Source organism: Petromyzon marinus, chromosome 83 (assembly GCF_048934315.1).
Source record: "Petromyzon marinus isolate PM22_M1 ecotype Great Lakes invasive population chromosome 83, UKy_Petmar_22M1.pri1.0, whole genome shotgun sequence".
NCBI classification, from domain to species: Eukaryota; Metazoa; Chordata; class Hyperoartia; order Petromyzontiformes; family Petromyzontidae; genus Petromyzon; species Petromyzon marinus.
In genome coordinates, this window is record NC_133748.1 from 5,007,740 (window position 1) to 5,077,152 (window position 69,413).

At 45.9% G+C, this 69,413-nt stretch overlaps 1 protein-coding gene and 1 long non-coding RNA gene across 2 annotated transcripts in view; one reads left to right on the forward strand and one right to left on the reverse strand.

Annotated features, from left to right (window-relative positions):
* Positions 1-5,482: 5,482 nt before the first annotated feature.
* On the forward strand, positions 5,483-36,543 carry LOC116958806 (uncharacterized). Its single transcript, XR_012931265.1, has 2 exons — positions 5,483-5,817; positions 33,773-36,543. It is a non-coding gene; the product is annotated as an uncharacterized LOC116958806 (long non-coding RNA).
* A 24,833-nt stretch (positions 36,544-61,376) lies between these two features.
* LOC142907825 (uncharacterized) overlaps positions 61,377-69,413 on the reverse strand; it is a 42,835-nt gene continuing 34,798 nt past the window's right edge. Inside the window, exons 5-6 of the mRNA XM_076057642.1 lie at positions 61,777-61,864; positions 61,377-61,439 (exon numbers count right to left, since the gene is read on the reverse strand). Coding sequence (XP_075913757.1) covers positions 61,377-61,439; positions 61,777-61,864 — 151 coding nt within the window. The remainder of the gene's footprint in view (positions 61,440-61,776; positions 61,865-69,413) is intronic.

The following is a 69,413-nucleotide window of genomic DNA, read 5'->3' on the forward strand; positions in this document are numbered from 1 at the left end:
TGGGTGATTATGGGTATTGGTAAAAATGGGTAGTGATGATGATGGGTCGAAGTGATTATGGGTGTTAGTGATGATGGGTAGTGATGATGATGATGATGTATGATTGCAATGTTGCGTGGTTTTGTAGCGATGATGATGGTTCCTGATCATGGGTGGTGGTGGTGGTGGTGATGATGGGTGCTGGTGATGATGGGTGGTAATGATAATGGATGGTGATCATGATTGGTGATGATTTTGATGGGTGGGTGTTGTTGGTGGTGGTGGTAATGGTGGGTGGTGGTGATGTTGAGTGGTGGTGGTGCTGATGATGAGTTTTGGCGGCGGCGGCAGCTTGTAGTGAATTCTTACGTGAAACGTAACTCTTAAGAGAGATTAAATCCCTCTTCTTAGCCTTATTATAAACATTATCCATAGCCTTGACACTCGATCCCATTATGGCATTTTGGTAAAAGTGATAATAATACAGATTGTAACCATTTTATAATAATTTATTATAATATCAGTAGTATGTACTGTACCTCATTTTAAGGCTGAGTCTACCTCGTGAAGGCCCAAGACCCGTTCAGCGTGCAACCCCGGGCCGACCTGGTCTGTTATTGGTTGTAATATGCACCACTGTTATTGGTTGTAATATGCACCACTGTTATTGGTTGTAATATGCACCACTGTTATTGGTTGTAATATGCACCACTGTTATTGGTTGTAATATGCACCACTGTTATTGGTTGCAAGTGGGCATTGAACTCCGTTTGTCAGGTTCACGGGACAGTGCGCTCACTACTGTGCCATCGGTCCCCGTAAGGTAATTCCCCAACAACAACAGCCACTGCTTACGACTAAGTGGTGATGATGTCACCACGGTGCCTGCACCATGAAAGGCATACTTTGAGGCCCTGTATAGTGTTGAAGGCTCACTGGCAGGTCACGGAACAGATCCAGTTGCCATGAGTTGACTGAGATGACTGACAAATGCACTACCTGTGCCCCTTACTGCCCCAACTTGCTGCACTGTGCACGCGGTTGTAAGCATCGCTCCTCTGCCCTCCGTTGTTGGTGGAGGCTGACTGCCTCCAACTCCCCAGCAGCATCCTTTACGAATCTCGTCCACAGAGGCCGATCTTGACACCGTGTGGTTCCACCGCAGCAGAGCAGCTCGGCCAGCTCTACCCTCTTCTTGCACCCCCTGCCCCCCCCCCCCCCATGAATGCACGCCCCACTAAACACTCACATGCACCCCCGTAGGGTCTCGAGGAGGGGTCACCTGGTACGATGGGTTTTCATCCGAGGACCCCATTAACAGAGACGTCCACGGTTTCCCTGGACCAGGAAATTGGCTGAGCCCCCCAGACCGGATTACATGGTGCCCCCCCAAAAAAGGGGGGCATAGAGCTTTACAGGCCGGCCGCGATGAAGCATACACAACACGGGGGGATGGGACCTCAAGGCCAGCACCCAGCGGCAGTGTGAACAGTGGGGTGGGAGGGAAAAGCCCCTAGGCATATAAGAGTTAATTTAAGTTGGAGGAAGCGAGGGGATTATCGGTGAGTCAACGGCGAGGAACGCAGGTACAGAGACAATGGGAAGGGGGGGGGGGATGACGCGACCCCCCCCCCCCCCCCAACGGCCAGAGTGCTCAAAACGGCCGAAAAGAGGATTCGATTGGATGCGCAGAATGACGTCACATGACCCGGGGGTTAACAGGCTTTGGGAACATAAGGGGGGAAGGAGGGCAAATTGGATCAGAGTTCTTCTGGAGTGGCGGAGAATACCAGCCGCCCTCAGCATCCGTGGGACGCCTGCAGGGTGCAGCTGAAAACGATTGCCCAGGCAAAGTCTCCGAGGCGGGCATCTTCCCCAACCTCCATCATGCAGCTGGAAAGGTGAGTCAGTACGGGGGGGGGGGGGGGGGCAATTCAGCCCAGCTCGCAGTCAGCTCGAGCGTGAAGGATAGACGCTCTTTGCGATGGCTAGGTGATAGGAGGTTAGGCGCTGTCCGAAGGGTGCTGGCTGAAGGGGGCCATAAACCGAGGTTCCCTATTCGCTCCGGGAAATAAATCTTAGCACAGACTGACGTTTGACGCGTGGTGAATGCGTGCGTATGAAGAGCGGTGGGACAGCGATCGGCGTACGACAGTGTGTGGGTGACTATAAATCAGTGTGGGTGTGACACGCGCGCATATTAAAATATCAACGGTTGCCCGCGCCAGCGCGTGTATATGCGCGCACCGCAATATTAACGGTGAGACACGCGCGAGTGTTGCGCGGAGAAAGTGCCTGGGTGGGGGGGCCGCGCGAGCGCCGATTAATTTATTAATATTCGGACCGCGCGGGAGCGTTCGCCTTGTTGACACAACGGCTTAGTGGAAATTATTAATTAAGCCCCACACAGCGGCGAGTCAAACAATTACATAATCCACGCGGTTAGGACGCATCAGTGGGGGGAAGGGCACGCGCGCAATCAACCCCTAGTCGGTGTCGGCCAGCTGATAGCTATGTCGGTCAGAGAGGACGTTGGTGAGGGGGGGGGGCGGTCACCCGATCGATGGGGCAGGGGGCACGAGCGACACAAACGCGGAGGGGACGGGGGGGGGCAAACGCCACACCCCCCCCCCCCACGCGAGGAGGGGGGGGGGGCGTTTGGTAGCATTAGCCCCCACAACCGCTGATACCAGTCATCAGCAAGTCCAATCTACTCCACATCCTTCTGTACCACATCAGTCCATCTCTTATCTGGCCTGTGCCATGCCCGTATGGCCACCCCCTCTATCTGACTAACAAGAAACTGCTTGGGAATGCGGTGGTTGGGCATGCAGGCTACATGACCCCACTCAAGTCATCCCCTACTCACACACATTCACAAAGACAAAGATCCAGTGTAGAAATTGGCTCAGTGCTGGCTGGCCATGTTTACAAATGACGAAAGTGTCATCCACACATCTCTTCCGAAGGGAAGGACGTAGGGTGGAGTCTGGATGGCATCTGTTTCAAATTTCTCCATGAAAACATTCGCTATCACTAGTGATAAGAGGGAACCCATAAGGGTACCTTCATTTTTTTTGTATAAAGTACCATTCCAGATTAAGTAAGTGTTGGTAAGGCAGTGCCTAACCAGGGTATGAACATCAGGGTTCAGTACATTTTGGACTAAATCTTCAATTATTGCTAAGGTGTCAGGCACAGGTACCTTGGTGAACAAAGAAACAACATCAGAGCTGACGAGAAAATTATCTGGGGACAGTGAAATGCCCTTGATTAGAGAGACCAAGTTCATAGTTTCATTTATTTGGTATAGCCCTGTGAGCCATACGGCTCTTGAATCGGGTGCAACCGCAACAAACAAAAAAACAAAAACATGAACAAGAAAACATCTTACAGTGACTTTGTGCATGTGCAAACAGAAAATCCAGGAAAAAAACATCAAAATATTCCTGAAATAGCACCGTACACCAACGCTGTGTGCAAAAATCCCAGTGGGATGCAAGTCAAACAACAACAACAAGAAAACTAAGATTAAGGCCATCAGTCTAACTCCATACTACAATAAACAAAAACACGGCCAAACCAAAAAACTTTTAGAAATCACCAAAATAAAGCCATAAATCCAATGTAACAGTGATCATAGGAACTGTGACCGAATTTTTAACAATAAACTACATAAATAACATGTAACACCAAACCCTAGAGCCACAGCTGGCTGCATGAGTCACTCCACAAACAACAGGAGCATCAGTCGGAGTACCACATTTTTCAATGCACCTTTAAGATCAGCACACTAAATCAAAATACAGATAATACTTTACAGCGGTCATCCGGAGCGAAACATTTTATTTTATTTTAGGCCATTGAATACCAGTGGCAGCAAGGGGTGTACAACTCCTCTAGAGCAGTTTTGAGTGAAGATCTCATAGGTAGTGATTCAAGTTGCAGTTTATTGGCAATAGCATTCCAGACCCTGGGGGCATCAATAGCAAAGGCCCTTCCTCCGGTTTTTGTACGGCAATAGGGAATGTGAAGCTGGTAGATGAGCGAAGACGTTAGGTCAAATTTTTTATTTGAAACAGAGAGGAGATCCAGCAGGTAGTCTGCAGATTTTTTTGTAAGTACATCGTGAATAAATAAGATCTGGTGTACAAGCCGTCGAACATTAAGAGATGTTAAGTTTGACCCAATGTAGAGATCACAGTGGTGAGTGCTATATGGGCAGTTCAATGCAAATCTAAAGGCCGAGTGATAGATAGAATCAAGCTTCTTCAGTACAGTACTTGGGGCTGATTTATACACGATATCACAGTAATCAAGTAGAGGCAGTATGGTAGCTTTTATAAATTCCAAACGGAACATAGGGGGGAAGCAGTGCTTGTGTCGATACAATTTTTTTTTGTCTTTTTACCAATATAATCAATGTGATCTTCAAAATTCAGTTTTGAATCCAGGATGACCCCAAGATACTTATAGAACTTGACTTGCTCTATTTGATCATTATTTAAGGAATGTAATTTGGGAAAAATAACTTCCTGCTTTAGTCCCGGTGAGAAGCATAGCGCCTTGGTTTTGGAGGTATTCAAGACTAGTTTAAGAGCAACTAGCTGATGTTGTAGTTTGTTGAAATCACCCTGGAGCTTAGCAATCACGTCATCCGGAGAGCGGCCAGCAGTAATCAGTATAGTGTCATCTGCAAAAAGATTTACCCTGGAATGATCCAGGTCAGTGCCCAAGTCATTGACATAAAGAGAGAACAAGAGGGGGCCGAGGATGGAACCCTGTGGAACCCCTTTTGTTATCTTAACACTGTTTGACCTCCAACCATCTGTGAATACAGTTTGGGTGCGAGAAAAGAGGTAATTTTTTAACCATTTTACTGTGTTTTTGGAAAAAGCGAGGCAACTTAGTTTACCAAGCAGGGTGTTGTGGTCTACTGTATCAAAAGTGAGCTGAGTTATGTACTGCTGAGGTATACACAAACACCCTTTAACAAGAACGACCGCCATTCGCCACTAAGTGGTGCAGACGTCACCACGGCGCTGCCAGGCTACATGCACGTTAAGGCCACGTGAAATGTAGGCAGGTCACGGGGCAGACTCAGATGACATGGGTCGACTGAGATGACTGGCCGATGCACCACCTGTGCCACCTACTGTGCCAACAGTGTACACACACAGAGTGTACACACACACAATAATGTTCATGTTTAATAATAGGGGTTTTCCCTTTTTTTCTGGCAACAAAACTGAAACCTTTTTACAATGAATCATGTGTGCATTAACCACAATACTTGTGGTCAAAATGCAAACAAAAAAACATACTCTGATAATATATGCATTGTCCTTGAAACTGATTGGTCCACACCAGAGACATCTTTCTTTTGAGCATCGTCTCTGGTGTGGACTAATCCGTTTCAAGGACAATGCATATATTATCAGTGTGTTTTTTGTCTGCATTTTGACTACAAGTATTGTGGTTAATGCACACATGATTCCTTGTAAAAAAGTTTCAGTTTTGTTGACAGAAAAAAGGAGAAAACCCCTATTGTTATGCTTTGGTACTGGCAAAGGAGGTCTAATGTTGTTAATGTTCACGTTGTTGTCGTTGAGCTAACGCACCCAAGGGGTCAATGTTCAACAGAGGGAGCAATGGAATAGGAATCTTAATAAACATAAACTCGAACCTCGTTCGATGACGTCACCACTTCATTACCTCATCAGAGAGACGCGAGGGGGAGGTGTACCCCGCTAGTGGCGTCATGTCACCTCGTGCTGCCGCGTGACGTCACGAAATACCAGGAAGCCGCAGATCCGCGCGCGCTCACTGAGATCCGAGGTGAGAAGTTCACATCGTGGTGGTTATTGTTGTTGTTTACCCAGGTCGAGCCTCGCTCCTCTCTCTATCTTGTAGGGATATCAATTGAGTAGCAGCGAGTATGGAATCAATGTCCAGGTTGGAACATTAAAACGCCATGCGGGGCCTTGCCTCCTGCCCTCGCCTGATTGCATTTGCTTTAATTCTCTGCTTTAATTGAATGTCTTCACCTAGCTCACTACTTTTAAACTTTTTCTTTTAAATATTTCTACAGTTTTTTTTATTTTACCAGGCGAAGCCCACTTGAGCTATACCGCTCTTTTTCAGACGCGACCTGCTCACAACAAAGTGGCTTATCAACGTGTGGAAATGTATATCGGTCAAATACTCTAAACGCGTGGTGATGTTGACTCTAAATGTGGAGGGAAAAACCGGAGGATCCGGTAGTAATTCCACGCGACCACGGGCAGAGAGACGCGCAAACTCCAAATATACATCCGTAATACAGGTTTGTTTGGGTTAGATCGCGTCAATATATAAAGGTGTCATTAAAACCCGCCACCACCCGCCAGCCAACTAGTAAGGGTTGTCACTTAAACAGAACGTGGTCAATTCGTCACTAGTACAGCACACCGGTTGTGTGTTGGCGGGGTAATAAATTGTAGCCATAATCACCGTGCCAGAAAATCAGTAGATATTGAAGAGCATCATAGGATCGGTGTGTTTCATTTCTGTGTAGGGTATTGGTCCTCAGTTGCAAGGCGATGCCTTGAGTGACATGTTGTTCAGTAAAGGTTGAACACGAAATTTAACACTCTTCTGAAATTCGTGGTCCGCCAGGAAGTGTCTAACTGTGTTGTTGGCCTGACTGGATGTGCTTCACATAATGTTTTTTCAGGTTTGTTGAATTCTCGTCTATCATCTTTTTGTTGTATTTACCTCCGTGATTTGTTCTTGACACCTGATGAAGATCGCTTGCGTTGTGATCGAAACGTCGTGGTTGTTTTTTGTTTTAATATAATTTTATTGTATTTCTACATACGTGACTTTACCGAAAAAAACAATGAGTAATTTAATGCAGTCACGAAAGCTTTAATACTTTATTATGTTGTTCAGTAGTCAGAAAGACAGCAACTTAAGATGTGAATGCATTTAAGCGGTACTCATGTTGACAATGTAAAGTTTACTCGGCATGAATGACAACATTGTATTCTGAAGTCATCTTCTCCATGGCACACTTGAAACTGTGAATATAAGAGTTAAATTTAGATTTAAAGCTTTCGTGACTGCAGTAATTCATATTCTTAGCTCTTTCGGTAAAGTCACGTTGAAGGGAAACAAAAAAATAATAATATATATAAAAAACAATAAAAATTCTCACGACGTTTCGACCATAACGCAGACGGTCATCATCAGGTGTGAAAAACCAACGGCACCTGATGATGACCGTTTGCATTATGGTCGAAACGTCGTGAGAATTTTTATTGTTTTATATATATATTTTATTATTTTATTGTTTCCCTTCAACGTGACTTTACCGAAAGAGCTAAAAATATAAATATAAGAGTTGTCCTTATGGACCATGTCTTGCCACAGCAATAGGACTTGCATCTTGGTGTTGATGACATTTTTGCGGTGCTGGTGAGCCTGTCTAGTATTGTCAGACATGCAAGTAGATCTGTGGTAATGTGGGTAGGTCATTAGCTAGTGGCAGCAGACTGCCAATGCGATTATGTACCTGGCCCTGCACTTTAAATGTGGGCATGTAGCCAGATGTCGTGATGAGTTAGTTGGTGCCAAAACATAACTTATGCTTCGGAATTGGCTTGCATAGGTAGTGTTGGCAGGTATCAATTCATGAATAGGCTCGGGATGGTCATGAATTGTACGCAGTTGAACCATGGTACAGTTGCAGCATAGCCCTGGAGGGTCTCTTTTCCATGTCATTGCATGGCAGTAGCTGCAAGAAGTAGACATGGAACCAATGGCATGAAATTATTTAGCTGTAGGTGCAGCCATCGCAGTACTGGCAGCATGCTGTCTTGCTTCTTGGTGTTAAGGAGTGTCATCAATAGGGGCAGCCATCGCAGCCCTGGCAACATGCCCTTCTTAGTGTTCAGGAGATTCATTAGCTGTAGGTGCAGCACAGGCAGCATGCTGTCTAACTTTGTGTTAAGGAGTTGCATTAGCTCTAGGTGCAGCCATTGCAGAACTTGTACGAATGGCATCAATTATTGTAATCGGCTTTGAAGAGAAACGCATGTTTTCCGCGAGGAACATTATAGGTGGAGGTTAAAGTTATTAAGCATGAAGAGTAAATAGTAAGTGTGTGAGTGAATGCTAGAGAGTGTTAAGGAAATTATAGTTGAATATGTAATCGTTGTAGGAATGTGAAGACATAGCCGCAAATGAACGAAGTGATTGTTAATAGTACTTGTTATGGTTATTAATAGTGTGTGTGTACATCTTATATATAAAATTCTCCGCGCGTTCGCGCTTGCGGGGGATTTGGCTCTTGGACGGTGGCGTTTACGACCAAAATTTTTTGCCAGGCAGCACGCCCTAAGCAACGCGGTGGGAATAGGCTATTCCGTTTTCTCATTCGTAAACTTTAAAGTGGTTTAATTAACACATTTGTGGCATTCTTTTTTTCATTATTTACTTATTGCACAACATCGACCGTACCAACTGATGACAATTGCCTTGGGGGGGCGGACCCTGCCAAGTGATGCGCCTTCGATCCAGCTCACGGGGGACATTTCATTTTACGCGTTTAACATGCAATAAATATACACTTCACGCTGCGGAGTTTTCACCACAGTCTGATGTCCTCTTCGCCCCCCCCAACACGATGTGTCCAAATTTCGATTTAAATCTTTCGTGACTGCAAGGATTCATCTTCTTTGGTTCTTTCGGTAAAGTCACGTAGAATGAGAATAAAATAATAAAATAACACAATAAAATTCTCACGACGTTTCGGCCACAACGCAAGCGGCCGTCTTCAGGTGAAAGGTACAGACCTGTCGTCCCGACAGGTCTGTACCTTTATTATTTTATTCTCATTCTATGTGACTTTACCGAAAGAACCAAAGAAGACGATGTGTCTAGTTTCTACTACAGAGTCAGTAGATAATAATATTATAGTGCTTAAATATCATTATTCTTGCACGGGTGGGGGGATGGGTGTGGGGGTAGTGGCCCAGCCCCCAGCCTGCCAACGTGCCACCTCCACTGCCTCGGCAATGTAGGCCAGGACGGGGGCGCCGCACGGGCCTAGGCCTGACCAAGCCTATGGCAAGTACAAATTTCCTTGCTTCTTACGCTAAGAACTCAGGTTCATTGTTTACTATTATTAAACAAAAAGTTGGCAAATATTACTGTCATAATGTGTGTGTGCAGAAAAGAACTAATGTTAATCATTTACTATTATGAAACTAATAAGTTGGCAGAAATTACAATAATTGTGTGCAAATAAGAACTCAGGTACATTGTTTACTATTATGAAACAAATACGTTGCCAGATATTACAATAATAATCTATGTGTGCACAAAACTACTTTTTCATTCTCTTTGGTTCTTTCGGTAAAGTCACGTAGAATGAGAATAAAATAATAAATTGATAAAATAAAATAACACAATAATATTCTCACGACGTTTCGGCCACAACACAAGCGGCCTTCATCAGGTGAAGGGACGAGACTGTCTGGTAGGACAGCGCTGGAGTGAAAAAGCCACGCTCAGATCACGACCTTTAAGCTGTGTGAGAAGAAACATAGCGCCTTGACAAAGGAATTAGCATATAATTTAGCATTGAAATGGCTGAGTGATTAGCTTGTGACTGGTCACAGAAATGGCTATGTTAAAGTTAAAGCATACACATCCGCAGAGGCACCCCTTGAAAAAGGAATTAGCATAGAATTTAGCATTGAAATAGCTAAGTTAAAGCATACACATCCGCAGAGGCACCCTTTGACAAAGGAATTAGCATAGAATTTAGCATTGAAATAGCCGAGTTATTAGCTTGTAACTGGTCACAGAAATAGCTATGTTAAACGTCAGAGCATACACATTCACCGAGGCACCTAGTACAAATCAAACAGGAGAATTTAGCATTGAAATAACTTGGCGAATTTAGCATTGAAATAACTGAGTGATTAGCTAGTGACTGGTCACAGAAATGGCTATGTTGAAGTCAAGGCCTATACATCTGAGCTATTCACAGTAACTGGGTATACAATACAATATATAATGAATACTATTCATTATAGTGAACCAATAAAAAAACTAAAATATAAATTACCTTAATGTTATCAATAAACTCTATATTCTCCAATCAGCCAAGCTACCAACAATAAGTCGTTATATATCACAATGCTATATGGCGAAAAAATGGGTGGATTCTTACCCTCAACTTTAGCAACACGGATAGCTACGGGCCCAGTTCAGACGGACGAGTTCATCCATGGTCTGAACAGAGGAGGGGGAGAGAGACAGCTGCGAGGCGCTATTATACTCCATGTTGTAAACCATACCATTAACCGTGGTGTGAGAGGTATTAAGAGTCAATGCTGGCGAAAGAGCTGCGGTCTGAAGGTCATCGTAATCCAGACTGCCACTCTACGCCCGACCTTATGGAAGAGGTACGTGGATGACACCTTTGTCATCTGGCAACATGGCCAGCCTGCTCTTGACAAATTCCGCGAGCACATCAATTCCATACACCCAGCCATCAGATTTACCATGGAGGTCGAAAAAGATGGCAAACTAGCCTTTTTGGATGTCTTAATTAAAAGGAGACATGATGGTTCAATAAGCCTCTAAATAACTGAGTGATTAGCTAGTGACTGGTCACAGAAATGGCTATGTTGAAGTCAAGGCCTACACATCTGAGCTATTCACAGTAACTGGGTATACAATACAATATATAATGAATACTATATAGTGAACCAATAAAAAAACTAAAATATAAATTACCTTAATTTTATCAATAAACTCTATATTCTCCAATCAGCTAAGCTACCAACAATAAGTCGTTATATATCACAATGCTATATGGCGAAAAAATGGGTGGATTCTTACCCTCAACTTTAGCAACACGGATAGCTACGGGCCCCGTTCAGACGGATGAGTTAATCCATGGTCGGAACAGAGGAGGGGGAGAGAGACAGCTGCGAGGCGCTATTATACTCCATGTTGTAAACCATACCATTAACCGTGGTGTGAGAGGTATTAAGAGTCAATGCCAGCGAAAGAGCTGCGGTCTGAAGGTCATCGTAAAATTCAATTAATTAAGAACGGAAATGGTTTCAAACATCTTTCCAATGGTTACTAAGCCAGAATCCATCTTCTCGGTTGAAATTGTCTCTGTGCTTGTATATGTGAATGGCCTCATGAATGAATCTCTCATGGTAGCCGCTTTGTTTGCAAAGAACCTCTGTCTTGGAGAAGTCAATGTCATGTGAGCCCACTGAATTATAACAGTGATCTGCCACGGCAGAGGAGTTCGTTCTACCGTGTTTCAAGTCTGCTTTATGTTTGCGGATGCGGTCCGAGATATGTCGTTTGGTTTCTCAATGTAGCTACTACCACAGAGGCACTTTAGTTTGTAAACGCCCGGGTACTGTATGTCTGGAACAGCATCTTTTACAGATGGAACTAAATCACGGATTTTATGTACTGTGTTGAATCGGACCTGGATCTTGTGTTTATTCAGGATTTTGGAGATCTTTTTAGTGACCCCTGCAATGTAGGGTAAGGTGATGGTTTTGAGTGGCTCCACAAGAGGATCCTTCTTCATGACTGGAGTGATGGCTTTGCGGATTGTGTAGTCGGAGTAACCATTAGCCCTAAGAGCCTGGTGTACGTGCTTGAGTTCACTGGTAATGTGTTCCTGGTCGGAAATGCATTGGGCTCTATGGTATAGAGCAGTGGTTCTTAACCTTGTTGGAGGTACCGAACCCCACCAGTTTCATATGCGCATTCACCGAACCCCTCTTTAGTGAAAAATAAAATGTGATTTTTTTCAAATTCAAGACATAGATATGTTTTTTACTGGTACACAAAATGAGCTGTGCATGAACATTACCTTGTTCAAAGAATAAAACCAACACAATGCATAAACTCACAACAAATTACATACCTGGAAATCAATGTGACTTCTGCTGTTGCCTTTGAGAGATCAGTTCAGATATGCGTGGCTTCACCTTGGCAAGTGCCACTCTCATGTCATTTTCACAGCAAAGTATGTTCCTTTTCTTCGTTTTTATGTCCAGCATCCTCGAAAAGGATTGCTCACAAAGATATGTTGTAACAAATGGTATAAAAAAAATCCAGGGCTTTCTTAGCAATAACTGGATACTTGTTCATTTGTCGACACTAAAACGTTGAGAGCGTTGTTGTTCTGAAGAGTTGCTGTTGAACCTGGCTCTGCTGAATTTCAATGATTTCGTCGAGGAATTCATCATTGACATCTGCTGTTTCAACAGCAAACGTGAACGGCTGTCTCACCCATGCTGGATATGACTCTCTTGTAGGGAAATATCCGTCGAGAGACTTTGCAAGCTCATCTAAGTGCGTGGCAATTGTTTGCTTCAGTTCCGTGGATACAGAAATATCTCCGATTCCAGACACATCTTCGATCTTACTTGCACAGTCGTCCAGAAGCGGGAAGTTTGCGAAGTTATTGTTCTCTGTTCGTCGTTTCCATAACGGTAGCTTTTTTTGAAAAGCCTTCAGGTGTTCTTCCGCTTCCATGATATTGACTCCACCACCCTGCATCTGCTGATTGAGATGATTGAGACCTGCGAATATATCAGCCATGTACGCTAAAATGAGAATGAACTCAGGATTTTTGAAGCAATCTGCATGGCAGTGTTGGTGCTCTTGCAAAAACAGGGCTAATTCCACACGCATGGCAAAAACACGATTCAGCACCTGTCCCCGGGATAACCACCGAATATTAGAATGGAGCAGAAGTACCTCAAATTCAGAGCCCATTTCTTTACACAGCTCACTGAAGATGCGGTGCCTCAGAGCACTTTTTCGCACATAGTTCACACATTCCACCACAGTTTTTAATACTTCTGCCATTTTTGGAGGTAAGGTTTTTGTTGCCAACGCATGCCTGTGCAGAATACAATGCGTCACAATGATGTGTGGTGCATCGGCCTTTACTAGCGCACCAAAACCAGACTTTCTTCCCAGCATGACTGGAGCTCCGTCCGTACAAACTGCAGAAACCATATCCCATGAAAGATTGTTGTCTCTGAAGAAGTCATCCACAAGCTTCTTCACATCGGCTGCCTTCGTTGTTGTTGTAAGAGGCTTACAAAATAAAAACTCTTCTTTTATCATGTCGTCTTTCACATAGCGTACAAAAACAGCAAGCTGGCTTAGATCAGAAACGTCTGTGGTTTCGTCGAGTTGAAGGCTGAATTTTGCCGGGCTTGAAATCAGATCCGCGACTACTTGAGCCAAGATGTCTTTACTCATGTCTTCTATTCTGTCACTGACAGTGTCATTTGAAAGGGGAATTTGGGATAATTTACCTTCGGCCGCTGTTCCGAGTATCAGATTCGCCATCTTTAATGCAGCTGGTTTCACAAGTGTTTAACCAATGGTGTGTGGCTTGCCCTGCTTTGCGATCAGGTAAGCAACTTCGTACGATGCTGTCAGGATCGGTTTGTTAACAGGTACAAATCCAAGAGCAGGCAGAGTGGCCCTTTCATCGAATCTGGCTCTCTTCACCCTGAATTCAGCAAGTGTTGTGTTCTTGTATTCCCCGTCTCCATGCAGCTTCAAGAAGTGTTCCTTTAGTTTTGCCGGTGCAAGACTAGAGTTGCTCAACTTGGCGTTGCAAATCATGCAGATAGGACGCTCACTCCCATCACGTTCCGTGATACATGAGAATCCATGTTGTACATATTCGTCCGACCACTTTCTTCTTTTGCCCGACATAGTTAGTATGGATAAAATATTAAAGAAATCACACGATGTACGACAACAACAGTCACACGTTGACTACTGAGTACGCACTAAATTCCCCGCAGCGCTGATTGGCCAAGCAGTGTAGCATGATCATCTGCAGCCAGTGATGGCCAAGCGGGCCGTGTGTGTCATCACAAATTTACACAATAATTCAAGTGTGTCCGGACCTCCGTGGCGGGGGCTCTGCCGAACCCCTGAGATCGACTCACCGAACCCCTGGGGTTCGATCGAACCCAGGTTAAGAACCACTGGTATAGAGTCTTGATGAGGGAGTTCTTCTCGGATGGATGGTGGTGGGAATCCGGTTTCAAGTAAGCATCTGTATGGGTAGCTTTCCTGTAGACAGAGTGGCTCATTGAACCATCATGTCTCCTTTTAATTAAGACATCCAAAAAGGGTAGTTTGCCATCTTTTTCGACCTCCATGGTAAATCTGATGGCTGGGTGTATGGAATTGATGTGGTCGCGGAATTTGTCTAGAGCAGGCTGGCCATGTTGTCAGTTGACAAAGGTGTCATCCACGTACCTCTTCCATAAGGTCGGGCGTAGAGTGGCAGTCTGGATTACGATGACCTTCAGACCACAGCTCTTTCGCCAGCATTGACTCTTAATACCTCTCACACCACGGTTAATGGTATGGTTTACAACATGGAGTATAATAGCGCCTCGCAGCTGTCTCTCTCCCCCTCTGTTCCGACCATGGATGAACTCGTCCGTCTGAACGGGGCCCGTAGCTATCCGTGTTGCTAAAGTTGAGGGTAAGAATCCACCCATTTTTTTGCCATATAGCATTGTGATATATAACGACTTATTGTTGGTAGCTTAGCTGATTGGAGAATAGAGTTTATTGATAAGATTAAGGTAATTTATATTTTAGTTTTTTATTGGTTCACTATGTAGTATTCATTATATATTGTATTGTATACCCAGTTACTGTGAATAGGTCAGATGTGTAGGCCTTGACTTCAACATAGCCATTTCTGTGACCAGTCACTAGCTAATCACTCAGTTATTTAGTGGCTCATTGAACCATCATGTCTCCTTTTAATTAAGACATCCAAAAAGGGTAGTTTGCCATCTTTTTCGACCTCCATGGTAAATCTGATGGCTGGGTGTATGGAATTGATGTGGTCGCGGAATTTGTCTAGAGCAGGCTGGCCATGTTACCAGATGACAAAGGTGTCATCCACGTACCTCTTCCATAAGATCGGGCGTAGAGTGGCAGTCTGGATTACGATGACCTTCAGACCGCAGCTCTTTCGCCAGCATTGACTCTTAATACCTCTCACACCACGGTTAATGGTATGGTTTACAACATGGAGTATAATAGCGCCTCGCAGCTGTCTCTCTCCCCCTCCTCTGTTCTGACCATGGATGAACTCGTCCGTCTGAACGGGGCCCGTAGCTATCCGTGTTGCTAAAGTTGAGGGTAAGAATCCACCCATTTTTTCGCCAATAGCATTGTGATATATAACGACTTATTGTTGGTAGCTTAGCTGACTGGAGAATATAGAGTTTATTGATACGATTAAGGTAATTTATATTTTAGTTTTTTATTGGTTCACTATGTAGTATTCATTATATATTGTATTGTATACCCAGTTACTGTGAATAGCTCAGATGTGTAGGCCTTGACTTCAATATAGCCATTTCTGTGACCAGTCACTAGCTAATCACTCAGTTATTTAGTGGCTCATTGAACCATCATGTCTCCTTTTAATTAAGACATCCAAAAAGGGTAGTTTACCATCTTTTTCGACCTCCATGGTAAATCTGATGGCTGGGTGTATGGAATTGATGTGGTCGCGGAATTTGTCTAGAGCAGGCTGGCCATGTTGCCAGATGACAAAGGTGTCATCCACGTACCTCTTCCATAAGATCGGGCGTAGAGTGGCAGTCTGGATTACGATGACCTTCAGATCGCAGTTCTTTCGCCAGCATTGACTCTTAATACCTCTCACACCACGGTTAATGGTATGGTTTACAACATGGAGTATAATAGCGCCTCGCAGCTGTCTCTCTCCCCCTCCTCTGTTCTGACCATGGATGAACTCGTCCGTCTGAACGGGGCCCGTAGCTATCCGTGTTGCTAAAGTTGAGGGTAAGAATCCACCCATTTTTTCACCATATAGCATTGTGATATATAACGACTTATTGTTGGTAGCTTAGCTTATTGGAGAATATAGAGTTTATTGATACGATTAAGGTAATTTATATTTTAGTTTTTTATTGGTTCACTATATAGTATTCATTATATATTGTATTGTATACCCAGTTACTGTGAATAGCTCAGATGTGTATGCCTTGACTTCAACATAGCCATTTCTGTGACCAGTCACTAGCTAATCACTCAGTTATTTAGTGGCTCATTGAACCATCATGTCTCCTTTTAATTAAGACATCCAAAAAGGGTAGTTTGCCATCTTTTTCGACCTCCATGGTAAATCTGATGGCTGGGTGTATGGAATTGATGTGGTCGCGGAATTTGTCTAGAGCAGGCTGGCCATGTTGCCAGATGACAAAGGTGTCATCCACGTACCTCTTCCATAAGATCGGGCGTAGAGTGGCAGTCTGGATTACGATGACCTTCAGAACGCAGCTCTTTCGCCAGCATTGACTCTTAATACCTCTCACACCACGGTTAATGGTATGGTTTACAACATGGAGTATAATAGCGCCTCGCAGCTGTCTCTCTCCCCCTCCTCTGTTCCGACCATGGATGAACTCGTCCGTCTGAACGGGGCCCGTAGCTATCCGTGTTGCTAAAGTTGAGGGTAAGAATCCACCCATTTTTTCGCCATATAGCATTGTGATATATAACGACTTATTGTTGGTAGCTTAGCTGATTGGAGAATATAGAGTTTATTGATACGATTAAGGTAATTTATATTTTAGTTTTTTATTGGTTCACTATATAGTATTCATTATATATTGTATTGTATACCCAGTTACTGTGAATAGCTCAGATGTGTAGGCCTTGACTTCAACATAGCCATTTCTGTGACCAGTCACTAGCTAATCACTCAGTTATTTAGTGGCTCATTGAACCATCATGTCTCCTTTTAATTAAGACATCCAAAAAGGGTAGTTTGCCATCTTTTTCGACCTCCATGGTAAATCTGATGGCTGGGTGTATGGAATTGATGTGGTCGCAGAATTTGTCTAGAGCAGGCTGGCCATGTTGCCAGATGACAAAGGTGTCATCCACGTACCTCTTCCATAAGATCGGGCGTAGAGTGGCAGTCTGGATTACGATGACCTTCAGACCGCAGCTCTTTCGCCAGCATTGACTCTTAATACCTCTCACACCACGGTTAATGGTATGGTTTACAACATGGAGTATAATAGCGCCTCGCAGCTGTCTCTCTCCCCCTCCTCTGTTCCGACCATGGATGAACTCGTCCGTCTGAACGGGGCCCGTAGCTATCCGTGTTGCTAAAGTTGAGGGTAAGAATCCACCCATTTTTTCGCCATATAGCATTGTGATATATAACGACTTATTGTTGGTAGCTTAGCTGATTGGAGAATATAGAGTTTATTGATACGATTAAGGTAATTTATATTTTAGTTTTTTATTGGTTCACTATATAGTATTCATTATATATTGTATTGTATACCCAGTTACTGTGAATAGCTCAGATGTGTAGGCCTTGACTTCAACATAGCCATTTCTGTGACCAGTCACTAGCTAATCACTCAGTTATTTAGTGGCTCATTGAACCATCATGTCTCCTTTTAATTAAGACATCCAAAAAGGGTAGTTTGCCATCTTTTTCGACCTCCATGGTAAATCTGATGGCTGGGTGTATGGAATTGATGTGGTCGCAGAATTTGTCTAGAGCAGGCTGGCCATGTTGCCAGATGACAAAGGTGTCATCCACGTACCTCTTCCATAAGATCGGGCGTAGAGTGGCAGTCTGGATTACGATGACCTTCAGACCGCAGCTCTTTCGCCAGCATTGACTCTTAATACCTCTCACACCACGGTTAATGGTATGGTTTACAACATGGAGTATAATAGCGCCTCGCAGCTGTCTCTCTCCCCCTCCTCTGTTCCGACCATGGATGAACTCGTCCGTCTGAACGGGGCCCGTAGCTATCCGTGTTGCTAAAGTTGAGGGTAAGAATCCACCCATTTTTTCACCATATAACATTGTGATATATAACGACTTATTGTTGGTAGCTTAGCCAATTGGAGAATATAGAGTTTATTGATAAGATTAAGGTAATTTATATTTTAGTTTTTTATTGGTTCACTATGTAGTATTCATTATATATTGTATTGTATACCCAGTTACTGTGAATAGCTCAGATGTGTAGGCCTTGACTTCAACATAACCATTTCTGTGACCAGTCACTAGCTAATCACTCAGTTATTTAGTGGCTCATTGAACCATCATGTCTCCTTTTAATTAAGACATCCAAAAGGGTAGTTTGCCATCTTTTTCGACCTCCATGGTAAATCTGATGGCTGGGTGTATGGAATTGATGTGGTCGCGGAATTTGTCTAGAGCAGGCTGGCCATGTTGCCAGATGACAAAGGTGTCATCCACGTACCTCTTCCATAAGATCGGGCGTAGAGTGGCAGTCTGGATTACGATGACCTTCAGACCGCAGCTCTTTCGCCAGCATTGACTCTTAATACCTCTCACACCACGGTTAATGGTATGGTTTACAACATGGAGTATAATAGCGCCTCGCAGCTGTCTCTCTCCCCCTCCTCTGTTCCGACCATGGATGAACTCGTCCGTCTGAACGGGACCCGTAGCTATCCGTGTTGCTAAAGTTGAGGGTAAGAATCCACCCATTTTTTCGCCATGTAGCATTGTGATATATAACGACTTATTGTTGGTAGCTTAGCTGATTGGAGAATATAGAGTTTATTGATACGATTAAGGTAATTTATATTTTAGTTTTTTATTGGTTCACTATATAGTATTCATTATATATTGTATTGTATACCCAGTTACTGTGAATAGCTCAGATGTGTAGGCCTTGACTTCAACATAGCCATTTCTGTGACCAGTCACTAGCTAATCACTCAGTTATTTCAATGCTAAATTCGCTTAGTTATTTCAATGCTAAATTCTCCTGTTTGATTTGTACTAGGTGCCTCGGTGAATGTGTATGCTCTGACGTTTAACATAGCTATTTCTGTGACCAGTTACAAGCTAATCACTCAGCTATTTCAATGCTAAATTCTATGCTAATTCCTTTGTCAAGGGGTGCCTCTGCGGATGTGTATGCTTTAACTTAGCTATTTCAATGCTAAATTCTATGCTAATTCCTTTTTCAAGGGGTGCCTCTGCAGATGTGTATGCTTTAACTTTAACATAGCCATTTCTGTGACCAGTCACAAGCTAATCACTCAGCCATTTCAATGCTAAATTATATGCTAATTCCTTTTTGTCAAGGCGCTTTGTTTCTTCTCACACAGCTTAAAGGTCGTGATCTGAGCGTGGCTTTTTCACTCCAGCGCTGTCCTACCAGACAGTCTCGTCCCTTCACCTGATGAAGGCCGCTTGTGTTGTGGCCGAAACGTCATGATAATATTATTGTGTTATTTTATTTTATCAATGTATTACTTTATTTTCATTCTACGTGACTTTACCGAAAGAACCAAAGAGGATGAATCCTTGCAGTCACGAAAGCTTTAAATCGGAATTTACTTTTTCATTATTAGGTTGATAAATATTACCTTTTTTAGCTGTGCTTTTATCACGCTGCGGCGGTCTATTGCCAGTCTGTCATGTGGCCTGCTGCCTGCTGATTAATTAACGTCAGTGCACTGCCACTATTGTCTACACTGTTAATTTACCTTTTGACCATTCTCAGTGTATGCCAGTCTATAATCTATTGCCTGATTCTTTACCTCACTCAGTGTACTGCCAGCCTTTCATGTCGACTGTATTCTGCTTTTTCAGCTGATGCCCTTGTTGCCAGCTTTTTATGTTGACTGCAGCAATGCTTATGTCATTGAGTCAGCGTACTGGCAGTCTATAATCTAGACTGTGGCCTGCTTCTCAACTTACTTGTGCGTGCTGCTGCTCTTTAATTTACACTTATTTCTGCTTATTTCTTCAATGCATTTATATTGTTTCGATTGCTCACATCACGCTATTTACTCATACGTAGTACTGCGATACTGATAGCTGTGCCATCATCGGGGATTGCTGTGCACGTCGATGTGTGTGTGCGAGTCCATGTGTGTGTCTGTCTTTTACGATGGGACAACGCCCGATGTGTGTGTGTATGTCCAAGTGTTTGTGTGTCAGTCCAAGTGTGCGTGTCAGTCCATTTGTGTGCGTATCAGTCGCTGTGTGTGTGTTAGTCCATGTGTGTGCATGGTTCCATCTGAGTGTGTAAGTCAATGTGCATTTGTGTGTCTATGTGTGTCAGTCCATGTGTGTGTGTACGTCGATGTGTGTGTCAGTCCATATGACAGGCGTCTGTGGCGTCTCCTGGCCAAAACCCCAATTGGCGGAGCCAGGAGATTGAATCTCTACCCTCGGGGCTTCTCCAGAAACAAAGAAAAGCCACTTCGTTTGGCCATGTGGAATGTTCGAATGCTCACTGCGGAGGAAAGGCTGCCACTCCTCTGTCGGGAGCTGGACCGGTACCGCCTGGATCTCTGTGGCATTCAGGAGGTCCGGTGGACCGGTTCTGGCTCCTGCCACCATGAGGGATGGACAGCCCTCTACTCGGGGCAGCAGACTGTAAAACAACAGGGTGTGGCTCTTCTTTTGAACAAAAGAATGAAGGGGGCGTGGGAGCGTGGCGGTGAGGTGTGGGAAGCTGTAAGCCCCAGGCTACTTTGGGCTCGCCTTCCCATCAATCGGAGGCGAGGATTGGTGGTCATGGTTACTTATGCCCCCACCTTAGACGAACATCCGTGGAGGGATGCAGGCAAAGCCGATGAGTCAGATGCCTTCTATGACCTGTCACAGGTGCTGGCTAAAGTGGCCCCTCGGGATAGAGTCATCTTGTTGGGTGACTTCGAATGCCCGAGTTGGTCATGATGCTGGCACCTGGTCTGGAGTGATTGGAGGGCATGGGCCGGATCAGCTCAATAACAATGGTAGGAGGCTGCTAGATTTTTGTGCAGCCCATGGGCTTGTAATTACCAACACGCTGTTCCATTATCGTCGCATCCACACAACGTCATGGATGCATGCCGGGTCCAAGCAAGAACATCTGCTGGACTACATAGTGACGGACCAGCGGATGCGAGCCCATGTCCTTGACACCAGGACCTACCATGGAGCTGATCTGCCCTCTGACCATCGACTTGTCATCTGTAAGATGCACCTGCCATTCTTCGGCTCCGGTGGTGGGTGTACACCCAGGACCCCATTCCAACCTAAAGTGGCCTGGTCTCAGTTATCTGATGAAAGTTGCAAGTGAGAAATTCATCATCACCTGCGGCTGGGGTTGCCATCGTCCCCCACTCCTCCTGATGTCGAGGGTAAATGGGCGAGGTTTAGGACTGTGACTCATGCAGCTGCAATGGCTGCTTTGGGTACACGGTCCAGACCTCCCCAGAGACCCTGGCTGACAGAGGAGGTGTTCAGGATGGTTGAGAAAAAGCGACAGGCCCACTGTCATCGGCTACAGAATCCCACGTCAGAGAATGAGTAGGCTTACCGCAGCCTTCGCTCGGAGGTTCGGGGAGCCGTGAGGCGCTGCAGGGATGGGTGGTGGTCGCGGGTTGCTGAGGATCACAAATCTCTATTTAACTCCATGAAAAAAGTAACCTGCAGCACCACACCTATTACCATCATTAGGGGAAAAAACGGTGATCCAATCTCTGACCCCCAGGAACAGCTTTGCAGATTTGCTGAGCATTTCTGTGAGGTCCTGGGGGAGGGAAAATCCCTCAGCCAGGAAAACATCGTGGCACAAAGTGAGGATGACCCTGCTGAGGCTGCGGTGCCTCATATTGGAAGAAGTCACCCCCTGTGAGTGGCTAGCTGAAGTGCCATCTGTTGAGGAAGTACTGAAGGCGATTCGGGGTCTGAGACCCGGAAAGGCAGCGGGCAGAGATGATCTCCCAAGCGAAATGCTGAGGGAGGTTGGCGTTTGTGCACAGACTGCCCTATATGACATCATAACAACAGTCTGGACCACTGGACGGGATCCGCAGGATTGGGAAGGATGCCCTGGTGGTCCCCCTCTTTCAGAGGGGGGACCGCACAGACTGTAACAACTACAGGGGCATCTCACTCTTCAGTGTGCCGGGAAAGGTCCTGGCAAGGATTATTCAACATCGCCTTGCCAGGCACGCTGAGGAGAGTCTTGCGGTGCCCCATTGCGGTTTCAGGAAAGGGCGGTCCTGCACAGATGCCATATTTTCTGTCCGTCTGCTACAGCAGAGGTGTTGAGAATTTCAGCAAGACCTACATCTCTGCTTTATTGACCTGGTCAAGGCCTATGATGCCATCAGTAGGCCTGGGCTCTGGGTTGTTCTTCGTGCTTTTGCCGTACTTGACCCTCTGCTCACGATCATTAAGGACATTCATCATGGTGAGCAGGCCCGGGTAAAACTACGTGGCCGGGAGTCCGAGCCATTCCCTGTACACCTTGGGGTGCGACAGGGATGTCCTCTGGCTCCCACATTATTTAACATCTATTTTGTCCACGTAGTTTGTGATGCCTTCAATAGCTGTACCGGGGGAATCTCCATATGGTACAGATATAATGGGAGGCTGATCGATGCCCGGGTGCGGTCAAGGGATGGCTCCCTATTGCTCAACCAGGTTATGTATGCTGATGATTTGGTAATAGCTGCTCATTCAGAGGAGGAGTTGGAGATGCTGCTGCTGAGACTGGAGCATGCCACTAAGAGATGGGGCCTTACCATCAGCCCCACCAAAACTATGCACCTGCCTGGGTATTTTGTACCATCGGACACCCCCACAACTCCCAATCGGTGATGGGGCAGCTGTGGAGAGAGTGGAGAGTTTCCCATACCTGGGCAGTGTGCTTATGACCGGCTCCAGTTTAACACCAGAGGTCTCACTCCGAATCAGTCGAACAGCAATTTCTTTTCATCGGTTGCGTAACGCTGTGTGGAAGCTACCTGGTCTGTCGCTCCACACTAAGCTTCAGGTCTTCTCGGCCACGGTCATTCCCTCCCTTCTCTACGCTTGCGAAACGTGGACCCCCCTAATGGAACATCTTCGCCGGTTAGAAACATTTAGGCTGGCCTGCCTACGATCCATCCTGGGTTTAACCAGACTGGATTGTGTGAGGAGCTCAAAAATCCTTGAAAGATCTGGGCAAGGTCCCATCGGTGAGCTCCTCCGGCGGGCAAGGCTGCGATGGCTGGGTCATGTAGCCCGCATGCCCAGCCACCGCATGCCGAAACAGCTTTTGTTCGGCCGGATCGAGGGGGCTAAACGGGCGCTGTTGGGCTAGAGAAGAGATGGAGTGATGTGGTACAGGAGGACGTGGAGTTGAGTGGACTTGCCCATGACTGGTACCAGCGGTGTCAAGATCGGCCTCTGTGGAGGAGGCTCGTGAAGGACGCTACTGGGCAGTTGGAGGTAGTCGCCCTCCAACAACAACGGAGGGCGGAGGAGCGACGCTCACAACAACGAGCGGAGCGCCGGGTGGCTAAAGCACAGCAGGTTGGCACAGTAGGGGGCACAGGTGGTGCATCAGCTAGTCATCTCAGTCATCTCAGTCAGTCGACCCGTGGCACCTGGGTCTGCCCCGTGACCTCCTGCCAGCAGACGTTCGACACTTCACGTGGCCTCAAGGTGCACATGGCCTGGCACAAGCGTCGTGGTGACGTCACCGCCACTTAGTGGCGAATGGCGGTTGTTGTTGTTGTGTTTGTTAGTCCACGTGTGTGTAAGTCCATACATGTGTGTGTCACTCGATGTGTGTGTGTAAGTCAATGCGTGTGTGAGTCAATATGTGCGTAAGTACGTCTGTTTACGTCAATGTGTCTGTGAGTCCACGTATATCTGTGTGTGAGTCGATGTGTGTGTGTCGCTGTATGTGTCTACGTCCATATATGTGTGTGTATAACTCCATGTGTGTGTATCCAAAGTCGATGTATATGCGTGTGTGAGTCCATATGTGTGTGTGTGTAAGTCCATGTGTTTGTGTGTTAGTCGCTTTGTGTCAGTGGCTCCATGTGAGTCCGTGTAAGTCCATTTATTTGCGTGTCTGTAGGTCCATGTGTGCGTGTGAGTGCATGTGTGTGCTTTATTGACCTGGTCAAGACCTATGATACCATCAGTAGGCCTGGCCTCTGGGTTCTTCATGCTTTCGGAGTCCCTCACTTTTTGCTCACGATCCTTAAGGACCTTCATGATGGTGAGCGGCCCCGCGTCAAACTACGTGGCCGTCAGTCAGAGCCATTCCCTCTACACCTTGGGATGCGACAGGGATGTCCTCTGGCTCCCACATTATTTAACATATCTTTTGACCATGTAGTTCGTGAAGACTTCAATGGCTGTACCGGAGGAATTACCATATGGTACAGATACAATGGGAGACTGATCGATGCCTGGGTGCGGTCAAGGGATGGCTCCCTATTGCTCAACCAGGTTATGTATGATGATGATTTGCTAATAGCTGCTCATTCAGAGGAGGAGTTGGAGACGCTGCTGCTGAGACTGGAGCGTGCCACTAAGAGATGGGGCCTTACCATCAGCCCCACCAAAACTATGCACCTGCCTGGGTATTTTGTACCATCGGACACTCCACCCCCACAACTCCCAATCGGTGATGGGGCAGTTGTGGAGAGAGTGGAGAGTTTCCCATACCTGGGCAGTGTGCTTATGACCGGCTCCAGTTTAACAGCAGAGGTCTCACTCTGAATCAGTCGAGCGCCATTATCTTTTCATCGGCTGCGTTAAGCTGTGGAAGCTACCTGGTCTCTCGCTCTGCATGAAGCTCCAGGTCTTCTCGGCCACGGTAATTCCCTACCTTCTCTACGCTTGCGAAACGTGCACCCACCTAATGGAACATTTTCGCCGATTAGAAACATTTAGGCTGGCCTGCTAACGATCCACCCTGGTTTTAACCATATGTGTGTGTGTGTGCGTGTGGGTCGATGTCTGTGTGTAAGTCCATGTGTGTGTCTGCCTTTTTCGCCCGGGCAACGCCGGGCACTTCCCGCTAGTGTACTTATAAACGACGGATTGTTATCACTCGGTGAGCCGCGATGCCTTCACGGCCACTGATTGGTCACGTATTTGAGGACTTGTTAATGATTTCTTGTTAATGATTCGTGTATTTTTTTAGTTATATTGATTGGTTGAGTGGGCCAGTGTAAGGAATCAATTATTTGCGTCGAGCAGACGCCAGGTGATGTGGTGGCAGTGTGGGGTAGAGTGCATATCATACGAATGGCGGGGTCTTCCCCCACAGCAGGTGGACGAGTTAACACGGTGCTGTCGGCGCGATGATCCGTTGGCAGGTGGCACTAACAGCTCGTCCGCTGCAGCTAGAACGGTGTTCGCCATCGGCGTCGCTTGGTGGTGCTCTCTCTGGCGATGAACGCCCTCTGGTGGCTGATGCTGGGATTCTCGTCAGCTTAGCTATCACTGCAGTGACTCTTGAGAGTCGAGGTTCAGAGCGGAATGCTTTTAGAGCGATACTTCTTCTGATGGTGCTGCATTAGCACGGCGTAGCATGTCGCTAAGTAGCGAGTCTCGCCATTCTGGCGATTGTAGAGCCTTCTGCGTCGGTGGTTGGCTGGTCTTCAGGTTGGTCGCCGTCTTCTTCCGCTGGCTGATACTTAGCTGATCTGCTGGTCGCTGATAGATTCAATGCTCGCGGGCCTCTCTTTTATGTCAAAATTTCTCCTTCTGGCTCCGCCTTCTCACAAGGGGCGGAGCTCCTTTTGATCTAGCTGTGTGTCGTGGGATTGGGATGTTGGGATTGGGATATTGGCGTAATGAGTCATCAAAGCATGGTTTCGTCACCTCCCTCAAGCCATCCCGCCATCAAGAGGGCCCAGATACTTCAAATCGTCCCGAAGGCGTCCCTCTGTCTGCATTATACCATTCTGCGGGGAGGGGGCGAACCTTCTCGTCCGGTCGAGCCCTCCCTGTGTGGCTTTCTCTACGCACAAAGGGTGGGTTAAGGCTTTTAAAGTTAACATTTATTCCATCATAGTTTGGTACCGTACCACTCGCAGTTATGATTCTGTCTGTGACTCAAGGTATTGTAGTAGTTTTCCATCGTGGTATTTGATTTTTATTTTCACGAGGAGCTGATCTCTTGAGCATATGCATATTCTTATCACGTGCTGTGGGAAGACAAAGACGGTCGGGAGGCTCTCTCTCTCTCTCTCTGGCTAGCCCTCGGTTTAACGTCGCTCAAATATCATTTTATGTTTAACAAGGTTTGTGATTTACTCCATCATCCTGACCCTTCCTCAGTAGTATTAATTTTCGTTTCCCCGTCTGTATACAGAGATTCGCGTTGTGGTGATGGAGTTATTATTTTTATATCCTGAGTTTAAGGTGTAAGTTCCTTGACTGTTGGAATTTGTATTCCTTGGTGTTTGCAAGGTAGGGTAGCGGGCAAGGTGCATCGTAATTTTAGGTGAATAATGTTAGTATTCATTTTCGATTTAAAGCTTTCATGACTGCAGGGATTCATCTTCTTGGTTCTTTCGGTAAAGTCACGTAGAATGGAAATAAAATAATAAAAATAAAACATGATCAAATAAAGTTCTCACGACTGTCCAGAAGACAGCGCTTGAGTGAACACTGCCAAGCATGGACAGCGTCTTTTAAGCTGTGTAGGAGGAATTAACATATGAATTAGCATGTTAATATGAGGGACAAGCTTTGGAACGGAGGAGGGGGGGGGTAAAAAAGAAGAAAACAGCTACGGTGCGCTGCTCTATCCTGTGTTGCGTTATAACTATGCTATAAACTGGACTACTATACAATACAAAGTATAGGGTAGTGTCTTGTAACGCATTGTATAATTCAAAGGTGGAATTTGTCTATGGATATGATATTATACCATGTAGTTTAGATTGGAAGGTATAATATTGTATTGTATAGTAGTCCAGCTTATAGCATAGTTATAATGCAACACAGGACAGAGCAGCGCACCGTGGCTGTTTTCTGATTTTTACCCCCCCCCCCCTCCTCCGTTCCGAAGCTTGTCCCTCATAGTAACATGCTAATTCATATGTTAATTCCTCCTACACAGCTTAAAAGACGCTGTCCATGCTTGGCAGTATTCACTCAAGCGCTGTCTTCTGGACAGTCCTGTTTCTTCACCTGAAGAAGGCTACTTGTGTTGTGGCCAAAACGTCGTGAGAATTTTATTATGTTTTATTGTTAGTATTAATGTTATGTATGACACTGTATTGTGGCCGGGCTTTTCAGTTAATTACTTGTCCGCTCAGCTTCGCTGTCTGGAAGCTGCCAGGGGAATTCCTTTGATCTCGCTCTGATGTTAAATTCCTTTCTCTCCTGTGCTGCGGGAAGACAAAGGTGGCCGGGGTCTCTCTGGAACACAGTTTATCCTGGTTTCGTAAGCTTGACCTGTTTGCCTCATCTCTTCTGGACAACCCTGGATTTAACACTGCATCATTAATATTGTTTATGTTCCCCAAGATTCGTGATTTAACATTGTATTAACTTTGCTCCTCGTCTGTATGCTGGAGGTCCGTGCTATTATGTGTGAGTTATCATTTATTTTATTTTATTCCTGATGTCCTGAGGTTAGAGAATTCGTTTTGACTTAGGACTACCCTGACTACCAGAACTATTCACTCCAGCGCTGTCCTACCAGACAGTCTCGTCCCTTCACCTGATGAAGGCCGCTTGTGTTGTAGCCGAAACGTCGTGAGAATATTATTGTGTTATTTTATTTTATCAATTTATTATTTTATTCTCATTCTACGTGACTTTACCGAAAGAACCAAAGAAGATATTCTTGGTGCTTCGGTCAGGTCGTGTAGAAAATTATTAAAGGTGAACTTAACATTTAGTATCGAATTAATAAATGGGTAATGATTCACTGATGTAGATTGTGGCCTGGTTTTTAATTGGAGCGAGTGTGATGATCGATAATGTTAGCTTATTCTTGTTGTTGAATTTAGAACTTTAACCGTTGTTTTAATAGCAAATAAGAGGAAAATTGTTTAAACTCGCTTGTCCCTGGCGTCGGTTTGTCTACCCACTCCCGGAGGGAGTCTTTGATGCCCGGAATTTTCCTCCCGCTTCGTTAGTGGTTCCTTGGTTTATTACCCTTTATGGCTCATCTCCTGGCCGTCTGTTGTTTGTGAGGGGAGGGGGGTCTGTGTCCCCCCTTTTACCCCGGAATTTATGGTTTAATGGCCCTGTTATGACCTCCATCTACTGTTTGCTGTGAAGCTGGGTTTGTTATTTAGGTATTTCGGTTACTATAAAAATATATATCGGCAAATATTATTATTGATTTCATTGTGGAAAAAGGGCCGTATACAACAGAGCGAGTGGATACAGTCTTTTGACCGTGCACAATACGTGTGACGAAGTGATAGAGTATGTGAACAGGCGAATATATAACTTTAGAAAACGCTCGTTTTTGTGCAACTAAGAAATAAAGAAACAGTTTGATTTAAGACACCTCAAACACGCGTCAGACTTATTGCTCCCACAAGTTTAAGGCGTAGCTTATTTTCTGGTACAAGAAAGCTGCTCCTACAATGGCTACTTAATGAGATGGAATTAGGGAATCTTATTCTGTACCTGGAGAATTTCATCACGAAATGGGGACTTGCATATGTTCCACGAAAATAAATCACCTCCCTGGGAATTTCATGTTATACAACACTGCACCTGCTCAACTCTCTATTAATAATCAGGCAATTCTATAAGTGTTGGAGGAGCTCCCATACTTGGTTAATGTGTTCACGACCAGCTCTGGTTTTGCAGCCAAAGTCTCACTTAAAATTAGTTGAGCAGCATTCTTTCATTAGACTGTGTAATACTGTTTGGTACTGGCAAAGGAGGTCCCATGATGTAGATGCTCACCGAGCTCTCAATATTCTGATAGTGCATTGTCTTTGTGCTGTACGCCTTTTGGCGTCCTCTGGTCTAACACCGTTTGAGATGAGGCTCAAAAGAAAGCTGTCTGGTGTGGACCAATCAGTTTCAAAGACAATGCATATATTATCAGTGTTTTTTTTTGCATTCTGACCACAAGCAGTGGTTAACGCAGACATGATTGTAAAAGGTTTCAGTTTGGTGGTTTAACATCTTAACACCTGGTTTGTTGCCAGAACAAAAGGGGACAAACCCATTATCATGTGTGGAAGGTGCCTAGAATTTTGCTCCATACAAAGCTGTGAGTGTCCATCGCCAAGGTCTAGTCCATCTGAGACAAATTTAAGGCCACTTACATGGCGTTAAATTGCACCTATCATGGTATTGGCACTGTGATAAGGTTACTTCCAATTAGTCATGAATAGTGGATTTTTTTTTCGAATATGTTAATGATCTATGTGAAATGTACGTGTATTTAATAGTTTATCTTTATGGGCAGCAGTGGTGCAGTTATTTCATTACATTATGAACTCAACAAATAGATTGATTATTGCCAACAGCAAACACGATTGACAAGTGAAAGCTGAACTTATTGTAGGCCTCTGCTATGTCGATTGATCTTAAATTAATTACATGGTGAAGTGAGGAAGCATTAATACTGAGCAGATGAAGGCGCAAGGAATGGTTCTGGACACACCACCACCTATTTCCCATGCCAGTGTGTGACAGTGTCAAGATTGTATTTGTAGTAAAGTATATTAACCATTGAACAAGGAGCTTAAATCAAAAGAATAGTTTATTTTAGTTTTCCTCTGGAACTTTTTGTAAGAATGGAAATGGTCAGGAAAATATCTCAGCACATATGCAGCTGAAGTTAGATCTGTTCATCCGAGCATTCAAGAAAATCTGAGCCTGGCTTCACACCTCGAAATTTCGATTGAACATTACTTTATCCACCTCCATGTGGCAATGTCCGAGCTCTCCCTAGCTTACATTTACAAGCAAATTTCTTACATTGACATGCTAATCTCACAATACAATGGCCACCCCCACAACTTCGTTTATCAAGATGTCTCCTAAATTTTGATTTAAAGCTTTCGTGACTGCAGTAATTCATATTCTATGTTTTTTCGGTAAAGTCACGTTGAAGAGAAACAACAAAATAATAAAATATGTATAAAACAATAAAAAAATTCTCACGACGTTTCGACCATAACTCAAACGGTCATCTTCAGGTGTGTTGGTTTGCATAAATGTATTTTTAAACGGCGCATTTATTTATTTATAAAAAACGTTAGCGTCACGCGCAGCGATTTGGCAGTTTACCCAGGACTAGTCCATCTATATTTTGAAAAGAGGAGGGGGGAGACGAATTTTTTTATAATGTATGCTGTCTGAAAGCCAATGTAAGCGTGAACAATCAATTAAGAACTGAAATGGTTTATCAAATCTTTCCAATGATTGCTAAGATAGAATCCATCTTCTTGGTTGAAATTGTCTGTGCTTGTATATGTGGATAGCCACATGAACGAATCTCTCATGGAAGCCAGATGGCTTACAAAGAACCTCTGTCTTGGAAAAGTCAATGGCATGTGAGCCTACTGAATTAGAACAATGATCTGCTACGGCCGAGGTGTTGGTCCTACCGTGTTTAAGGTCTGCTTTGTGTTCACGAATGCGGTCCGAGACATGGCGTTTGGTTTCTCCAATGTAACTACTACCACAGAGGCAACTTAGTTTGTAGACACCAGGGTATTGTATGTCCGGAATCACATCTTTTACAGACGGAACCAGATCACGGATTTTATGTAATGTGTTGAAACGGACCTGGATCTTGTGTTTATTCAAGATTTTGGAGATATTTTTTGTGATCCCAGCAATGTAGGGTAAAGTGGTGGTTTTGAAAGGCTCCTCAAGAGGGTTCTTCTTCATGGTTTGAGTGATAGCTTTGCGGATTGTATAGTCGGAGTAACCATTAGCCCTAAGAGCTTGGTGTACGTGCTTGAGTTCACTGCTTATGTGTTCCTAGTGGGAATCCGGTTTCAGATAAGCATCCGTATGGGTAGCTTTCCTGTAGACAGAGTGGCTCATTGAACCATCAGGTCTCTTTTTAATTAGGACATCCAAAAAAGGTATCTTGCCATCTATTTCGACTTCCATGGTAAATCTGATGGCTGGGTATATGGAATTGATGTGGTCGAAGAATTGGTCTAGAGCAGGCCGGCCATGTGGCCAGATGACAAAAGTGTCATCCACGTACCTCTTCCATAAGGTTGGGCGCAGAGTGGCAGTCTGGATGGTGTCAGTCTCAAATTTCTCCATGAAAATGTTAGCTATAACTGGAGAAAGGGGGGAGCCCATTGGGGTGCCCTTAGTTTGTTTGTAGAAAGTTCCATTCCAAGTGAAGTATGTATTGGTTAAACAGTGTCTCGCCAGGGGGGGGTACCTCAGTGTTTAGTCCTTGATGAACCAAGTTTTCAATGATTGCAATGGTGTCAGGTACAGGAACCTTGGTGAATAAGGAAACTACATCAAAACTGACAAGCAGGTCGTCTGGGGACAGGGAAATACCCTTGATTGTCGATACCAGGTGAGTAGAATTTTGTACCGCAGAGGTGGTCTTTCCAGTGAAAGGACGCAGGATTTCAGACAAAAAACGAGCTAGTTTGTAGGTGGGGGAGCTGATAGTAGAGACTATGGGACGAAGAGGTGTATCAACTTTATGTATTTTTGGTAAGCCGTATAATCTTGGTGGCCTGGCAGCAGAAGGTTTCAACGAAAACTGTTTAGATTGATCAATTAATGCGGTTGAATCAGAAATTATTTTGTTGGTTTGTGTGACGAGGCTGTTGGTGGGATCTCTTTTTATTTTTGTATAACTACCATCGTCGAGTAATTCTTTAATTTTGTTGTTGTATTCTATTTTATCCATGATGACAGTAGCATTGCCTTTGTCAGCTGAGAGAACTACAATATCATTCCTCTTTTTTAATTTATATAATTCTAAACGCTCATCTTTGCTGAGGTTGCTAGCTGGCATCTTAGCGTTTTTGAGGGTTGCAGCGATTTCAGATCTTGCTACGTCTGCAGCGATGTGACCCAGGCCCCTGAGAGCAACGTCTACTTGGGCAATTATATCATTAACTGGTATGTGTTTAGGTGTGACTGCAAAGTTTAGACCTTTAGCTAAAACGGATTTCAGACCATCGGAAATAGAACTGTTACTGCGATTAATTACGACTTTATTAACGTCTAACTTTTTGGTGTGTGGGTCCGGTCTTTTGTTGAAGAGGAGGTTAAATTTGGAAATCAGGTTTTCCTTACATTTGGTCGACATAGTAGCAGCTGAAGAGGCAGTCATATTGTCTACATGTTCCCAATCCGATGTGGACATTATTGCCGTCAATGATAAGTGTGATTTGTAGAGTGTCTTGTCTAACTGATCTAGTTCTGTGCGTATAAGTCTGATTTTTTCTGAGATAAGAGCTAAGCTGGTTTTGAAAAGAATTCGTTTCGCATTAGAAGAAGTTACAGCAGCAGAGGTCAGTGTAAATGCGATTGGTATTACCCCAGAGTTTCGGCATCTCTTCAGGAAGGTGAGAGACTCGATCAGCTGAGCTTTCTTATCCCGGAGTTTGTTGAAGGATCTTAAAGTTACGTGAAAAAAAAAAAGATCTCCAAAATCTTGAATAAACACAAGATCCAGGTCCGTTTCAACACATTACATAAAATCCGTGATCTGGTTCCGTCTGTAAAAGATGTGATTCCGGACATACCATACCCTGGTGTCTACAAACTAAGTTGCCTCTGTGGTAGTAGTTACATTGGAGAAACCAAACGCCATGTCTCGGACCGCATTCGTGAACACAAAGCAGACCTTAAACACGGTTGGACCAACACCTCGGCCGTAGCAGATCATTGTTCTAATTCAGTAGGCTCACATGCCATTGACTTTTCCAAGACAGAGGTTCTTTGTAAGCCATCTGGCTTCCATGAGAGATTCGTTCATGAGGCTATCCACATATACAAGCACAGAGACAATTTCAACCGAGAAGATGGATTCTATCTTAGCAATCATTGGAAAGATTTGATAAACCATTTCAGTTCTTAATTGATTGTTCACGCTTACATTGGCTTTCAGACAGCATACATTATAAAAAATTTCGTCTCCCCCCTCCTCTTTTCAAAATATAGATGGACTAGTCCTGGGTAAACTGCCAAATCGCTGCGCGTGACGCTAACGTTTTTTTATAAATAAATAAATGCGCCGTTTAAAAATACATTTATGCAAACCAACACACCTGAAGATGACCGTTTGAGTTATGGTCGAAACGCCGTGAGAATGTTTTATTGTTTTATATATATTTTATTATTTTGTTGTTTCTCTTCAACGTGACTTTACCGAAAAACTAAGAATAAGATGTCTCCTATCTTACATTTACATGCAAATTTCATATCTAGCCCCACCCACTGACCCTTTGGCTACACCCATCTCTGACCTTTAAATCCCTGCCTTAGCAGTGCTCCTGCCATATGTTTTTCCTGCCTCAGCAGCTCTCACCTGATGACGATTGCTTGTGTTGCGATCTAAACGTCATGATATTATTATTTTATTATATTTTTTCTATCTACGTGCCTTTAACGAAGGACCCAAAGAATATTAATTTATTCATTTCTGCAAAATAAAAATAGTATTATTTTCAACACCCTTTGCTATGTTAGCTGAATTTTTCTTAAATAAATATGCCTTTCGTAGCTAGACAGCCTAAATTGTGTGCTTGGAGATTTGAAGATACTCGGGCTTCCGGGCATGTTTCTGACAACTTGCCCTCATTGTGTACCTTAACAGCCCGTGTGATGAATTGAGGAATATCATTAATATATTATTAAGTCTAGACGTGTGACTGTGTATGTATTCATTCCTCTCTGCCTCGATACTGACGTAGATGGTGTGGATATGTTTTTTTCTGTCTGCAGCTGACGCTTCCTCTGATACTTGCTCTGCAGAATTGGTCTGATTGAGCAAAGGCACTCGGCGCAGCTCGGTACAAAAAGGAAACATTGCGACCAGTGTGCATACAGCATGGATCGTACTGGAAATTTGACACAGCACCAGAGTACTCACACAGGAGAGAAACCCTTCAAGTGCACTGTGTGCGGGAAGACATTTTCATGGCCATCAGCTCTTCAGATCCACCACAGATCACACACAGGAGAGAAACCTTTCAAGTGCAGTTGGTGTGAGAAGGCATTTTCAAGTTCATTTTATCTTAAAATGCACCAGAGAACACACACAGGAGAGAAACCCTTCAAGTGTAGTGTGTGTGGGAAGGCATTTTCAATTTCATTTTATCTTAAAATGCACCAGAGAACACACACAGGAGAGAAACCCTTCAGGTGCACTCTGTGCGGGAAGGCGTTTGCACAGTCATCTACTCTTCAGAACCACCAGAGAACACACACGAGAGAGAAACCTTTCAAGTGCAGTGTGTGTGGGAAGGAATTTTCAGGTTCATCGCATCTTGAAAGACACCAGAGAACACACACAGGAGAGAAACCCTTCAAGTGCACTATGTGTGAGAAGGCATTTGATTGGCCATCAGTTCTTCATAGACACCAGAGGACACACAGGCATCAGAAGATCCCCAAGGAATGTAGTCTGAAATCGACTTGTGAAAGTCAAAGTGCTGCAATGAGCCCATCCCTCCTGAAAAAAGAACCAGAAGTAAATTCCAGCTTGGACACTATGAATTGTATCAAGGTGAAATTTGAAGAGACGAAGGTGAAATGTGAAGTGATGGTGACAAGCGAAGAAGTGAAGGTAAAATGTGAAGAAGTGATGGTGAAGAGCGATGAAGTGAAAGTGAAATGTGAAGAAGTGATGGTGAAGAGCAAAGAAGTGACAGTAAAATGTGAAAATGAAGATTCAACTGCAAAATCGGACCTTCACATCGATGGAGGCAACGTGAAGCAGGAGGAGAATTCTGACTGTGAAGCAGAGCGTGGCAACTCCGAGCAGTTTGTGGAAGTGGAGGTGTGGGTGGACTTCTTAGACAATACAAAGTAAAATAGAGTCCGGGTAGATGAGTAAGCTTGAGACAATGGAGCTGCAATAGATTCACCTTTGTCACAGGTCTTTAATGAAAAGAACGTGAAGTTTAACACTCAATTTCTAGGTTCAACCCTGCAAAGGAAGAGCGGCCAGTATTTGCGGACCTGGCGGTTGGGTAGATCTCTATCCAGGAGCCAGAGCCAAGCATTCACAATGTTTTCATAATATTAGCATTTATCTGGTGCTTGCTTAGTCGCCTCAGCAAATCGGAGTGTTGTATCACATCTCATCACACACACTTGAACAGCATGTTGCATATATGCCTTTTCCAAAATTTTATATTAATAGTGATTCTGCCTATTTTTTGTAATAATTTTGATCGGGATGTAGCGCTTGGGCACGGAAAGGGTCAGTCCCCCCCCTCCGCTGCCTCCTCCCTTGCCACACAAAAGACAACTAGAGGATAATTACTCACAAGCCTGCTGGGGACTTCATAAAATGTAATAAAAAAACGGCAAACCCAAGGGGGGCTAATGAGATTCTGCGGGTAATCCCCGGCCGCCATAAAGGAAACAACCCACAATAAAACAAACATAAGGCGGAAACAGCAGGGGTCAAGAACCTCCCTTGGACAGTGAAATCCACCGAAGGGCAGTTAATCATTATGAGCTGACTGGGGTTTTTAAAATACAACAAAAAGGTTTGAAGCTTAGCTATATCTTCAACCTCAGGATATCAAAATATAACTTGAAAGAAGCACGGATCCCTGGTGATACAGATGGGGAACAAAGGTTAATAAAATCCTCAGAATATTCTTGGTAATAACTATGGTATACCACAAATCTTGGTTAAGCATGAACCAAATCATAATTATGACAGTTTGACCTATGGGCATTCAGAAGAGATACAATGCAAAATATGTCAATCACACACGACCAAGATAATACGTATTCCAGAGGATCAGAGCCTCACTGACTGCCTTGGTCTTCCAGTAGCTCACAGCACATGGTAGCAGTAAATTATGTATGCAGGGGGCGCCTCCCCCTAATATATCAAATACCACGCAAGAATTCCAAACCGTGACGTGAGTGCTGTGAACTCTGCTCAAAACGTACTTTGAGTCGCTTGCAGAGTCAAAACTGCAGAAAGTGGTACGGTTCCAAGCTATAAGAAGTGTACTTTTTTATACTTTCAACCCGTGATGAGAGGACGGAAAACATGGCGACAGCAAAACACACCCTTACACAATAGGTCACGACTTCAAAGTCACAGTGCCCCTTTTTGAGAGAGACCGCAAGTCTGATACAAAATTTTTTTTACATTTCCAACCCATGATGGGAATGTGGGGAACGCTGCCCAAAATGTGAATGGAAACATGGCGGTAATAAAGACATCCGGACAACAAACAGCCCAAGCGACTTCAAAAGGAAAATAGCTACCCCTTTGTGAGGAAAAAGCCTGAGGTGGAAAAATTCAGATAAGGAAGAACGCAAGAACATAAATCAGTACTGCTCAAAGAATCGCTTAACTGCGACTGTGGAGAAATCCAAACCATCGAGCACGTCACCGATGAATGCTCCATCCATGCACATCCTGGCGGTATCGCTGAAATCCACACTGTCAACCACATCATTGGACTGGATGAGGAACCTTTGCATTAATTTATGACGATCATTAAAAATTAAACCGTTGCTTTTCACAATGCCATACGAAAGACGAAGTACTGAGTGGCAGGCTCCGGGGATTGCCCTCGTGACTGGCAAATTCATAAGGAGCTCTGCATCAGCAGAAGCCCGGCATCATGGAGAGGTTTTTTTGCATCATTGAGAGAGGCTGCCAGCCAAGGCTGGTGCTCCCAGTATTACAATACAAACGTGGGGAAGAGTGCAGTAGCATTACTATTCCCGGTGGTGAGGTCACTGTGTACAGCCAACACATACGATCATAGAGTGACAATCGTTCCGATTGTGCTCCAATCAAAGTCAACCCTTTGAGGGAAAACTGGTGCAACCACAATTGTGAGAGTGCCCCTTTAAATCGAAACCCACAGGCGAAGTTTAGTTGATCTGTAGCGTGTCCTCTGTGCAGCACGAGTCGTACAGACAACTGAAAGAGGGGGGGGGGGGGGGAGACGACAGGCGCTGTTTCTCCAAGTCGCTCCAAAGTCTACAAGGATCAACAGTGTCTGATGCCAAGGGGGGTGACGCACAGCAACCAGCGGACGAGCTGCGAGCGGTGTCTGACGACGAGATGATCGCGCACATCGACGCAGACTGAGCCAGACCCATCATCCCTGCCAGCACGGGCACCGCTGACATCGTGTCCAGCGTGCCAACTCGGCAACCACCCCAGCGGTGGAGAGAGACTGACGAAGCAGCCGAGAGCGCCTTGTGTTCGACACACATGCCGACCCAGCACCCCTTTTGGGGACCCAAGGTATTTTAGGTACAAGAAACGCAACACTTCGGAAGCCGCTAACTCAACAGTTAGCAAGAAGACAACACACCCACACACACAACACGCATATTGGTACTAATAAGGTTGCTCCAAAAAGTTATCTTTGTGTTTCGAAAAGGGTTGCCATCCCAAGGTGGTGCGTTACCTATTAGCTCATCATGAAAAGCATTGTTCTGTCCCTTGAGTTCTATGAATACGGTCGTTTAGACGTATTTCAGTCATTTTCGTTAATTGCATAACCTTACCAATGAATTCACTGATGACACACTAAACATGTATAAGCATCTTCTTTGGTTCTTTCGGTAAAGTCACGTAGAATGAGAACAAAATAATAAATTGATAAAATAAAATAACACAATAATATTCTCACGACGTTTCGGCCACAACACAAGCGGCCTTCATCAGGTGAAGGGAGCGAGACTGTCTGGTAGGACAGCGCTGGAGTGAGAGAGCCACGTTCAGATCACGGCTTTTAAGCTGTGTGAGAGGAACAAAGAGCCTTGACGAAGGAATTAGCATAAAATTTAGCCTTGAAAAGGCTGAATGATTAGCTTGTGACTGGTCACAGAAATAGCTATGTTAAAAGTTAAAGCATACACATCCGCAGAGGCACCCATTGTTAAAAGGAATTAGCATAGAATTTAGCATTGAAATAGCTAAATTAAGGCATTCGCTTGTAACTGCTACAGAAATAGTTACGTTGAAGTCAGAGCATACACATTCACCGAGGCACTTAGTACAAATCAAAACAGGAGAATTTAGCATTGAAATAACTAGGCGAATTTAGCATTGAAATAACTGGGTGATTTGCTAGTGACTGGTCACAGAAATGACTACAAATCTGAGCTATTCACAGTACTATATAGTGAACCAATAAAAACTAAAATATAAATTACCTTCATGTTATCAATAAAACTCTATATTCTCCAATCAGCTAAGCTACCAACCATAAGTCGTTATATATCACAATGCTATATGGTGAAAAAATGGGTGGATTCTTACCCTCAAATTTCCGTACCACGGATAGCTACGGGCCCCGTTCAGACGGACGAGTTCGTCCATGGTCGGAACAGAGGAGGGGGAGAGAGACAGCTGCGAAGCCCTAGTATACTCCATGTTGTAAACCATACCATTAACCGTGGTGTGAGAGGTATTAAGAGGCAATGCTGGCGAAAGAGCTGCGGTCTGAAGGTCATCGTAAAATTACAATTAATTAAGAACAGAAATGATTTAACACATCTTTCCAGTGGTTACTGAGCCTGACTCCATCTTCTCGGTTGAAATTGTCTCTGTGCTTGTATATGTGAATGGCCTCATGAACGAATCTCTCATGGTAGCCAGTTGGTTTGCAAAGAACCTCCGTCTTGGAGAAGTCAATGTCATGTGAGCCCACTGAATTGTAACAGTGATCTGCCACGGCAGAGGAGTTCGTCTTACCGTGTTTCAAGTCTGCTTTATGTTCACGGATGCGATCCGAGATATGTCTTTTGGTTTCTCCAATGTAGCTACTACCACAGAGGCACTTTAGTTTGTAAACGCCCGGGTACTGTATGTCTGGAAGAGCATCTTTTACAGATGGAACTAAATCACGGATTTTGTGTACTGTGTTGAATCGGACCTGGATCTTGTGTTTATTCAGGATTTTGGAGATCTTTTTAGTGACCCCTGCAATGTAGGGTAAGGTGATGGTTTTGAGTGGCTCCACAAGAGGATCCTTCTTCATGACTGGAGTGATGGCTTTGCGGATTGTGTAGTCGGAGTAGCCATTAGCCCTGAGAGCCTGGTGTACGTGTTTGAGTTCACTGGTAATGTGTTCCTGGTCGGAAATGCATTGGGCTCTATGGTATAGAGTCTTGATGAGGCAGTTCTTCTGGGATGGATGGTGGTGGGAATCCGGTTTCAAGTAAGCATCTGTATGGGTAGCTTTCCTGTAGACAGAGTGGCTCATTGAACCATCATGTCTCCTTTTAATTAAGACATCCAGAAAGGGTAGTTTGCCATCTTTTTCGACCTCCATGGTAAATCTGATGGCTGGGTGTATGGAATTGATGTGGTCGCGGAATTGGTCTAGAGCAGGCTGGCCATGTGGCCAGATGACAAAGGTGTCATCAACGTACCTCTTCCATAAGGTCGGGCGTAGAGTGGCAGTCTGGATGGCGTCAGTTTCAAATTTTTCCATGAATACGTTGGCTACAACCGGAGATAGGGGGGAGCCCATTGGGGTGCCCTCAGTTTGTTTGTAGAAAGTTCCATTCCAGGTGAAGTATGTGTTGGTTAAGCAATGTCTCACCAGGGGGGGTACATCAGTATGCAGTCCTTGATGAACCAGGTCTTCAATGATAGCGATGGTGTCAGGTACCGGGACTTTGGTGAACAAGGACACCACATCAAAACTGACAAGCAGGTCGTTTGGGGACAGGGAAATGTCTTTGATTGTCGATACCAGGTGAGTAGAATTTAGTACCGCAGAGGTGGTTTTTCCAGTGAAAGGTCGCAGTATATCAGCCAGAAAACGTGCCAGTTTGTAGGTGGGGGAGCTGATAGTAGAGACGATGGGACGAAGGGGTGTATCTTCTTTGTGTATCTTTGGAAGGCCATATAATCTTGGTGGTCTGGCAGCAGAGGGTTTCAACAAGAACTGTTTGTTCTCATCAATTAATGCTGTTGAATCAGAGATCATTTTGTTCGTTTTGGTGACCAGGCTGTTGGTGGGATCTCTTTTTATTTTTATGTAGCTGCCATCGTTGAGTAGTTCTTGAATTTTGTTGTTATATTCTGTTTTGTCCATGATGACAGTGGCATTGCCTTTGTCGGCTGAGAGAACGACAATATCATCCCTCTTTTTTAATTGAGATAATTCAAAACGTTCGTCTTTGCTGATGTTGCTAGGTGGCAACTTAGCGTTTTTGAGGGTTGCAGCGATTTCAGATCTTGCTACGTCTGCAGAGATGTGACTCAAGCCCTTGAGTGCAACGTCGACATGGGCAATGATATCATTAACCGGTAAGTGTCTCGGTGTGACAGCAAAGTTTAGACCTTTAGCTAAAACGGATTTCAGACCATCAGAAATGGAACTGTTACTGCGATTAATTACGACTTTGTTGACGTCTATCTTTTCGGTGTGTGGATCCGATTTTTTGCTGGAGAGGTGATTGAATTTGGAAATCAAATTGTCCCTACATTTGTTCGACATAGTGGCAGCCGAAGAGGTAGTCATATTGTCTACATGTTCCCAATCCGATGTAGACATTGTTGCTGTCAATTTTAAGTGTGATTTGTAGAGTGTCTTGTCTAACTGATCGAGTTCGGTGCGTGTAAGTCTGATTTTTTCCGAGATAAGAGCGAAGCTAGTTCTAGCTAGAATTCGTTTTGCATTGAGAGAAGTTGCAACAGCAGAGGTTAGTGTAAATGCGGTTGGTATTACCTTAGAGTCGCGGCATCTCTTCAGAAAGGTGAGAGACTCGATTAGTTGAGCCTTCTTATCCCGAAGTCTGTTGAATGATCTTAAGGATGTGTGGAATCCCTCCCCGTAGAGGCGGTTAAATTTCGATTTAAAGCTTTCGTGACTGCAATGATTCATCTTCTTTGGTTCTTTCGGTAAAGTCACGTAGAATGAGAACAAAATAATAAATTGATAAAATAAAATAACGCAATAATATTCTCATGACGTTTCGGCCACAACACAAGCGGCCTTCATCAGGTGAAGGGAGCGAGACTGTCTGGTAGGACAGCGCTGGAGTGAGAGAGCCACGTTCAGATCACGGCTTTTAAGCTGTGTCAGAGGAACAAAGAGCCTTGACGAAGGAATTAGCATAAAATTTAGCATTGAAAAGGCTGAATGATTAGCTTGTGACTGGTCACAGAAATAGCTATGTTAAAAGTTAAAGCATACACATCCGCAGAGGCACCCATTGTTAAAAGGAATTAGCATAGAATTTAGCATTGAAATAGCTAAATTAAGGCATTCGCTTGTAACTGCTACAGAAATAGTTACGTTGAAGTCAGAGCATACACATTCACCGAGGCACTTAGTACAAATCAAAACAGGAGAATTTAGCATTGAAATAACTAGGCGAATTTAGCATTGAAATAACTGGGTGATTTGCTAGTGACTGGTCACAGAAATGACTACAAATCTGAGCTATTCACAGTACTATATAGTGAACCAATAAAAACTAAAATATAAATTACCTTCATGTTATCAATAAACTCTATATTCTCCAATCAGCTAAGCTACCAACCATAAGTCACATGACATTGACATTGACTTCTCCAAGACGGAGGTTCTTTGCAAACCAACTGGCTACCATGAGAGATTCGTTCATGAGGCCATTCACATATACAAGCACAGAGACAATTTCAACCGAGAAGATGGATTCAGGCTCAGTAACCACTGGAAAGATGTGTTAAATCATTTCTGTTCTTAATTAATTGTAATTTTACGATGACCTTCAGACCGCAGCTCTTTCGCCAGCATTGCCTCTTAATACCTCTCACACCACGGTTAATGGTATGGTTTACAACATGGAGTATACTAGGGCTTCGCAGCTGTCTCTCTCCCCCTCCTCTGTTCCGACCATGGACGAACTCGTCCGTCTGAACGGGGCCCGTAGCTATCCGTGGTACGGAAATTTGAGGGTAAGAATCCACCCATTTGTTCACCATATAGCATTGTGATATATAACGACTTATGGTTGGTAGCTTAGCTGATTGGAGAATATAGAGTTTATTGATAACATGAAGGTAATTTATATTTTAGTTTTTATTGGTTCACTATATAGTACTGTGAATAGCTCAGATTTGTAGTCATTTCTGTGACCAGTCACTAGCAAATCACCCAGTTATTTCAATGCTAAATTCGCCTAGTTATTTCAATGCTAAATTCTCCTGTTTTGATTTGTACTAAGTGCCTCGGTGAATGTGTATGCTCTGACTTCAACGTAACTATTTCTGTAGCAGTTACAAGCGAATGCCTTAATTTAGCTATTTCAATGCTAAATTCTATGCTAATTCCTTTTAACAATGGGTGCCTCTGCGGATGTGTATGCTTTAACTTTTAACATAGCTATTTCTGTGACCAGTCACAAGCTAATCATTCAGCCTTTTCAATGCTAAATTTTATGCTAATTCCTTCGTCAAGGCTCTTTGTTCCTCTCACACAGCTTAAAAGCCGTGATCTGAACGTGGCTCTCTCACTCCAGCGCTGTCCTACCAGACAGTCTCGCTCCCTTCACCTGATGAAGGCCGCTTGTGTTGTGGCCGAAACGTCGTGAGAATATTATTGTGTTATTTTATTTTATCAATTTATTATTTTGTTCTCATTCTACGTGACTTTACCGAAAGAACCAAAGAAGATGAATCATTGCAGTCACGAAAGCTTTAAATCGAAATTTAACCGCCTCTACGGGGAGGGATTCCACACATCCTTAAGATCATTCAACAGACTTCGGGATAAGAAGGCTCAACTAATCGAGTCTCTCACCTTTCTGAAGAGATGCCGCGACTCTAAGGTAATACCAACCGCATTTACACTAACCTCTGCTGTTGCAACTTCTCTCAATGCAAAACGAATTCTAGCTAGAACTAGCTTCGCTCTTATCTCGGAAAAAATCAGACTTACACGCACCGAACTCGATCAGTTAGACAAGACACTCTACAAATCACACTTAAAATTGACAGCAACAATGTCTACATCGGATTGGGAACATGTAGACAATATGACTACCTCTTCGGCTGCCACTATGTCGAACAAATGTAGGGACAATTTGATTTCCAAATTCAATCACCTCTCCAGCAAAAAATCGGATCCACACACCGAAAAGATAGACGTCAACAAAGTCGTAATTAATCGCAGTAACAGTTCCATTTCTGATGGTCTGAAATCCGTTTTAGCTAAAGGTCTAAACTTTGCTGTCACACCGAGACACTTACCGGTTAATGATATCATTGCCCATGTCGACGTTGCACTCAAGGGCTTGAGTCACATCTCTGCAGACGTAGCAAGATCTGAAATCGCTGCAACCCTCAAAAACGCTAAGTTGCCACCTAGCAACATCAGCAAAGACGAACGTTTTGAATTATCTCAATTAAAAAAGAGGGATGATATTGTCGTTCTCTCAGCCGACAAAGGCAATGCCACTGTCATCATGGACAAAACAGAATATAACAACAAAATTCAAGAACTACTCAACGATGGCAGCTATACAAAAATAAAAAGAGATCCCACCAACAGCCTGGTCACCAAAACGAACAAAATGATCTCTGATTCAACAGCATTAATTGATGAGAACAAACAGTTCTTGTTGAAACCCTCTGCTGCCAGACCACCAAGATTATATGGCCTTCCAAAGATACACAAAGAAGATACACCCCTTCGTCCCATCGTCTCTACTATCAGCTCCCCCACCTACAAACTGGCACGTTTTCTGGCTGATATACTGCGACCTTTCACTGGAAAAACCACCTCTGCGGTACTAAATTCTACTCACCTGGTATCGACAATCAAAGACATTTCCCTGTCCCCAAACGACCTGCTTGTCAGTTTTGATGTGGTGTCCTTGTTCACCAAAGTCCCGGTACCTGACACCATCGCTATCATTGAAGACCTGGTTCATCAAGGACTGCATACTGATGTACCCCCCCTGGTGAGACATTGCTTAACCAACACATACTTCACCTGGAATGGAACTTTCTACAAACAAACTGAGGGCACCCCAATGGGCTCCCCCTTATCTCCGGTTGTAGCCAACGTATTCATGGAAAAATTTGAAACTGACGCCATCCAGACTGCCACTCTACGCCCGACCTTATGGAAGAGGTACGTTGATGACACCTTTGTCATCTGGCCACATGGCCAGCCTGCTCTAGACCAATTCCGCGACCACATCAATTCCATACACCCAGCCATCAGATTTACCATGGAGGTCGAAAAAGATGGCAAACTACCCTTTCTGGATGTCTTAATTAAAAGGAGACATGATGGTTCAATGAGCCACTCTGTCTACAGGAAAGCTACCCATACAGATGCTTACTTGAAACCGGATTCCCACCACCATCCATCCCAGAAGAACTGCCTCATCAAGACTCTATACCATAGAGCCCAATGCATTTCCGACCAGGAACACATTACCAGTGAACTCAAACACGTACACCAGGCTCTCAGGGCTAATGGCTACTCCGACTACACAATCCGCAAAGCCATCACTCCAGTCATGAAGAAGGATCCTCTTGTGGAGCCACTCAAAACCATCACCTTACCCTACATTGCAGGGGTCACTAAAAAGATCTCCAAAATCCTGAATAAACACAAGATCCAGGTCCGATTCAACACAGTACACAAAATCCGTGATTTAGTTCCATCTGTAAAAGATGCTCTTCCAGACATACAGTACCCGGGCATTTACAAACTAAAGTGCCTCTGTGGTAGTAGCTACATTGGAGAAACCAAAAGACATATCTCGGATCGCATCCGTGAACATAAAGCAGACTTGAAACACGGTAAGACGAACTCCTCTGCCGTGGCAGATCACTGTTACAATTCAGTGGGCTCACATGACATTGACTTCTCCAAGACGGAGGTTCTTTGCAAACCAACTGGCTACCATGAGAGATTGGTTCATGAGGCCATTCACATATACAAGCACAGAGACAATTTCAACCGAGAAGATGGATTCAGGCTCAGTAACCACTGGAAAGATGTGTTAAATCATTTCTGTTCTTAATTAATTGTAATTTTACGATGACCTTCAGACCGCAGCTCTTTCGCCAGCATTGCCTCTTAATACCTCTCACACCACAGTTAATGGTATGGTTTACAACATGGAGTATACTAGGGCTTCGCAGCTGTCTCTCTCCCCCTCCTCTGTTCCGACCATGGACGAACTCGTCCGTCTGAACGGGGCCCGTAGCTATCCGTGGTACGGAAATTTGAGGGCAAGAATCCACCCATTTTTTCACCATATAGCATTGTGATATATAACGACTTATGGTTGGTAGCTTAGCTGATTGGAGAATATAGAGTTTATTGATAACATGAAGGTAATTTATATTTTAGTTTTTATTGGTTCACTATATAGTACTGTGAATAGCTCAGATTTGTAGTCATTTCTGTGACCAGTCACTAGCAAATCACCCAGTTATTTCAATGCTAAATTCGCCTAGTTATTTCAATGCTAAATTCTCCTGTTTTGATTTGTACTAAGTGCCTCGGTGAATGTGTATGCTCTGACTTCAACGTAACTATTTCTGTAGCAGTTACAAGCGAATGCCTTAATTTAGCTATTTCAATGCTAAATTCTATGCTAATTCCTTTTAACAATGGGTGCCTCTGCGGATGTGTATGCTTTAACTTTTAACATAGCTATTTCTGTGACCAGTCACAAGCTAATCATTCAGCCTTTTCAATGCTAAATTTTATGCTAATTCCTTCGTCAAGGCTCTTTGTTCCTCTCACACAGCTTAAAAGCCGTGATCTGAACGTGGCTCTCTCACTCCAGCGCTGTCCTACCAGACAGTCTCGCTCCCTTCACCTGATGAAGGCCGCTTGTGTTGTGGCCGAAACGTCGTGAGAATATTATTGTGTTATTTTATTTTATCAATTTATTATTTTGTTCTCATTCTACGTGACTTTACCGAAAGAACCAAAGAAGATGAATCATTGCAGTCACGAAAGCTTTAAATCGAAATGTATAAGCATCTATCTTACGAATACACAGGGATACTATTGTGTTTTGATCACAGAATCTTGCCTGCGAATTTATTGATGTTCCATTAGCCAATTGATAAGCACTCACACTATTGTTTCAAGACATTTCGTTAATTGCATAATCTTACCAATAAATTAATTGATGTCTATTTTTGCCATTGGGCACCTGTTTCTTTAGCACGTTTCGTATAAATATTGTATTTTTTTTGTCAAGGACTTTTCCTATTGCCATGTATGGTCGCGTTACTCTGAGGAGTTAACCGATTGTTCTGTTACTCAGTTTTAACAAACGTAACCATTGAGGGTTAATTGTACGGATCAATGAGTAGGACATCTTCAGAAGTAAGATCATAAGTGTGTTCGCATATTAGAGTATTTTTAGATATTAAAGTTGCTTAACATAGAAGAGTCTGAGTGGTTCCTTCCTAAGTTCATGCATAATAATTGTAATTATAAGAACTGTATCCTGCGGTGAGATCTGAATTCTGAGACCTGATAGAATTACACTAAAACATAATCAGTAAAAGTAAAAGCGAGAATCATTGTATTATCACTATTGGTAATACACCCTAGAAACGAAGCTCAGCCTAATTTGCATAATTGCATACATTTACATACTTCCATAAATTTGCATATTTTATTAAAATTACACATTTTTATTGCATTATCACGATTGGTAATACACCCTAGGCAAAGCCGAACCTTATTTGCATACATTTACATAATTCCATAAATTTGCATAATTTTCTTAAATATATATTTTTCATTGTGTAGTGAGTTCAACTGAGTCGCAGACATACTCTTTGGAGGCAACACATTTATTAATACCAACACATCGGCTAATTGCCCCTTAACAGGATAACAACCGATGGTGGTGGACCACCAGGCTAACTGCACTCATTACACGGTAACTTGCTACACTGGACCGGACCCCAGCTTGGGTCCCGGAGCACGTGTTGGAGACTCTGTAGGACGTAGGACGTAGAACGTACAGAACAATAGGCAACAAGGGAAAAGAGAGAGAAGAAATTAAACGCAGTAACACGCCAACGCTCGGAACCCCCTCCATCACCAACATCTCCCACCCTCACCGTGTAACAACACCCGCAAGCCGGACACATCTGACACTCGGCCTCTGCGGTCTAGAGATGGAACGAACTCACGCAGAGCAATTAAAGGCTTGAGGCGCGAGGGATGTACAAACCAACTCTGCCGACCCAAGCGAATATGAACACACTGGTCGAACGACCCGAATCGCATCAACCGGCCCTCTCCAGGGTTTAAACAATTTGGGCGACATACCCACTGGTTCCTGTGGACAGTGCAACCAAGGCTCTGTCCCCTGGCACCCACTCATGTGCAGAAGTACGGGAACCCCTCAGCCGCTCATTTTCCAATTGGCGCGAATTGGAATTTACTCTGGAAGCTTCCCGCAATTTGGAAAGTTTCTGAAGGGTAAAGCGTACGGAGTCAGAATTGTTTAATTTAGCCTTGTTTGGTCGCGTTCTCTCCCGTACATAAAAAACGGTGAGTATCCGGTGGATGCATGAGGAGCCATCCTATATGCAGCCAGGACTCCGGGAATGTGCAAATCCCAGTCAAGTTAGGGACACGCTGACCTGATGGCTCAACATGGAGGTCAGAGTCCTGTGCAGCCGCTCAACCATGCCATCCGTCTGCGGGTGGTATCGTGACGTGCGTACTTTGTTCCCAACAAATTGCACACTTCGTGCAGCAATTTCTTAGAAAGATGTTTGCCTATTCTAGATTTAAAGCTTCCGTGACTGCAAGGATCCATACTCTTTGGTTCTATTGGGTAAAGTCACGTAGGTAAAAAGTAAAATAACAAAAATCACGACGTTTCGACCACAACACAAGTGGCCTTCATCAGGTGAAGGGACCAACCTGTCCAGAGGACAGCGTTGGAGTGAAAAAAGTCAAGCGCAGGTCGCCTCCTTTAAGCTGTGAGTGGGTAAACAGAAAAGACGGCTTGACAAAGGAATTAGCATAAAATGTAAAGCTGTGCAAGCTCGCAAATGGAACCCTTTCCTACACCACATCAATTCCAGACATCCCGCCATCAAATTCACCATGGAAGTGGAGAAAGATGGCAAGCTACCATTCTTAGATGTTCTGTTTGAGAGGAGACCTGATGGCTCATTGGGGCATTCTGTCTACAGGAATCCCACCCACACAGATTCCTACTTGAACCTGATTCCCACCACCACCCAGCCCAAAATAATTCTCTCATCACAACTTTATACCATAGGGCTCATTGCATTTCGGACCAACACCACCTGACCAGAGAATTAAAACATGTACACCTGGCCCTCAAAAGGAATGGATACTCTGACCGTACCATCCGCCAAGCTGTTTCTCCCTCCATACAGAAACAACCACTTGATACTCCGGTCAAAACCATCACACTACCATATATAGCAGGCGTTACTAAAAAGATTTCCAAAATTCTAAACAAACACATGATCCAGGTCCGGTTCAATACAGTACACAAAATTTGTGATCTGATCCCATCCGTGAAGGATGTCATTCCTGACTTACAGTACCCCGGGGTTTACAAATTGAGTTGTACCTGCGGTGATTGCTATATCGGGGAGACAAAGCGACATGTCTCTGACCGAACTCGCAAGCACAAATCAGATTTGAAATACGGCAAAACGAATTATTCTGCCGTAGCTGATCATTGTTACAACGCTGTGGGTGATCACGATATAATTTTCTCCGATACCAAGGTTCTTTGCAAACGCACGGGTTTTTATCAGAGATTTGTTCACGAGGCAATCCAGATCTACAAACACAGACACAATTACAACCGAGAAGATGGCTTCAAATTAAGCAACCATTGGAAAGATGTTCTAAATCGAACCAAACGTTAAAGGAATTTTAATGGTACAGCATATTCATTCAATTAGTGGCATCCCAAACTCTCACGGTGGTGCTAATGTATTTTTGATGCTATTTGCGAGCTTGCACAGCTTTACATTTTTATGCTAATTCCTTTGTCAAGGCGTTTTTTTTTTCTGTTTACCCACTCACAGCTTAAAGGAGGCGACCTGCACTGGATTTGTTTAATGGTACAGTATGTTCATTCAATTAGTGGCATCCCAAACTCTCACGGTGCTGCTAATGTATATTTGATTCTATTTGCGAGCTTGCACAGCTTTACATTTTATGCTAATTCCTTTGTCAAGGCGTCTTTTATATTTGATTCTATTTGCGAGCTTGCACAGCTTTACAACTCTCACGGTGGTGCTAATGTATCTTTGATTCTATTTGCGAGCTTGCACAGCTTTACATTTTATGCTAATTCCTTTGTCAAGGCGTCTTTTCTGTTTACCCACTCACAGCTTAAAGGAGGCGACCTGCGCTTGACTTTTTTCACTCCAACGCTGTCCTCCGGACAGGTTGGTCCCTTCACCTGATGAAGGCCACTTGTGTTGTGGTCGAAACGTCGTGATTTTTGTTATTTTATTTTTTACCTACGTGACTTTACCCAAAAGAACCAAAGAGTATAAAAATGTTTGCCCTCATCCGTCAACAGACATTCGGGAGCACCCTTGTCCATTACGTAGCCATTGAGGAATGCCTCAATGATCGTTGCCTTGTAATACATAGCAGGGGTCACCAAAAATATTTCCAAAATCATGAACAAACAAGATCCAGGTTCGATTTAACACAGTGCATCCAATTTGTGATCTGATCCCATCTGTGAAGGGCAAGATCCCCAACATGCAATATCCCAGCATCTACAAACAAAGCTGCGTCTGCGGCAGCAGTTACATTGGGAAATGAAGCGACATTTCCAGGCCGTGTTCGTGAGCATAAGGCAGATTTGAAACACGGTAGGACCAACACTTCTGCCGTGGCCAATCATTATTTCAATGCGGTTGGCTCATACGAAATTGATTTCTCCAAGACAATGGTACTTTGCAAGCCCACTGGCTATCAACAAAGATTAGTTCACGAAACCATCCAAATATGCAGACAGACACAATTTCAACCAAGATGGGTACAAACTCAGCAATCACTGGAAGGACGTCATCAACCATTTAAGTCATAACTGGTTGTGATGTTTTCTCCTTGTAGGCTTTTGTCCCTTTCCTGTCACCTTCTGTGGTTCACCTTGGTGGTTTCTGACCCCAAGGTACATAGCCCCGCCCACTTTGTTCTGTTACCAGGACGCTTGTGCCACGCCCTTTTTTAACCTTTAAAAGCAGCTTGCCTTCAGTGGCCTTCCCTTTTTCCTCCTGATGACGAAGGCTTGTGTTGCGATCGAAACGTCATAGTTTTTACTTTTTTACCCAAAGAACCAAGAATATGAATTCTTGCGGTCACGAAAGTCAGAATTTAATCTATTTTGGAAACGCATATCTTTAGAACTGCTTTTGTGTTTAGTTATTGTTCTTCCCCCGTACCTCCGATTCACACAGTTGGCTACGTACAGTGTGAAAGAATTTTGATTTAAAGCTTTCGTGACTGCAAGGATTCATCTTTTTTGGTTCTTTCGGTAAAGGCACGTAGAATGAGAATAAAATAATAAATTGATAAAATAAAATAATATAACACAATAAAATTCTCACGACGTTTCGGCCACAACACAAGCGGCCTTCATCAGGTGAAGGGACGAGACTGTCTGGAGGACAGCGCTGGAACGAACAAAGCCACGCTCAGATCGCGACCTTTAAGCTGTGTGAGAAGAAACAAAGCACCTTGACAAAGGAATTAGCATTGAATTTAGCATTGAAATAGCTGAGTGATTAGCTTGTGACTGGTCACAGAAATGGCTATGTTAAAGTCAAAGCATACACATTCATAGGGGCACCTAGTACAAATCAAACAGGAGAATTTAGCATTTAAATAACTAGGAGAATTTAGCATTGAAATAACTGAGTGATTAGCTTGTGACTGGTCACAGAAATGGCTGCGTTAAATTCAAAGCCGACACATCTGAGCTATTCACAGTAACTGGGTATACACTACACTATATAATGAATACTATATAGTAAACCAATAAAAAACCTAAATATAAATTACCTCAATGTTATCAATAAACTCTATATTCTCCAATCAGCTAAGCTACCAACAATAAGTCGTTATATATCACAATGCTATATGGCGAAAAAATGGGTGGATTCTTACCCTCAACTTTAGCACCAAGGATAGCTACGAGCCCCGTTCAGACGGACGAGTTCATCCATGGTCGGAACGGAGGAGGGAGAGAGAGACAGCTGCAAGGCGCTGTTATACTCCATATTGTAAACCATACCATTAACCGTGGTGTGAGAAGTATTGAGTCAATGCCAGCGAAAGAGCTGCGGTCTGAAGGTCATCGTAAAATACAATTAATTAAGAACGGAAATGGTTTTAAACATCTTTCCAATGGTTACTAAGCTAGAATCCATCTTCTCGGTGGAAATTGTCTCTGTGCTTGTATATGTGAATGGTCTCATGAACGAATCTCTTATGGTAGCCGGTTGGTTTGCAAAGAACCTCCGTCTTGGAGAAGCCAATGTCATGTGAGCCCACTGAATTATAACAGTGATCTGCCACGGCAGAGGAGTTCGTTCTACCGTGTTTCAAGTCTGCTTTATGTTCGCGGATGCGGTCCGAGATATGTCGTTTGGTTTCTCCAATGTAGCTACTACCACAGAGGCACTTTAGTTTGTAAACGCCCGGGTACTGTATGTCTGGAACAGCATCTTTTACAGATGGAACCAGATCACGGATTTTATGTATTGTGTTGAATCGGACCTTGATCTTGTGTATTCAGGATTTTGGAGATCTTTTTAGTCACAAGCTAATCACTCAGCTATTTCAATGCTAAATTCTATGCTAATTCCTTTGTAAAGGTGCTTTGTTTCTTCTCACACAGCTTAATGGTCGCGATCTGAGCGTGGCTTTGTTTGCTCCAGCGCTGTCCTCCAGACAGTCTCGTCCCTTCACCTGATGAAGGCCGCTTGTGTTGTGGCCGAAACGTCGTGAGAATTTTATTGTGTTATTTTATTTTATCAATTTATTATTTTATTCTCATTCTACGTGACTTTACCAAAAGAACCAAAGAAGTGTGAAAGAAGTTTAACATACATATAACACTCACGCTATATATATACACACACATCACACACTGTGCACTCACACAAAATGCATGTGTAGATTACACTCTTAAACATTTACGAGGTCACTTACACACAAAGTACACTCACACAGTATACGTACACTCAAACATCAAGTACACGACACAAAATATGATGTCCGTGCAAGTGCTGTTAGCCTTTGCATATTAATAATACCATGGCACACAAAGATGTGGTGTGGGCAGCACCACACCTTGCTGTATTTGTCTCTGCAGTGCTGATGTTTACAAACTGAACGAATTACTTATCCAAGGCAGATTCGACTTCGGGGAGGCCCAGGACTGGTTCAGATGTTGGCCGTGAGTGGGAATAAAACTCTGTCCACAGAGTTGGTAGGATAGTGCATTAATCACTGCGCCACTGCTCCCCACATTACACTCTCACACACACAGGCACACAAAGATACACTCACGGTCTATAGACGGCCAGAGACAAAGGTGGTTGGGCGTGGTTCTGGCCACCCACCCTCTGTTGCAGAGTCCTGGCCTTCATTAGGTAGTTGCGCACAGCACTTGCCCCATCTGTCTGTTAAGGGGGCATCTGTGGTGCCACCGCAGCGGAGCATCTCGGCCAGCGCTGCCCTCTCCTTGCGACCCCCCCCCCCCCCCACAAACGCACACCCCACTAAACACTCACATGCACCCCCGTAGGGTCTCGACGAGGAATCACCTGGTACGATGGGTTTTCACCCGAGGACCCCATTAACAGGGACATTCCACGGTTTTCCCGGACCAGGAAATTGGCTGCTGAGCCCCCCAGACCGGATTACATGGCGCCCCCCCCCCCAAATAGGGGGCATAGAGCTTTACAGGCCGGCCGCAATGAAGCATACACAACACGGGGGGGTGGGACCTCAAGGCCAGCACCCAGCGGCAGTGTAAACATTGGGGTGGGAGGGAAAAGTCCCTAGGCATATCAGAGTTGATTTAAGTTGGAGGGAGCGAGGAGATTATTGGTGAGTCGACGGCGGGGAACGCAGGTACAGAGACAATGGGAAGGGGGGGGGGATGACGCGACCCCCCCCCCCCCCCCCCCCAACGGCCAGAGTGCTCAAAACGGCCGAAAAGAGGATTCGATTGGATGCACAGGATGACGTCACATGACCCGGGGGTTAACAGGCTTTGGGAAAATAAGGGGGAAGGAGAGCAATATGAATCGGAGTTCTTCTGGAGTGGCGGAGAATGCCAGCCGCCCTCAGCATCCATGGGCCGCCTGCAGGGTGCAGCTGAAAACGATTGCCCAGGCAAGTCTCCGAGGGGGGCATCTTTCCCAACCCCCATCGTGCAGCCAGAAAGGTGAGTAAGTATGGGGGGAGGGGGCCAATTCAGCCCAGCTCGCAGTGAGCTCGAGCTTGGAGGATAGACGCACTCTGCGACGGTTAGGATGATATTAGATTAGGTGCTGTTCGAAGGGTGCTGGCTGGAGGGGGCCATAGACAGGGGTCCCAAATTCGCTCCAAGAAAAATAAATCTTAGCACAGACTGACGTTTGACGCGTGGTGCATGTGTGCGTGTGAAGAGCGGTGGGACAGCGATCTGCATACGACGGTGTGTGGGCGACTATAAATCAGTGTGGGTGTGATGCGCGCGCATATTAAAATATCAACGGTTGCCCGCGCCGGCGCGTGTATATGCGCGCACCGCAGTATTAACGGTGAGACATCCGCAAGTGTAGCGCGGAGAAAACGTGTGGGTGGGGTGGCCGTCGAGCGCCTAAATTAATATCCGGACCGCGCGGGAGTGGTCGCCTTGTTGACACAACGGCTTAATGGAAATTATTTATTAAACCCCACACAGCGGCTAGTCAAACAATTACGTAATCCACGTGGTTAGGACGCGCGAGGAGCAGGAGGTGATTGACCCCCCCCCCACCAATGGCGGGTGGGGGGGGGCATCAGCCCCCACCAATTAGAAGTAGCGCCCCCCCCGCCCGGGGTGGGTGAGGGGGAGGTCGGCCCTCACCTAATGGGGAGTGAAGGGGGGGGCATTAGCCCCCACCAAGTAGACGTGCCCCCCCCCCGCTTGTGGTGAGGGAGATCAACCCCCACCTAATGGGAGTGGGGCATTAGCCCCCACAAATCTTTGTTTTCATTTCGAGTGTATGGGAGTGGCTTTTATATGTTCTTCCCTTTTGTTGAATGTGAATTGCCAGGCTTTCTAGGGTAGTCTTCTAGCTAAACCCACACATAGCATAGTTTGTTTTGCCCAAAATATCCCAATGCTGAAAAAGTACCTGGATAATACTCAATTAGAAATGCATTAGGTAAAATTGCCTCTTACTTTGACAAACTTAACAGGACGCTCCTGAAAGTGAGATTAAGCAATATGCCAGGCAGAGACAAATTTCATGGGAAACCAGACCAAACCGTGCAATGTTAGCAGGCTCCACCCTGCGTGGCTGGCCCCCCACGTTGGGATGTTTTAATATTACAACCTGGATATCGAGTCAGTTATTACTCAATAGATATTGACAAAAGGGAAAGGATAAGCGAGGCCTTCCTGGGTGAACAAACAACAATGAAAACTTTTCACCTCGGATTGGATGGAGTGTGCGAGCAGAGCTACGGGTGAGCCCACTGCTCCACGTCACGCAGAGTGGATTGTGGGAGTTCCTCGTTCACCGTTCTAATTGGAAATCTGTTCAGGAGCTGAGTGCCAATGTCTGTGTTACGTGGTACAATTTAAAGCCACCATGATGAATCTTAAATTTACTTAGAGGTAAGAGGGGATCGTGGCCTATTGTGGGGGTTCAATCCCGATACAGTGCGTACGGGATGGGCCACGTGGCTGAATGAGGGAGATGGTGAACTGGCACAGGACAGGCAGCTTTTATGGGTTTGTTCAGTGATCAATTAATTGATGAGTTCCATTCATGCCACCATTGCCTCAGCGGTGCAGCATGCGTTTCAGTTACATAATTATCACAAGAACCACGTGCACCGAGATTGATTCAGAATGTGCACAGGTACGTGCATTGTTGCATTCAGAACAGGTGCAGGGCCGAATTTCATTAGGAAATGAACCAATGGAACTTTCCAAACCCCAGTCCAGATGTCATAAAGAAACCACCTCCCACGCATCTGAGATATGGAGAAAGTTTAGACTTAAAACCTTCAAGACTGCAGGAATTCATATTCTTGGTTCTTTCGATACAGTCACGTAGATAGAAAAAAAAAACCCACGACGTTTCTTTTTGCTTAAAATTTATATTTTTGTTTTCTATCTACGCGACTTTACCGAAAGAACCAAGAATATGTGGGGAAGGACCACAGCATAAAGAAACTAACCACGAGCATCTTTATCCAACATTCAGCTCACAGTCAAGAGATGAGCTGGCCATGGCGACAAGCCAGGCTTGGTTGTCTGGTTGGGGCACAGAACATTTAATCAGTGGGGCGAGTGCAAGGAGGCTGCTTCGAGCGCCATCCTGGTGGGGAGGAGCGGTGCAAGAATTTCAACCGAGCCCACAGAAGCCACGAATCCGCTCTCACTATGCGACTCGTGCTGTTAAGTCTGATATTGTTCTGCAGAGCATCGTAATTGTGGCTGAGAAGTGATGGTCTGTGATTGAAGAGCTATATTTGTGATGAGGTGGTATAAAGCAACATTAGCGAGTAATCTCGAACCCAAATTGTGTAGTGATGGCGAGTGCCATGTACTATAGTGCAGAGGTGACACGTGAGGTCGCTGTGTGAGCACCCAGTAGGAGTCGTGTGGGGTAGGGGAGTGTCTGCTTTAAAGGAATGTTTGGAAGAACTACGGGGATCTCAACCACTCCCAGACCCATGAAGCCGAACCGAGAGCATGGAATGCGTTACTGCGCAGTGCAGCCTCGCACACACGCCCGAATTACACACCACGCCGACCCCTTAATGCGACCGTAACTCACGCTGCGGGGCGACGTGCACGCGCACAACCGGACCCGCTCAGGTTGTTTGCCACGGCTCGTGCTGCTCAGGTTGCTTGCTACGACTCGCGCTAAAAATAGCCGTATGAATAAGCACGCGCTGATCGAATTGATGATAATATTCACGGGTTAATCCGCTGTGCACACATCCACTGCGAGCGTGAGCAGCATCTCACCTAATTCTATGAAATCCCTAGGTAGATCCTTACGCTACTTCTCACCTCGCAGATGTACTCACTGTGTCCCTCGGTCTCTGCCTGGAGTCGGGTTGCAGCAGCACTCGCTAGCATCCCTCACACGCTCCGAGCAGCTGGGAGTCCGACTTGCTCCCTTTCTAACTTGAGGATAACTCTCCCCGGTTGTCCTCTTCCCCCCTTTTATGCCTCCCCACATCAAAGAGGTTCTTAGCTAAGCTGGGCGGCCCTCTTGGCCCACCGGCACCTGCGGGCTAGGGAACAAACTCAGAGGCAGAGGGGTTTAGGGGCCGCCCCCGCCGCCTCCCGGTCAGGCCGGGACCTCCAGGGGTCTGGGGTCCTGCGGGGCCCATATACGGTGCGAAGCCCCAGAATATGGGGGGCGCGGGGGTCACGGGATTTCGGGGTACCTGAATGACAGGGGTCTCTTTCGCCGGGGCTGCCCTCCATGGTTTTAATCGGCGGACGTTGACCACCATCTCTCGGCCCCTCTCCCCCCCCAGGATCAGCACCATCCAGGGGGAGATCTGCACCACGGTCCAGGGTCCCCGCCATTAGGTGGTCAGCTTCCCCACTTGTCCAGCCCCTATGCCGTAGTTCGGTCCTTCTGGATTCCGAACTCCTGCCACAGTGCCTGAAATAGCTCTGCCTCGAACTCACTACCCTGGTCAGTAATGACATGTTTGAAGATCCCATGTTTAAGCACGTAATGCTCCACAAATGCCCGGGTCACCACAAGGACTGTTTTGTCGGGGATGGCCACCGCCATGGGATAGCGTGTGAAATACTCCACTGCTACAAAGATATACCAGTTGCCTCGGTGGGATTATGGGAATGGTCCCTGTAGGTCGATCCCAACTAGCTGGTTCGCCCAACTGACGCGGAACGGCCTCAGGGGCACCTGATACCACGCCGGTTTCTGCCCACACTGCTGACAAGCGCGGCAGCCCTGTACCCAGGCGGCCACATCTTGCGCCAATTTGGGCCAGAGGTACTGGCGACGCAGGGTCTCCCGAGTGAGCCGTTCCTCATCATGGCCCCCGAGCGGGTGGTCGTGCACCAACCGTAGCAGCTGGGGCTGCACCTGGGTGGGAACACAGATGCACCCCGGCTGCCCGGGTTCGGTTAGTTCTCGCACCACCCCGTTCTTTACACACAACCGGGCATACAAACCACTTCAGGGTCCCTGTAGGGCGACCCTTTCCTCCCATAGGGCCGCCTACACCCCCGCCAGGTTCGGGTCCCGCTGCTGGCTCTGTCTCAGCTGCTCGTCATCCAGGCCCAGGAATGCACAGCCGACGTCTTCTTGGATCCGACTGGGCGGGGTTGAGCGGCCCGTCGGGCACCGGGGTGTGAGCTCCATGCCCACCGGGGGTCTCTGTGGCACACACGGCACTCTCTCTCAATGGAGGGGGGTTAGTCTCAGGGCGTTCCAGGGGGGCCATTGCCTGTCGACAGCGCCCCCCGGTGAAGCACGGGCAGGCCTTCTGCGCCTTCATCTCGGCGCACACCACGGGCCGCCTTGACAAGACGTTCACGTGCGTCCGCCCAGCCCTGTATTCGATTTGCAGGTTATACTCCTGCAACTGCATCAGCCACTGGGCCATCTGCCCCCGCGGTTCCTTGAATGTTAGGAGGAACTGCCGAGCATAATAGTCAGCGCGCATGAGACATTTCCTGTCGTACAGATACGGCTGGAACTGCTTACAATCGAAAATCATGGCATACAGTTCCTGCCGGGTCACACAATAATTAAGTTTGGCCCCGCTCAGGGTCCAGCTGACGTATGCGATGACCTGCTCCATCCCATCCTGCACCTGTGACAACACTGCGCCCAGCACACTGCTGCAGGCGTCGGTGTACAAAATAAAATTGGGTATGGGTGAGGTGGTCTTTAAGGGTGGTGAAGGCCTATCTGGTAGGCCTCTGTCCACTGATAGGGGTTCTTAGGGGAAGTGAGTTGGGTGAGGGGGCATGCAATCTCGCTGAATCCCTTCACAAATCGACAATAATAAGTGGCTAGCCCCAAAAATGACCTGATCTTCGTCAGGTTCTTTGGCCGTGGCCATTCCACTACAGCACATACCTTTTCCGGGTCGGTGCGCACTCCTGCCTCGCTGACGCGGTGTCCGAGGTACCCAACCTCGCGTTGCGCAATATGACACTTACGTGGCTTGAGCTTGAGATGGGCTGCTCGCAGTCGTTGGAACACCTCCCGTAACCTGGACCAGTGCTCAGACAGGGACCTACTGAACACTATCACGTCATCCAAGTAAATTAGGCACTGTTCCCATTGCAAGCCCCGCATCACCAACTCCATAAACCGCTGGAATGTCGCGGGCACGTTAGTGTGTCCGAACGGGAGTACTCGGAACTCGAACAGTCCCATCGAGGTGGTAAATGCGGTCTTTGGCCGATCCTCCTCCACCATGTCCACCTGCCAGTACCCGGACGCGAGATCGAGGGTGGAAAAATACCGCGCCCCTGCGAGGCTGTCAAAGGTGTCATCGATGCGGGGCATGGGAAAGGCATCACCGAGGGTAACTGTTCAACTTTCGATAATCAACGCAAAACTGGATCGACTCATCTTTTTTTGTCACCAGTACAACCGGGGCAGACCAGGGGCTCGCTGAGGGCTAGATTATGTTATCGCGGAGCATATCCACAACTTCCTCTTTAATCTGGGCCCATTCAGGTGCGCCGACTCGGTATGCGGGGAGTTTAATGGGCTGGGTGGCACCTGTGTTAATTTGGTGCTTAATGAGGTCTGTCCGGCCCACATCCGAATCGTGCTCACTGAACACGTCGGCGTACTCCTGCAATAACCCGCGCAGCTGATCGTCCTCCCCCTTGGGTAAATCTGCCCAGGGTTCATGTAACGCATAAAGCAAGGGGACGACCTTGGCTCTGGGAGTCGGGCCAACTCACCAGGCCAGGTCCTCGTTGTCCTCGGGGCAGCAGGGGTCCTCAGCCCAGAGGGCAAACACCAAGTTTTTAGAGTGGCGTGCGTGCAGGGGGTGTACTGTGGCTACCGCGGTGCGCCGTCGCCGCGCTGCTGGGGTACTGTGGGGGTTAAATACTTGCATAAACAGTCGGCCCCCGTCCGTGTTTACCAGCGTGGCCAATCCCACAACCCTGTACCGTGCCGCGAACTCCGGGTGAGGAGTCAGCATTACCTCACCCGATGGTCGGTGTGCGGGGTCGGTGGAAGGTGTTGCCACCGGCCGACGCCAGGATAGCAGCCACGGGCTCAAAGTGGGGGTGACCCGGCGCTTGTCCCAGGAACGGAATCCGCTCCCTGCTACCTTCCATGGTGACGCATCGCTGACGGGGCTGCACGTTGAGCCCCAACTTTTCTAGGAGGTCGGTACCTGCAATACACTCATGGCACAACACACTCGAGACATAGAACTCCTGGGTACACACCTGGTGTCCGAGACGGACCTCAAGGGTGACCCTCCCCAGCAGTCCCATTCCAGCTCCGCTTAGTGTGCAACATGCAATCCGGGGCCTGCAGGCGGCCCACATCAACCCCAAGCACACAGCAGTGTGTGGTGCTCACGAGTGAGGCCCCCTTGTCCAGCAGAATCCGGGTGCGCCGCCCGTTCACCTGCCCTTCCACCAGCGACGTGGCCCCCGTGATTCCTGCCACCAGCTCCCACAGCCAGTCGCCCGTAGTCACCGCGTTCTTGGGTGTTGTTGCCGGAATCTGCGTTGGGGTCACTCGCTCGCCATTATCATTACAGTTTATTTGTGTTGGGACCACGTCGATTGTGCCCCTCGGTGGTCCCCTCTCTAGGGAGGCCTTGGTGTTTGACCTTGGTGCTTGTCTAGCTCGGGCGATCTGGGGACACTCTCTCACGTGATGCCCCCGTTGGTCGCATATATAGCATGCCCGTGGAAGGGTGGTGGCTCCACAGGAGACCCCTTGCTCATTCCCCCTTCCCCTCCCAGTGCACATTTGTTCGAGCTCTGCCTCTAATTAGACACCCGCCTGACTCATCCCCCCTACCGTGGAGCATAGTCCTCCCACTTTGGACAGGACTGTCTCCACTGTAGACTGCAGCTGGGTCATATGCCCGCATGCTTGTGTTACCTTCTCGCCTACGTGGGTCACTTGACTGGCTATATCCCCTCTGCCGGTCTGTAGCCCCGCCACCCATCCGGGGGCTGTCTCGCGGGGTCCCGGAGGCACCTTTGCCTCCCCCCCCTTACCATCCTGGCGAGCTCCTCTTCCTCCTCAGAAAGAAGGCTCGCGACTGCGTGCTCCCGTCTCAGCCCTCAGAACTGCGCGCGCTCACTGGCGGCTCTCTCGCATGCACGCGCGCCGCTCTTATCCGGCTGCCACCACGAGGTACCAGCCAGATATTGCTGGACCTTCTCGGCAGTGAGGTCCTCAATTATTTCCGCAGCGTACCCCGGGCGTGCAATCTGCGTTAGCGAGCGCACGTCCTCGGCATAGTTGCAGAGGTCCTCGCCGGGCTGGCGGCTGCACACATTTAATTCTGCCATTGCCTCCTCACAGTCATATGCACAGAAGCAGTGGCCGAGGCAGTGCATTAGTTATTCCCAATGAGCTTGCGCGCTTGCTGGTACCGTTTCCACAAAGTCGGCTGCCCAACCATCCAAATTAATATTTAGCTGCTGCAGCGCTTGTGCGTCCGTCCAGCAATTAATATCTTTCGCATACATGAGGTTCCGGGCAAACGATTTCCATGACGGTATCCCTCGCCCGGTGACTACATATCTTACCTTTACTTGGGGTGGGGCGCCTCTCTCCCTTGGAGGTGTGAGGAGTCGTACCAACTTTGATACCATTATGTGGGGGCTGATTCTCCCCTCCTCCTCCGCCCCTTCTCGCCAGGCTGCCGCCGATCGAGTCATCGGCCTCCCTGCGTCTGCGTCCTCTCTGTGGGGCATGACTCGGGGCTGACTCTCCACTGCCTCGCGTTATCCTGACTCCCTCCCCCGCATAAGCCACCACTCACGCTGCAGTGGCTGCGTGCACGCGCACATCCGTACCTGCTGCTCACCACGTGCACGCGCAGCCACCCGTGCCTGCTGCGGTGGCTGCGTACACGCGCGTGCCTGCTTGGGTTGTTTGCCTCGACTCGCGCTAAAAATAGCCGTATGAATTGCACGCGCCCCTCCCGCCTCCCGTGAGATCGGCTTTAATCCGCTGTGCCAACACGCACGATGAGCACAAGCACAGGGCACAATGACGATCGTGTTGATGATAATATTCACACGTTAATCTGCTGTTCAACCATGCATGCGAACGTCAGCGATCGTTTATGATTAAATAAACGCCGATCGTCACATGTACGCACATATTCGCACCACTCCTACGCTCTCTCCACACACACAGAAACCACACGGCGTCGATGCTCTGTGCTAAAGTTTATTACTAGCTCGCCCGAAGAAAAACCCTGCGTGACCCGGAGCACAATACCCAGCGAGCAGTGTCCCACCTATCTCTATCCAAACCCTCGGGGAACCCTCGCGCTATTCCTCACCCCTCGGACGCACTCACAGTATCCCACGGACGTGCTGGGAGTCGGAGGGACGAGGGTCCAGGAGGTCTCTGCCTGGGTCGTGTCCGAGCTGCGCTCGCCAGCATCACTCGGACGCTCAAGCGACTGGAAGTCTCACTGCGTCGCTTGCTGACTTGAGGAGAAGAGACCTACGTTTCTCCACTTCCCTCCTTTTATCTCTGGAACGGGATCCTCTGGAGCGCCTTCTCCCATTGGCTACGCACCCGCCCTCCTCTCTCGCGTGCCTCAGGTGTAGGAACTTCCAACCGCTGCTCCGCCCCCACCTGGCATGCTGCCTTTTTGGTGGCGCCCTAACCTTTTGTCTACGTGTTCGTCCCTTCCTCTCGCGTTGCTCGATGGGAGCTTAGCTCCCCCGAGGCCCTATTCCCCTGTTCTGGGTGTGTTTTCATCGCGGTTTGCCCGGGGAGCTTCGTCGTGCCCATACCATTTTAAGTTAATACACGGGGCCACAATACAATTCGGCCTTGGGGGGGTCGGCCAATTTTATAATCCTAGCCAGGACCTTTCCCGACGCACTGAGAAGAGAGATGCCCCTATAGTTACATTCTGTGCGGTCTCCCCTTTTAAAAAGGGGGACCACCAGAGCATCCTTCCAATCATGCAGAACCCGTCCTGTGGTCCAGACAGTTTTGATTATGTCACGTAGGGCAGTCTGAACATAGATGCCACTCTCCCTCATCATTTCACTTGGGGGATTGTCTCTGATCGGCCCCTTTCCTGGTCTCAGACTACAGATCACCCCTCGCACTTCCTCCACAGATGGCACCTCAGCCAAACATTCCAAAGGAGTGGCTAATTCTGCCAATAATTGTGGCACCACAGCCCTAACAGGGTCATGCTCATCTTGCTCCATGATGTTGTCTGGGCTGAGGGAATTCCCCTCCCCCAAGAACTCACAAAAATGCTCTGCAAACCTGCAGACATTTTCCTGAGGGTCAGAGATCCAATTACCATTCTTTCCCTTAAGGATGGTGATAGGCGAGCCGCTGGAAGTAACTTTTTTGATGCAATTAAATAGTGATGTGTCATTGCGGACTATTGAGGCAGATTCCAACTTCTCAGCAACCCGCACCCACCACTTACCCTTGCAGTGCCACACGGCTTTCCAAATCTCCAAACGAAGGCTATGGTGAGCCTCCTCATGTTCCGATGTTGGATGCTGTAGATGACGGGAGTGGTCCTGTTGTTTTCTCTAAACCAGTTGGAACACCTCCTCCTTCAGCCAGGGTCTCTTGGGAGGTCTGGGCCATATAACCCATACAGCTGTTCCACCTGCATGAGCCACATTCCTGAATCTCATCCATTTCTCCTCAGCATCAGAAGGAGGGGGGACGATGCCAACTCCAACTGCAAGCGATGTAGAAATTCCTGCTAGCAACTGTCCTCAGCTAGCTGAGACCAGGCCACTGTAGGTTTGGATGGGGTCCTAGATGAACACCCACCACCGGAGTGGAAGAATGGCAGGTGCATCTTACAGATGACAAGTCGGTGGTTAGTGGGCAGATCAGCTCCACAGTAGGTCCTGGTGTCAAGGTTATAGGGCCACATCCGCTGGTCCATAATTATAGTGCGGCAGATTTTCTTGCTTGGACCCAGCGTGCATCAATGATGTTGTGTGGATGCGCCAATGCCGGAACAGCTTGTTCATAATTACAAACCCATGGGATGCATAGAAGTGTAACAGCCTCTTTCCATTATTATTGAGCTGATCTAGCCCATGCCTTCCAATCACTCCAATCCAGATGTCTGTGTCATAACCCACTCAGGCATTAGTCACCCAATGACTATCCCTAGGAACTACTTCAGCTATCACCTGTGACAGGAGGTTATAGAAGGCAACTGACTCATCGGCGTTGTCTGCATCCCTCCAATGATGTTTATCTTGGGTGGGGGCATAAGCAACAACCACCACCACTATTCTTCGCCTCTTGTTGATGGGGAGGCGAGCCCACAGTAGCTTGAGAGTTAGAGCTTCCCACACCTTACCGCCATGCTCCCACACCCCTTCATTATTTTCTTTAAAAAAGTGTCACTCCTTGATGTTTGGTAGTTTACTTCCCCAAGTGGATAACTGCTCACCCCTCATGATGACTGTAGCCAGAACTGGCCTACTGGACCTCTTATATTCTACAGAGGTCGAGGCTGTATCGGTCTATCTCCTGACAGAGGAGTGGCAGCCTCTAATCCACAACGAGAGTCTGAACATTTCATGTGGCCAATCTCAGTGTTTTCCTGTTCCTGGATGAACCCTGAGAGAGATGGGGGGTACAGTCTGTCTCTCCCAGATGGAGTTTGGCCATAAGGAGTAATGAATGCCTGTCCCCCTGGTCTCTAGCACAAGGTTATTTTGGTATTTCCACCGTGGTCCTTGGAAGTTGGAGGAGTTACCAGCCTCTCGCACGCTCTGATCTATCTACACAACCCCACTCACAACACCATGGCCCACACACACACAGCCTGCACTACACGCACACCAACTGCGCCGCACTGTACACACTGTAAAGCGCTACTGTGTGTACACTGTGTGCATGTGCACTGTGTGTGCACTGTATGTATGTCTACTGTGTGTATACTGTGTGTATGACAACTGTGTGTATGACAACTGTGTGTACACTGTGTGTATACTGTGTGTATGACAACTGTGTGTACACTGTGTTTATGTCTACTGTGTGTACACTGTGTATGTATACTGTGTGTACACTGTGTGCATGTGGACTGTGTGTGTACTGTGTGTATGACAACTGTGTGTACACTGTGTATGTCTACTGTGTGTACACTGTATGTGTACTGTGTGTGCACTGTGTGTATGTCTACTGTGTGTATACTGTGTGTATGACAACTGTGTGTACACTGTGTGTATGTCTACTGTGTGTACACTGTGTATGTATACTGTGTGTACACTGTGTGCATGTGGACTGTGTGTGCACTGTGTGTATGACTACTGTGTGTACCCTGTGTGTACGTGGACTGTGTGTGTACTGTGTGTATGACAACTGTGTGTACACTGTCTGCATGTGGACTGTGCGTGTACTGTGTATATGACTACTTTGTGTACACTGTATGTCTACCTATGTACACTGTGTGTATGTCTACTGTGCATACACTGTTACGGGACTCTGATTTTGTTGCGTTATATTGAATGTGGTATGGTTGTGGGGGTTAAGGGCGGTCGTCACTGTCAGTGGGGGGAGGCTCATGGGGATACTGAAATGGTCCATGAGGTAGACAGAACCGAGGATGTTTTTTTTTTCTCCGGGTGGGGGGGGGTGATGTAGGGGTGTCAAGGGAAGGATTCCCACCAATAGGGTTCGTGGGACGGTGACAGGAGAAGGGGTAATCGAGGAGATATAAGGGGAGAACTGGCGGGAAGAGGGGGCCTTTGGAGGGAACGAGATTGAGACGGCTGGAGACAGGTGTGGATGGGAGAAGAGGAATAAAGGACGAACCACCTGCAACACTTGTGTCGGCTCTCCTTTACATATGTATACTGTGTGTACACTGTGTGTATGTCTACTGTGTGTGCACTGTGTGTATGACTACTGTGTGTACACTATGGGTATGTCTACTGTGTGTATACTGTGTATGTCTACGGTGCATACACTGTGTGTGTGACTACTGTGCGTACACTGTGCAATGAGAGCGCCATCGCCTGGATTATGCAGGGGACGTATTTCATTCTACAGCCATACTTATCCATAGTGGGGTCTATATTTCAGTGAAAGTTGAGAGGCTTCCGGAACGGTCGGGAAGGTTCCAGAAGGGGCGTGGCCGGAGGCGGTGCTTAGACCTGGGTAGGGGGATATAAGGGGACGCGGAGCAATGCGAAGGAGTCGGTGTGTCGAAGACAGAAGAGGAGCCCCGCCGCTGCTGCGCCGCCATCCCCACCACGTGGCGGCTCGTCCTCCAGCCGCTCCTTAGCTCACCATCAGCCAACGGTGTGCTGGAGAGCACGGGGTGAGCGTCACGTGGCGTGGGGCAGCGTAGCCACACGACGGGGGGAAGCCGCAAGGAAGAACGGAGACGTGTGGCTGTACCGAGCTTTATTAATGAACAACTTAGATTCCTTACCGTGTCGGAGGCCACTCATTTCAACTGTGTATGTCGACTGTGTGTATACTGTGTATGTCTACTGTGTGGAGACTGAATGTCGACTGTGTGTGCACTGTGTAGGGCTATTGTGTGTGCACTGTGTGTATGGCTACTGCGTGTACACTGTGTGTATACTGTGTATGTCGACTGTTTATACTGTGTGTCGACTGTGTGTATGTGTTGTGTGTGTGTACACTGTGTATGTCTACTGTGTGTATAGTGTGTGTATGTCTACTGTGTGTGTACACTGTGTGTCTACTGTGTATGTGTCGTGTGTGTGTGTTCACTGGGTGTATGTCTACTGTGTGTATATTGTGTGTATGTCGACTGTGTGTGCACTGTGTGTATGTGTCGTGTGTGTACACTGTGTATATGTCTATTGTGTGTATACTGTGTATGTCAACTGTGTGTACATGTGTATGTCTTATGTGTGTATGTGTAGTATGTGTGTCCACTGTGTGTGTATCATCAATGTGTTGGCTAACAGCATTTACACGGACGTAAATATTTGTCGGTGTACTTTGTGTTTAAGTGAACTCCGTTTGTCGATGGTTAGCCAAAAGTCGGTGCGAGGATGACCAGAGAATTGTGTGGTGGTTTGTGCTCCTTGACGAGATCAGCAAGGTATTGTGGTTAATTTGTGGCAAGCACTTTATGTGTAATGAGTGCGTCCTTAAAATATTTGCGTTTAGCAACTGGAAACCAATGCAGCTCGGCGAGCACTCCACGGACATGGTCAGATCCTGCAGTACCCGTCATGACATTTGCCTAAAAATTTTGTACACACCTCAGCTTAAATTTCGATTTAAAGCTTTCTTGACTGCAAGGATTCATCTTCTTTGGTTCTTTCGGTAAAGTCGCGTAGAATGAGAATAAAATAATAAATTGATCAAATAAAATAACAATAATATTCTCACGACGTTTCGGCCACAACACAAGCGGCCTTCATCAGGTGAAGGGGACGAGACTGTCTGGAGGACAGCGCTGGAGTGAGAAAGCCACGCTGAGATCACGACCTTTAAGCTGTGTGAGAAGAAACAAAGTGCCTTGACAAAGGAATTAGCATATAATTTAGCATTGAAATGCTGAGTGATTAGCTTGTGACTGGTCACAGAAAAGGCTATGTTAAAGTTAAAGCATACACATCCGCAAAGGCACCCCTTGACAAAGGAATTAGCATAGAATTTAGCATTGAAATAGCTAAGTTAAAGTATACACATCCGCAGAGGCACTCCTTGACAAAGGAATTAGCATCGAATTTAGCATTGAAATAGCTGAGTGATTAGTTTGTAACTGGTCACAGAAATAGCTATGTTAAAGTCAGAGCATATACATTCACCGAGGCAACTAGTACAAATCAAACAGGAGGATTTAGCATTGAAATAACTAGGCGAATTTAGCATTGAAATAACCGAGTGATTATCTTGTGACTGGTCACAGAAATGGCTATGTTGAAGTTAAGGTCTACACATCTGAGCTATTCACAGTAACTGGGTATACAATACAATATATAATGAATACTATATAGTGAACCAATAAAAAATACTAAAATATAGATTACCTCAATGTTATCAATAAACTCTATATTCTCCAATCAGCTAAGCTACCAACAATAAGTCGTTATATATCACAATGCTATATGGCGAAAAATGGGTGGATTCTTACCCTCAACTTTAGCAACACGGATAGCTACGGGTCCCGTTCAGACGGACGAGTTCATCCATGGTCGGAACAGAGGAGGGGGAGAGAGACAGCTGCGAAGCCCTAGTATACTCCATGTTGTAAACCATACCATTAACTGTGGTGTGAGAGGTATTAAGAGGCAATGCTGGCGAAAGAGCTGCGGTCTGAAGGTCATCATAAAATACAATTAATTAAGAACAGAAATGGTTTAAAACATCTTTCCAATGGTTACTAAGCCAGAATCCATCTTCTCGGTTGAAATTGTCTCTGTGCTTGTATATGTGAATGGCCTCATGAACGAATCTCTCATGGTAGCCGGTTGGTTTGCAAAGAACCTCCGTCTTGGAGAAGTCAATGTCATGTGAGCCCACTGAATTATAACAGTGATCTGCCACGGCAGAGGAGTTTGTTCTACCGTGTTTCAAGTCTCCTTTATGTTCGCGGATGCGGTCCGAGATATGTCGTTTGGTTTCTCCAATGTAGCTACTACCACAGGCACTTTAGTTTGTAAACGCCCGGGTACTGTATGTCTGGAACAGCATCTTTTACAGATGGAACTAGATCACGGATTTTATGTACTGTGTTGAATCGGACCTGGATCTTGTGTTTTTTCAGGATTTTGGAGATCTTTTTAGTGACCCCTGCAATGTAGGGTAAGGTGATGGTTTTGAGTGGCTCCACAAGAGGATCCTTCTTCATGACTGGAGTGATGGTTTTGCGGATTGTGTAGTCGGAGTAACCATTAGCCCTGAGAGCCTGGTGTACGTGCTTGAGTTCACTGGTAATGTGTTCCTGGTCGGAAATGCATTGGGCTCTATGGTATAGAGTCTTGATGAGGGAGTTCTTCTGGGATGCATGGTGGTGGGAATCCGGTTTCAAGTAAGCATCTGTTTGGGTAGCTTTCCTGTAGACAGAGTGGCTCATGGAACCATCATGTCTCCTTTTAATTAAGACATCCAAAAAGGGTAGTTCGCCATCTTTTTCGACCTCCATTGTAAATTTGATGGCTAGGTGTATGGAATTGATGTGGTCGCGGAATTGGTCTACAGCAGGCTGGCCATGTGGCCAGATGACAAAGGTGTCATCCACGTACCTCTTCCATAAGGTCGGGCGTAGAGTGGCAGTCTGGATGGCGTCAGTTTCAAATTTTTCCATGAATACGTTGGCTACAACCGGAGATAGGGGGGAGCCCATTGGGGTGCCCTCAGTTTGTTTGTAGAAAGTTCCATTCCAGGTGAAGTATCTGTTGGTTAAGCAATGTTTCACCAGGTGGGGTACATCAGTGTGCAGTCCTTGATGAACCAGGTCTTCAATGAACGGGACCCATAGCTATCCGTGTTGCTAAAGTTGAGGGTAGGAATCCACCCATTTTTCGCCATATAGCATTGTGATATATAACGACTTATTGTTGGTAGCTTAGCTGATTGGAGAATATAGAGTTTATTGATAACATTGAGGTAATTTATATATTTTTTTCTTGGTTCACTATATAGTATTCATTATATATTGTATTGTATACCCAGTTACTGTGAATAGCTCGGATGTGTAGGCCTTGACTTCAACATAGCCATTTCTGTGACCAGTCGCAAGCTAATCACTCAGTTATTTCAATGCTAAATTCGCCTAGTTATTTCAATGCTAAATTCTCCTGTTTGATTTGTACTAGTTGCCTCGGTGAATATATATGCTCTGACTTTAACATAGCTATTTCTGTGACCAGTTACAAACTAATCACTCAGCTATTTCAATGCTAAATTCTATGCTAATTCCTTTGTCAAGGAGTGCCTCTGCGGATGTGTATACTTTAACTTAGCTATTTCAATGCT